General features: G+C 48.9%; 1 protein-coding gene across 5 annotated transcripts; it reads right to left on the bottom strand.

Moving 5' to 3' along the window:
- Window positions 1-6266: 6266 nt before the first annotated feature.
- CMKLR1 (chemerin chemokine-like receptor 1) lies at window positions 6267-46730 on the bottom strand. Of its 5 annotated transcripts, none has more exons than XM_039504445.1 (4): window positions 32661-32769; window positions 23076-23205; window positions 9629-9713; window positions 6267-8669 (listed from the first exon to the last, which is right to left on the bottom strand). In XM_039504445.1, exon 4 carries the CDS (start codon window positions 8664-8666, stop codon window positions 7605-7607), a length of 1062 nt encoding a protein of 353 aa, XP_039360379.1. In that variant the 5' UTR covers window positions 8667-8669; window positions 9629-9713; window positions 23076-23205; window positions 32661-32769; the 3' UTR covers window positions 6267-7604. The 5 variants fall into 5 exon arrangements, with proteins under 5 accessions (XP_039360379.1, XP_039360380.1, XP_039360382.1 ...); XM_039504446.1 differs by lacking the exon at window positions 23076-23205 and adding an exon at window positions 12247-12419; XM_039504448.1 differs by lacking the exons at window positions 23076-23205; window positions 32661-32769 and adding an exon at window positions 46447-46730.
- Window positions 46731-60948: the final 14218 nt, after the last annotated feature.

The following is a 60948-nucleotide window of genomic DNA, read 5'->3' as shown; positions in this document are numbered from 1 at the left end:
CATAGCTTTCCCTGTTTTACTGATCATTGTAGTAGCTGTGTCTGATACAAAGAAATCAACATATAAATAAGCATGTCACTAGCTTCCGCTCATTGCTAGCAGTCAAGAAGCCAAAGCATGAATTATCTCCCAAATTAACTGTGCATGAAATTGGCTAGCGCGTGTGGCTCAGCCCATCTTTTATCTAGAAGATTTATTAATGGGCTATGCAGGCTCCCTGAAAGGTAACACAGCTGGCAGGAAAGTTACTTGATGGGTGATAAGAAGGAGGGAAATCTTGAAGTGGGATTTATTATTTGAAAACTTTCTATGGGTGTTTTGTTTGCTTGATAAAGGATCCCTAGGTAGTTTTCCCTGATCTAACCATGTAAAAGGTAAATCACATGTTGGGACTAAACTAATCTCACCGTTGCCAGTTCTTGTGATTTGATTACCAGTCTTGTGAATTCTGGTGTTTTTCTTAAAGCCTCAACTTCTGGGGTATTTGAGTAAGTGAGAAGCTCAGCTTCCATTTGTTTAACAATAGTGGGTTTCTAGCCTTCATTTAAGCACAGAAAATGCAGGAACCCCAAGTGTGACTCGAAAGGCTCAGCAACCAGAATGCAAAGGAAAAGAAACCAAAAGTAATTAGTTTAAAAAAAAAATCTCGTGCTTTTTAAACCAGTCTTATGATTTTGGGTTCTGGCTCATCATTTTTTAATTTGGTATTCGGTTGCTGTCATAAACATACAGGTAAGGGTAGCATAAAATCCCTCCGTTACCTGTAAAGGGCTAAAAAGCTCAAATAACCTGGCTGGCACCTGACCAAAAGGACCAATGAGGGGAGAAGATACTTTCAAATCGGGGGGCGGGGAAGGTTTTTGTTTTGTCTCTCTTTGTATTGTTTTCTCCGGATCAGTGAGGAATCAGGACAGGGAAAATACATCTCCCAAAGCCAGACCTGAACTAAGCATCTAAGATTACAAAATGTAAGTAATAGGAAGGAAATGCGTTAGGTTATCTTTTGTTTTAGCTTGTGAATTGCCCCTATGCTAAGAGGGAAGTTTATTCCTGTTTTTTGTAACTTTAAAGTTTTGCCTAGAGGGGAATCCTCTGTGTTTTGAATCTTATTACCCTGTAAAATTACTTTCCATCCTGATTTTACAGAGGTGCTTCTTCTATTTTTTTCTTTTATAATAAAGTTTTGTTTTTTTTAAGAATCTGATTGGTTTTTAGTGTCTCTAAAACCCAAGGGTCTGGTCTGTGCTCACCTTGGTTACCTATTCGGTTGGTAGATTATTCTCAAGCCTCCCCAGGAAAGGGGGTGAATGGTCTTGGCAGGATATTTTGGGGAAACAGGAACTCCGAGTGGTCCTTTTCCTGAATCTTTGCCTAACTCACTTGGTGGTGGCAGCATACTGTCCAAAGGTAAGGAAGAATTTGTGCCTTGGGGAAGTTTTTAACCTAAGCTGGTGGAATATAAGCTTAGGGGTCTTTCATGTGGGTCTCCACATCTGTATCCCAGAGTTCAGAGCGGGGAAGGAACCCTGACAGTTGTTGTCTACAAGCTACATGCCCACAAATTGGTTATCACCTTCCTACTTGCAGCTGCGTGAGCTGTCAGAGCCGCCAGTGTTTCAAACGGTCTCTGGGGTAAGCTATGATCCCATCTCAAATGCAGCAGTTTTCTGCAGGCATGGATTGCCGGTGCCACTTCTTGGGAAGCCGCAGGCATTTAACGTCTCTTTGGCTGAGCCTGTGGAGAAGGGTTTGTTCTACTCTCCCAAGAGGAGCAGAAAAGATCTACAACCGGGATCATCAAAGGTCCGTTGAGGATCTGGGTCCATGCCCCTGACTCCCCTGGCTACGACTACCCCCGGGATACTGGGGTGGGGTGGAATTGGGAACCACCGAAATGACAATGTATCCCTCAGTTGCAGAGGTAACCAAAGAAGTGGGGAAACTACACTACCAAATGCCATATTCCCCAAAGGAGAAGTGTGCGAATTCCATTTACTCACGACTGCTTGGCCGTGTGGAATTCTTCCCCTCCTGAGAATCAATTCAGAAGCAGAAGCCAGGGGGCCAAGGTGGCTCATCTCCCTGAATGTGAATCCCAGGTTCACGGGGAGGCTGGAGCTGGGGTGAGCACAGCATACAGCCAGGAAGGAAGAAACCCTGGCATGGAGGTCAGGGTCAGTATTGAGCTATCTGGACGCAGGGAACACACAACCAGGATCAAAATCTCATCAGGGTTTGCTTGTCCCTACAACAAAGCACATGGTCCTCATTAATTGGGAAACCCCGTGGATCCAAGTAACCCAATTCTCCCTGGGTATTTTGGTGGCACCCAGCTGGTGGAATTTCTGTTCCATCTCTCGCTCCAGCTTAGCCAACTGCTGTGACTTCACTGGCGTACTCAAAGGCTCCATTCATACTGTGCCTGATGCCTTCTGAGTGTCTTGAGACGGGTAGGCATTCGTTCGGTGCTCCCAGAGGAGCAGAGGATCCATGGCCCAGATCCTCCAAAGAGACTGTGTTGCCATAATACCTGGAGATATGTCTTCATTCTGCTCTGTGCTATCGATCCTCCCGCCCCCAGGAAATACCATTGTGCATGGGAGGGATGGGGAGCATGTGTGGAATTAATCCCTGATAATGAAACCACAAGCAAAGACAACTTTTGAATATGAACTGTAAGTGCGTAGTTGTTAAGCGCCATGCACAATGTCATTTTAAGTCTCATTTCACGCGACAGGCTGCAGGGTATTTATCTCTGGTGGGATGTGCAATGGGGCCGAAGGGAGTTTGGTGCCCAGCGCCAATGGGATTTGGGCACCTATCTTCCTCAGCTGCCTGGCTGGTGTTGCTCAAATCGCGTCTTGACCACGGGGCTGCTGGAGGAGCACGTTGTGGCTGCAAGCCCCGGGGCGACCACACGCCACCAGGACGCCCAGCTGAGCTGCAGCGTGTCACTCAGAAGTAAGCAGCAGCGGTGGTGGCGCCTGTCTCTGCAGATTCCACGACGCAGACGCTGGCAGATATTCTGCTCACTTGCTAGCACTGCAGTGAATGGTCCCAGCAATATGCACCGGAGCCAGGGAACGTGGTTACAGGCCTGGGCCCTGGACTCCTCTGTGTGCTGACAAGGTGGCTGACTGCACTCCACAGTCCTAAAGGGGCGTGATCAGCGAGCTTGGGGCCCCGCCCAGTCCTCTGCCCGGCTGGGGGGCAGCACTAAGGAATGATGCAGAGTGCATTGATCCCCGCTCCCCCAGGCCATCTCACCGGGCATGGTCCAGGCCCCTCTGCTCTGCCCAAACACTCTGGGAGTGCAACGGGGCCAGCCCCATCTCTTTAGCCACATGCTGGGGCCGGTTCTCGCCCTGGTGCTGGGGGAGGGGGAGCTTGGCATGGGAGGGGCTCTAACCACGGGGCTGTCACTCAGAACCTGGCCGTGGAGTTTTTGGCCTGCAGACAGCACCTTGCGCTACTGGGAAGCTGTTTGCACCGCCATAGCTTTTAAACGGCAGTTGTTCCAGCTAATGTTATTTATGGATTAAAACTTCCCCGGAACACAGCTGCGAGGCGACTGGCTTGAGCCGAGCCTGATCGATACATTTCTCTTCTCTACGCGGCAGCCAGTGCCGATAAACCAGCCCGTCGATTTTCACGTGGCGTTTATGACTTCTGCAGTCATTGGTTGTATTATTATTTTTTCTTCCCCCTCCATTCGCCGATCCCCTGCTGTACTGCATTTAGGGCTAAACCCTTCCGAGCAGGGCTTGGGAACCGCCCCTTAGGAGATGCGATCTAATCGTAGGCCTCTGCGCATCAGCCGCCCGCTGCCGGGCTCCCGGGGGTCAATTTGTGTTGGTATCGCACAACTGAAAGGAAGCATTACGGAGTCTTTGTTTTGCCTTGCTCTGGATCAATAGGCATCGAGCTGGAATGGAGTTAACATACCGCACCGGAGAGACTGTTGCTACCACTCCTGATATGTGAGCTGCTCAGAAATGGGGTGCGGGGGCTGGGGAGGGACCTGGGAAGATAGTTCACTACTGGAGCCTGGAGAAAGCCACGTGGATGAGACTCTTGATTGTGTCTTTGAAGAGGTCCTGGGGCACTGTGCCTGGATGATGGCACTACCATGCCCTCATTCTGCCTCGTAAAGAACTTTCTCTCCTGAGAAGTCAGCGATAGGTGGGGGCAGGATAAAATGAACCCAGCCAGCAGTTTGACCGGCTTTCCTAAAAGAGCAAAAGTGAAGCAAAATGCTTTTTGAAATCTTGCATTTCTCCTAGCCTGGAACCTTTTGCATCCCTGGGAGAACTGTTCGGAGGGTTTCTTTGTTGCCATGCTCAGAACCCCGTATGAGACAAACGTAGGTGTAACTCTACCCAGCAAAACCACCTGTGCGGCAATGAGTCTCAGGGCACGGGTGAGCGGACTTGGGCTCACACCGCAGGACTAGAAAAGCAGGGGAGATGTTCCTGCTTGGGCTGGGGCCCAGGCTCCCAGACTCTCCCCCCTCGCTGGGTTTTAGCCCAAGCCCGACAGGCTACCCTGCTATTGTTAGCCCTTGCCAGCTCACGGCAGTTGACCCAGGCTCTGAGAGTAGCTGCTGCAGCCTGCGTAAACATAGGCTGCTCCAGGATTCAACTCCCCAGAGGCAAACCCCTTGAGGAGCGCCACTGATTTAACGTGGAGCCCCTTGCAGGGATTCAGAGTTATTCATCAGACCCAGCGGCCCTGGATGCTTCCACAATTTGGAGCCTCAGGCCTTGAAAAATGAAACCATCAGAATTTGCTCTGGTTGTGAAGCAAACTGATTTTTGCCCAAAAGAAATTGCAAAACGATTGTTCCCTGTATTTTGCTGAGGATTTTCCATTTCTGGGATGCTGTGTCTGAGCCCAATCATCCCCCCGCACACCCCGAAATGTTGATTGTCACAGTGCTGGATCACTTTCCTGATTCAGCAAAGCACTTAACTCTATGCACAGGTGTAAGCCCATTGACTGCAGTGGATTGACTCTCATATTTAAAGGTTGCTATGTGCTTCAAAGCTTTGCTGTACTGGGGCTGAAGCTACCATAGCGGTAGATGTCTTGCCAAACCCTAGATGGGTGGATGAAGAACCCAGTTATTCCCCCGAGCTGATTAGCGAGAGCATGGGAGCTGGAGCCAGTCCCGAAGACTCAGCAGGATCTGTTTAGAGGGGCTCATGGCAACCTTTTCTTCACTTGCAGATGAACTGGCCGTGTTTTGTCAGGAAACCCCCTGACTCAGGCATGCTAGAAACACTACCTAGGTTTTGCTGACAGCACAGACCACGGCTGGGGTCTGTTCTGAAGCAAAGACTAAGAGACTCTGCATCTTGTCTGTTCAGCTGACGCTAGGTAGCTATCTCCTGATCTACCCATTGTAGGGTATTTCCAAGGAACATGTCAGACCGTCTGGCTCGCAGCGCACTAGTGGCTATGCCATTCTGAGAGGCAATGCAGGCACCAGAGGGAAACATGCCCATTAAAACTAACATCCAGGAGAGCCGTAAGACTGAGGGGCCGTTAAAAAATCCCATGGCTCTTTTGGGAAGCCTCACCATGGCGCCCTGGCCGAATTCTCACTTTGGGAATTCCACCTCCCTCACGTTTCCTTATGGCAGAGTGCTGGAGAATGTCCTAACTCAGGAATGCCAAATCTGGCTCGATTCCGATGTGGTGAAAGCCCGAACTCACCAGTTGTGAGGCTGATTTCCCCTCTTCGCAGACGGAGAGGTTAAGGGCTGGCAAAGTGAGGGATGTAAGGGAAACTCAGTGCAGCCTCCTCTAGGTTCTGCTCCATAATTATATCTCCACTAGAAAATTCTAAAGGGTGGATCATAAAACCATGGAAAGGGGATTATTCTCTAGAGTAATTTCTATAAAACCCTTTCACATTTCTATAGTGCCCTGGTACTTTTACCCCTGTTAAATTCGATAGGACTTTTCCATCAGGGCTCCTGCTCAGTTTTAATCACACAAGTTATTCTTCACTTCTTGTCTGAAACGGTTGTGTAGTGTTTTTGCATGTGGTGCCACATTCAACCCCAGAGGTGGCTGCATTGTAGTGGTGGAAGAAGTTATCCCGGTACATAGTACGTATATCAGGAACGCTTTCTGATCCCTTTGCGGTACAGGTGTGATGTGAGTGTACGTTTTTATCAGTATTCTGTCTGATATTTATTTGTTCTTCTGTATCCCCTCTGACTTAAGGTGGACTTGATGAGAAAAGAATAGTCAGAACACAATTTTAAAAAAATGATTATATTAGTACCAATATATTCTGTGCCTTTAAGATGTTGGTTAAGTGGCTATACGCATACACGGTGCATAACACGTTCATAATCATTTTCTTATATACTAGGCAATGCATATCCCAGCTAGAGTAGCACCACATTTTGATCCCACTGTGTGATGGGCAAGGTGAAGATTCTGTCACGGTTATTTTTAGTAAAAGTCACGGACAGGTGCCCCTGCTGCCCACTGCCCTCTGGGTGCCCCTACCACCTGTGGGTGGCACGCCAGGCGCTCCCGGCACCCTCTGGGGCCTCCTGCCACCTGCAGTGGCTGAGAGTTCTGGGACCGTCACAGCCTGGCACAGCTCGGAGCTCCAGGTCCCCTGCTGACTGACAGCTGGGCCCCTGCTACCTTGGGGCTGAAGCGGAAAATGTCATGGAAGTCTGTGAAAGTGACAGAATCTTATCCTTAATGGTGGGCATTGGAAGGATGTCCTCAAAGCTAAGAGTTACAAGTCATGGCCTCCTCCACCTTCTCCCCAACTTCAGTGAGAAGCAATCTGATTTTCTCTTCTCTGCACTTTTCTCTCTCTTTGGCATAAGTCTCGTCAATTTCCTTCGTCTCTGGAAACGTCTACATTACCCAGTCTTCTAGTCATTTAAGGTCAAATTTTCTAAATTTGGGTGCTAATTTGCCCATAGACTAAGCAATTGTATGTGCAAATGAAGATTTGTACATGCAAATACCAGACTGCATGTGCAGTCACCACTAATGCAGGGTTTAAACACACAATGATTAGGTGCAAGCATGTATAATCTTTGAGGATCTGATTTGGGCAAAAGACTGAATGAATGAACTAGTCCAATAGCCAATAGCCAAAGATGGAAATGCATTTAAGCCACAGAGCGTTCCAAACCCTAGGCCATAATAATCCATATCTGCAGTTTTGATTCCAGGTGTTTTAAGGTGGTATTGTCCTTCTCTGGAGCAGTTCAGGAGGCATGAGGAGTGTAAAAGTGCAAGCAAAAGGTACATGAAGAGCTACCAGCGTTGGTATTGCGACTGCATATAAAATGTGCTATGGTTTGTCCCTTTAACAATCTGGGTCAGAGAATCTATAGTGAAGATTCATGGCACCCATCATGCGACATAACTAATGTGGGTAGATGCACAGATTTGATAGGGAAAACCCAGGCACTGCTTGGAACACTTGGAAAGTGTCCTTCAACTATAGTTTGAAAGCACTAGAGAACGTTCATAGATCTCAGTGCAATTATCTTTTGCTTCCAAATAAAAGCGGATGGGAGCTTATCCTGGGTGAGCCCCTGAGGTGCCAAAGGTAGAGCTCAGAGGAGGGTGGTATCCTTTTCAGTCATTGAAGACATCTTAGAGAAGCTCCTCTGAGTGAGAGTCGAGTGGGTGGCGTCTTCACTTAGTGCGTTCACTAGTCTGGAGAGGACGGTCACCTTAAACTTTTTAAAGTCCTGGCCCATGAAGACATACAGGATGGGATTCATGCAGCTGCTGGCCGCAGCCAGAGCCGTGGTGATGGGAATCCCAATTTTGAATACCCCATGGGAGACTTGCTCATGCTGCGTTTCCAGGAGGTTCAGGACATGGTAGGGGGTCCAGCACAGGAAGAAGGTCACAATAATGGTGACAATGATCTTGAAGGGCTTTTTGGATTTGGCAAGCCGGTTTCGTTTCAGCTTGACGACAATGATCATGTAACAGACTGTGATGACGGTGACGGGAATGACAAACCCTGTCAGAAACCTGACAAGGTTTACAATCTGGTGTCTCTTCACGCCCAGAGGATGGTCATACTTATTCCCGGACAAGGCGTAGTTACTAAAACATATCACATTGCCTTCGTGAGCTGCAGTGTCCCGGAAAACAAGAGACGGGGAACTCATTGCCAAACCAAGCACCCAGTCGACGACGCAAACCAAACATGCCAGCGTAGTGGTTCGATGGTTTTGGGCCCAGACTGGAAGGACCACGGACACACAACGGTCTAAGCTGATGGTCGTCAGCAGGAGCACACTGCTGTACAAGTTCAGGTTGAGGAGGAAAGAGTTTAACTTGCACATGGCCGCCCCAAAGACCCAATGGAAGTTCATGGCGGTGTACGCGATATTCAGGGGCAGGAAGACGTTGAAAAGAAAGTCGGCAACAGCCAGGTTGAGAAACCAAATGGCATTGATGGACTTCTTCATCTTGAAAGTGATGATCGTGATGACTAGGCCGTTCCCCAGAATTCCCAGGAGGCAGGTGAGGCTGTAGACTACAACAGAGAAGATTCTAGCAATGTCTCCTGCATCGTGCGATGGCTCTTGCTTAACACTAACCGTGGTGAAATTATCATAATCCCCAAAGTAGTCATCAGAGTAATTGTAGGTCACCATTATCTGTAAACAAATCACAACAATTTCACCAGGCGGTTCTTTTATAGACTATCCCTCTGCTTGTTTCTGTGTACAAGGCCAAATCAACAGGAGTGAAGAATTCAGGATTTGTCCCACAGACTTTAGTTTGTCGTGTAAAGGGATTGCTCCATGCTGCCTTAAATGCATGTGTCTACAGCTCTCCACAGGAGCTGCACACCTGCAGGTGAGGACAGAAGCTGGCAGTTCTGTGCATGTATCTAAGAGTAGAATGTTCACTATTATGTCACAAAGTGGGGTAAAATCATGCACGGGGCCAACGGGCTGCTATTGTATACACCTTTGACATGCGATTTCTATGGGAAAACCTGCCTTTGGCCGCCTGCAAGCCCCTCCAGGACTGGTTAGTCAAATATAGCAAATACTGGCTCACAGACATGAAGGAAAGGCTGCAGGTCATGGCATTTAAGAGCATCTGTATTGATCCAAACACTAGCTTCTCCCATGGACATAGCTCCTGCCTGTCAGGGAGATGGAATACCTGTGCAGATAGACGCTCTCCCGTCGGTAACGTCTTCACTAAGAGCTACAGCGGCTGCACTGCGGCAGCGCCGTAAGTGTGGACAAGCCCTTAATGTGGATTTACACTCGTAGGGCCGAGAGGAGGATTTTGCATTTGGTACCAAGGGGCATGATCTAAAACTGTTTGATTTCATCAAGGTTTGGAATCAGGCCCTTGCGTTGCAAAATAGGTCGATACAACCCACCCGCCACCCAAGGGAGCATCGGAGGCTTAATTAATTGGTGCTCTGTAAGTGCTCTGAGATCCTCCGATAAGTGCAAAATATCATTGTGCTTCTCTTTCTCCTCCTCAGCATTTGTTCAATTGCACATTTCGGGGCCAAATTTTTGCTCTCAGGCAAACATGCCTCTCAACTGACTTCTGTGGGATTGCACAAGTGTAACTAAGGCTAGAAACTCACCTGTTCACACCAGTATTTTCTTCAGCTCCACTCTCAATGTCCCTGTAGCAGGGGTCTCATCCACTCACCGAATAGCTGGAAACACCTGCAATACAGGAAAGAGACCCATTGGGTTTATTAGCCGACCAGCATGGACAGTTCTTTCCTTTGAAAGCATTCCCTGTTCAGAGGCATGTGTAGGTGCTTAGATATAATATTAAAACAGGGATCAAACTAGGGCCGTGCACCCGTCAGAAAGGTGAGTTGGAAGGCAGGAAATCCATGTTTGTCTTGGATTCAGACAAAAATCACAGGGATGATTCCTAGATGCCAAGGCCAGAAGGGCCTGTTGTGATCATCTCGTCTGACTCCCTGCCACACACAGGCCGGAGAACTTCCCCAAAATAATTGCTAATGCAGAGCTTTTAGACAAACAGCCACCCGTGATTTTAAAAGGGTTGTTTTGGGAAGTTAAACTCATCTGATCTTTGCATGTAGTAATTTCCTTTGGCAATTCTTGCTACAGGGGCTACAGCAGTGTTATTAATTAATTAATTAGTTTATCTGACCTAAAGTTCCATTTGCTACTATCCCCTCCAGCTCTTGTTGCTTCCAGCCTCTCTAGCAAGGATTTTCCAAACTTGATAAATCAGTGTAAGTTTAATCTTGTTTCTGAGCCCCTGGAACAGCCACTGCTACAATTTCCCCAACCATGCGGCCGGTAAAGCTGTGGACCTTTTTCTGCTGGCTGGATTCTTCGTTGTCACATGGACGCTGCTCACATCACAGTTGTCTTACTCAGAGAGAAACTTCCTACAGGCCATTACTGTAAATAGAAGACCTTACTCATCAGTCCTGTCTGCTGCTGCCTAACCACCAGCACCACGTGGCTTCTCTGCTGCATGCTGGCAAGGATCGAGGCAGTGACAGCATAATTACGGGGATGTGCACGCAGCCTATTGTATATTGTATCACTCACGCTGCAGTTTGGGAGGGTGAATTTTTCTGGTAATCCAAGATTTATTACAAAATAACATCAGTGGGCAGAGATATCCTCGGCCAACTCTTTTAGGATTATTGTGTGCAAGTTATCCAGGCCAGCTAACTTAAAAATATATATCTCTAGATGATATTGTTTAACATCCTCCTTAGTTACTAATGGACTGGAAAGTATGTTAGCCTCCTTGTGTGATAGGAGTTACGTTAGCCTCCTTGTGTGATAGGAGTACATCATCCATTTACTGAGTTACGTTAGCCTCCTTGTGGGATAGGAGTACTTCATCCAGTTACTGAGCTAAAAATTCCTATCGCCGTCACCAGAAGTTTACCTGTGTAAGGACTGAGTAATGAACCAAAGCACTGTGTCTAAAGACCTCTGAACTGTGCAAGTTTCCACATCCGAATCTACATTCAAATGCAAATTTTGAGGCTTGGACCCATCTCTCCAGCAATTAGTGAGAAGTCTGGAGGTTCAGATAAGTCTTTTTGTTCATCTAAACATCTCCCGGGCTGCCTACGTTTCTTGGGTCTGGCAAACTGAGCTAGATACCTCAGGATAATACTAGACAACTTTTCATTTACAGAATTCAATAAGAATTGTGCCTGTTTGAATCAATATTTGCCATTTGCCTCCGTTTTGTATTAACTGTAGATTTTTATCTTCTTTTCCTACATAAAGAGTAGCTGGCTTTGGATCCACACAGAACAAACAGTAATAAAAGCACAAAATACAGTGACGTATCATCTGTCCTTTTGTGCAAGAACTGAACCAGCCCTTCACCTCAAGCTTGAAATAAATGAGGACGTTCTCCAATGTTCTTGCTTAGGGTCATTACATGCTGCCCTTGGTTCTGTAGCCACTATCTCATGTGGAAGACGCATCTCGTGTGTATGCTGGTCGCAAAGGGCCGTAGGGGAAAGAAGCCTGGTTAGCTTTTGTTTTATTTTAATTATTTTTAATTGTCATTCAGCTCTGCATGCCCTGTGCCCTACAAGGACCCTGAGCTCCAAAACCCAACTGGAAAGGCTGCCCTGCTCTTATTCCAGCCCAGCTAGAAGCAGGAAGAAGCAGAAGAATGAGGCGAGAGAATGAGATTTTTAAGTCTCGCTTTGCAGATTCTCCAAGCTTGATTGCCCAGAAAACATCCCGGCAGTGCTGGGAGCTGAGCTCATGCTGTGCAATTCAGATCTGCTCAGGGCTAGATTCTGAGACACCCCAGCGCTCCCAGTAAAAGTCAAGGAGTGTTTAGGATCCAGGGTGACGAATTTGGCCCATCCCTGAGAATCTCAATTTATGGGAGATTTGCTGATGGAACCAAGGAACATTTGGCAAATTTGTCCATCAACTACTCATGGTCCCAGTTCAGGAAAGCCCTTGCTTAGGACTTATCTACAGGATGCGGTAATGCACCTTACGGGGGTGGGATTTGTAAGGCGCACTCAGGTGTTGCGCATTAATTGAGCCATGGACACCCTGCTGGTGCACACTAAAGGTTCTCTAGTGCGCTTTAAGGAAGTGTGCGTTGAGCCTTTAGTGCACACCAGCACATGGACCACATAACACGCAACACCTGAGTGCGCTTTGCAAATCCCACCCTGTAGGGTGCATTGCTGCACTGCGTAGACAAGCCCCTAAGTACCTGCTTAACTTTAAGCACGTGTTCAAGTCCCATTGACCTCAAGAGTTAGGCACATCTTCAAGTGCTTTCCTGAACTGGAGTCCAGGTGATGACACTGGATTGGGTCTCATGCTGCTGCAGGACACCTCAGCCGCTGCCTTGTAGTCAGTCTCACTCCAGGACAAAGTGACACTCTGCAGGGAGACAACCGAGTGACTGTAATAAATGAGATTTTAGGACACGGCTTGTATATTGGCCTGAATCGAAAGGAGGCCTTGCCCTGGTGAACCCTTCATTGTCGTGAGCAGGAATTAAAGTTGATGATCCAGCGGAAGTAACAATATCAGCAGAACTGGTTGTTATACAGCTGACTATTAATGTTCCTGTTTAATGAGCCGTTCTAACTGTTCCCTTTATAGACCAGTGATTTTCATATTGTTACCTTTCGAAAGGCAAAACCACAGATGGTCTCGATGGCAGGATCCGGCTTCATTTGCACTTTCATTTGCAGGGTTTTATGAGACAAGGCTTCAGCAAAAGAGCAGGGACCTGCCTTCTCTGGTTCATCCTTCCTCATACAAACATGCCCCCAAACGAGCCGATCACTAAGCGAAGCAGTAGCATCTCTGACTGTTACTGAACAGGTCTGGAGAACTTTTTTGTAGAAGAGCGTAGAAAACAAGATAAGGGTGGATGAACTGGCTACGTTCGAGGGAGCCTGAGTTTCGAATCTAGGTCTGCACCCAGACTGCAGCCTCCACCCAGCAGGGAGTGTGGGCTGATGGACCCTACCTCAACACAGGCACCACCCACGAAGCTCCTGATTGGAGGAGACCTCTGGCCTCTCTGATTGGCTCAGACTCCCTATTTAAGCCAGAAGAAGGCAGGGGAAGTTGTCTGGGCAATGAGGTGAATCCCAGACTGGCTGTTATATTAGACCCTGCCTTCCTGTCCTCTTCCTGGTTCCTGCCCTGTTCCAGATCCCTGCTTTTACACCCAACTCCTGGCTACTGACTCTGACCCTGGGCTTGACTCCTGATTCTGCCTCCGGCTCTGCGCTCCAGTTCCTGGTTCCCAGCTCCTGCTCTGACCACTAGGTCCAACTGCCTAAGTCCCAGACCACAACACTAGGGGAAAAGTTTGCTGCCTATGGACTCTGCTCTATTTTTATTGCTAACCCAAACCCAAATAGAAGGATGGTTCTGAAGTGGTCAGTTGAATTCTCCACACCAACTCCTCCGACCCGTCTCTCTCTCATACACATTTTTCATTTGTACTACTGTGATCCATCCAATCGCTTAAAAAATCACAGCTGCTCTTGATGTAACTCTGGCCTGATGACCAGTAGCAGAAAATCCCTGCTCATGTGAGATTTCCAGCCTAATTTCACAGGCCTCAGAAAGGTGGATGGTTCTGGTAAATATCAGCGCTTCTAGGGGCTTTTCTTTGTTGAATCTGAACCCTGAACCTTTCTGAGGTTGGCCCATCAGCTCAAACTCACCCAATGCCCTCTGTGATAATGGAGAATTCAGCTTGTGTGATACACACACCTGATGAACCGGAGGTTCCTACAATAGCTCCTTGACAGTTGCACATTGGTTGGAGAAATCTTTAAATATAAATGAGAGATTGCTGGAGCTTGGGGTGAGTTGAATTCTGATTAGTGCTCATACGCTGCATGGAATAGTGCGGTCTAAGACCCCAGCGAGGAGAATGCTTGTGAAGAGAAGTTTTCTGATGTTCCCATGGAGCTCACACGCATCTTATTTTATTTCAAAATTCGGTGTTTTATCGTTGCTCCAAACAACTAGTTCCCCCAGTGACATTTAGCTTGACATTTCAAAGCTATTTAGTTGGTTATTTATTGGGATTCTCTGTTTATTTGGTTCTTTTTTACTTTCTTTTTATCGGACTTTAACATTTGGACAATAAAAGGAGACTGTACAAAGCAAATGACTAAAAGCCCCCCAAACTCTCGCTGGATCAGACAATCAAAACCTCCCTGGGAATGGGAGAGATTCCATGTACTCCGAGTAACACTCAGTGAGCCAACACCAGGTACGTGGCACCTGAGCCATGCAAGGGGTGACTTTCACCTGGAGTGCATTGTACAACATACATCAAATGAGAGAAATGTTAGGCTCGAAAGGACCTGGAGAGGTCATCGAATCCAGCCCCCTGCACTGAGGAAAGACCAAGTAACCTGATGGGTGTCTGTCCACCCTGTTCTTAAGAGCCTCCAGTGACGGGGATCCACGACCTCCCTTGGAAGCTATTCCAGAGTTTAACTACCCTGACAGTTAGAAAGTTTTTCTTAACATCTAACCTAAATCTCCCTTGCTGCAGATTAAGCCCATCACTTCTTGTCCTACTTCCAGCAGAAGTGGAGAACAATTAATCCCCATCCCCTTATAACAGCCCTCAGCATATGTGATGACAGTTGTCATGAAGATAGCAATGGGGGATAATCCCTTCCATGCTACTGCAGGTGGAGGTGAGCGCCTGAGGTCCCTTCCAACCCCGATATTCTATTCTGTGAATATACCCCAGGAAAGGCATCTCACTGGCTTCTGAAAAACCTGTCAGATGAGCCCTATGGAATCAGTCCTTCAGCCCCAGGACCTGGCCTCATTGAAACTAACTGATACTCTCAGAGGAAGAGGAAACCTATATCCTCCTGGGAAGTTGTGCAATGTTTCATATGTGGAGAGAAAGATACTGTTACTCTGAAAGATGCTAATGGCTGCTACCAGCGGGTTCTTGGATTCAAAGGAAGTCACAGAACTCATTAAGGCCAATGAGCATCCAAGCATCCTCCTTCAGGCTCAATAGAAAGTGCAATCAAGCCCCATTATGTTGTAAAGCCAGCTGCAAACAATAGATGCTGCCACCCAAGGACTAAGCTGCCTGGCAGGTCGGAGCTAAGCCATGTGGACTGAAGGATTTCCCTGATGCAAACTCAGGGGATAGGATATTTGGTTGTTGCCTGTGGATGCTGGAGACAGAAGACCGAGTAGTGAGCAAGACCCAGAGAGGAAGCAAAGAGATAGAGCTTCTTGGGCACAGAGTTCACTGGAGTGTCAGAGTGGGAGATTTCTGAGCAAAGAAATTGCCTGCTGTTGTTTGTTTCTACTATGTTCAGAGAAATAGGACTTTGTGTGTGTTCTTTGAAAACAAACAATCTTACACAAAGAAAATACCTGCCTTGTATCACTGATTCCTCATCCAAATGGAAACAACCCTGCAAGGCCCCACATGTTGACTAACCACTCAGGCCAAAGAGGTAACCACTCCCTGATCCATGCGGCTACCAGCTGATGGCATAAAGCATGAGTGGATAGTGGTTACAGCTGGTCAGGAAACTGGAGTTTTTCCTTTGAAAAATTTCAAAGACTATAGAAATATTTTCATTTTTGTCAAAAATTTTCTGCAAAATGTTTCAGCACTTTGTTGTATAACTGCAAACTAAAAATGTTGGGTTTTTTGACAACTAAAAATTTGCAGTTGTCAAAAATGGACTTTTCCGAAAGAAAGGTGTATTTAGACCCAAAAATGTCATTTTCGATCAAAAAAATCATTGATGGACGATTGTCGACCATCTCTAGTAACTGTAATTCAAGCACTCTTGGAATAAGTGATTATCTATAGAGTGACAGCATGTGAGTATAACCTGCAGCCACCATTATCCAGCTCTTTGCTGTTCTGGTCTAAAGCAGAAGCTGTGTATGATCCAGAATCAGCCTGGGTCTGTCGGTGCATTCAGACTAGGGAGATCAGCCCACTCAGACTGGGACGGCTGGTGTGCTCATGCAGGGGTAACTGGGAACCCCAGGTCAGGATGTTCCCACAATGCTCAGCCCAGGACACTGGTTGACACCATCTGGGATGGGCAGTGCCTTGGATTGGGGTTGCTGGCACAATCGGGTGGGAATGACTGACATAGTCAGACCTATTCGGCGGGGGCACCCCATCAGGCCCAGCTGGTGCACTGGCTTAAACATGGCTGGCATGCACATGTGACATGTCTGGCACACTCAGATGGAGATAAATGAAGGCTTTGTACTGGGACCGTTGTGCTGATTGGTAATTTGCTTGCCACAAGGAGTGTGGCATTCTAAATTAATCTTACATGGTGAAATTCACCCCTTGGGTCTGTGCACACTGTATTTTCCAACCGTAAATGTTATTGCAGTAAATAGCCACATAGCTCATCTGTATCCTCCATTTTAAACCATATGCCCAGTGACAAATCCTTCGATAGCTCATCCCCAGAAAGGGGTAGATATAAACTGGTGCAGATTGTAGAAACTTGAGCCGAGCAGAGGCAGAATCCAAGAAATTAGCTGGAAAATATTTGTTTCTTATTATCTAAAGAGCTGTGTTTACAGTGGCGATCACTGTAGCATTCTCTGTCATTTGGCACTGCACAGTATGTCTCTGTCCTCGGCGTCAGAGGATGATAGCTTGGAGCAGGGAGCGGTTCAAAGCCATTTAATAATGACAATAGGCTGGAGAACAGTGAGCAGTGAGCCTTCGACAGCTGAAAAGCCACTTCACTCTCAGATAGCCCGAGAGAGACACATACACACAAAGAAGCGAACAAGTTTAGGCCGATGCATTCAATGAGCTTCTGCTAAAGTAACAGGTGATTCTAAAAATTCTAAGTGAAGTTTGGAATATATAAGTAGATGTTTTCAAATGGCTTAGCTGGCTGTCTGCACAGAGATCTAACTTGTGTCTGTCTGTCTGTCTATACACACACAGAGGCAGAAACTCTGTGTATAGCTTCATTCATTTGTTTCACTGTGTTTGTGTGTCCATCTATCTGTCTAAATCAGACCACAGATTTGTCCATTGTGTTCCCAAGGATTACCAGTGCAGTCAGACCATCGCCAGACACTGTTCAAGCCAGCCAGGCACCCACCTAGTGAGCCACGACAAGCCATTCCAGGCTACAGAACGGCAGGGTGCAGACACCTGGTGTACAAGTGACAAATAAAATGCACACACGTGCATGGGACTGTGTCAGCTCCTCACAAACCTTCATGCACCGGGGCTGGTCGCTGTAGGTTTGTGCTGACTTGGGATGGACTCCTGGTTCAAGCCAGACCCTTTGCCCAGCCCTGTCCATGAGACACCACCACTAAGAGGTCACAGACAAGCTGATGGGATCTCCATGCACATTGGATTGTGTGGGGGTATTTTTTTTAAATCAGCCTTTTGTTTTGGGTGTTGCTGTGGCCCCCAGCCCTTGCAGGCGCGGTGCTGGGAGGAGATAGGTGGCCCAAGTGGGTGTGCTGCACCAGGAAGTGGGGGTCATTACATTTAATTTCAGGATCCCACCTTTAAATTACTGTGCAAGGTATTCCCTGGTACACCCACTCTGCTAGTCACATTGGTCTTGGGGGGGTGTTTTTTTGTTTGTGCATGTGCTGAAGGACTCACACGCAGGTGTGGAAAGGCCAATCCTGGGAGCCAGTGGGATTTGAGGGTACGATGGTGCATTACAAATGACTCTGGTATGTGGAGGTGGCAGAGAGCTCGCCAGGGAGACTGCTACCGCAGCACCGCTGGTCTGATCCTTGGGTGAACAGGAACAAGTGAAGAGAGAGAGTGAGAGAGAGAGAGGGGAGGAGAGGAGGAGAGGGCAGTTACATAGCTGCTGCAACTCCCACTCAGTCAATGGAGCATCTCCATATTTACACACAGCAGCAGAATCAGGGCAGAATCTGACCTGACCATGGGGAGAAGAGCACACTGCCCCTCAGCACTCGCCTCTTCAGCGCGCCAGCTAGAGAAAGCCATGACAAGAAAGCATGAAAGCATGCAGAAGCAGCCAAGCATGTGGCAGCAGAGCTGTGTGGCTGATGAGCAAATGCTGCAAATGGGCGCCGCCAGGCTTTGCACAGAGCCTGGGGCGCCATGCCAGCCAGCAAAGCGACGCTGTCTCCATAGTAAAAGCTGCCTTTTTCCCACCCAAATTTGCCATTTTTGCCAGCCCCCTAGCCAATTTCACCAGCCAGCCCAGATGAGAGAAACTTGTGTGGCCAGTGCCTGTGGCTGTGGCTGTGAGGAGAGGGCAGAGAGAGGCAGAGGTGCAGCAGGAGTGCAGGTCCAGCATGCAATCTGGGTGCTTACTGAATGATGGATATGGAGCAAGGCTGATGGCTATTAGGATGGCATATCCACAGGTGCGCTGGTCCCTAACCCCAGGCTAAATCCTGATGTCTGTACCAAGACTGACTCCTTACCTAGACAAACTCCTGTGGATTTCAGCAGGAGCCTGTGACTGAATACTGGGGAAACACCGAGCCAGGCACTCTGGGCTCAGCCCCGCTGTATTTTGCGACCCGAGTTTCACTCGTGGGCCTGTTAGACATTTCTTCTACTTCCATTTTTTTTCCTTTTCTCATAACTAGCATTGTCCCAGCGCTAATCTCACGGCTCCTCTCCGTAATCCTCTCCATCCGACATCTGCAACCACAGACCCAGCCTTCCTCCCGCAGACCGGAAAATCTGCCCACAGAGTGCTGACGTTGGAGCCAGATTTTGCATGTTCACAAGTTTTGCTGGCAGACCTGAAATTGGCTGAGGGACCAGTCCAGTTCTGTGAGTAACGGAAATCGCAGACAGATGTTTGGGGAACATTTGGTTAGCGGAGTCCTGCCAACCTCCTGTGCTTCTGCCTGCATTAATAAAAGACAGCGGAGACATGGCAGGAGCAGACATGGGCCTGAAAATAGTTTTGTTGTCAGCCTTGGGCCTGGAAGTTGCTCCTTCTCTCACACCCACTGGCTCAGACTTTTCTACAATTATCTCATTTATACGTTAAAATAACAGACCCGGAGTTTCCAGCAGTAATCTCATCCTCTGTAATGATTCCTTTTATTCGTATCCCTGGCAATGCAGTTGATTAACAACAGGAGTTATGTTTATATTAGCAACATGCAAACCTCTGACAGGGATAATTGTTCAGGGTTATAGAAGCACCGAAAGATCAGATGCTCCCTTATTAAGGGAAATACTGCAGTATTCTATCTACTGTAACAGAACAACACATTGCACTGACACTATTGTGTTAAGGACCTTTGCTGCAGAATATTGGGATGGATGTTCACAAGAGTTAAATGACCATCAGCCAAATGACTCAAACTTCTTGAGTCTGTAGACTCGATGGCCTTGATTTGGGAAAATATTTCTATTCAGGAAAGCACTCAAGTACCTGCGTAATTTCAATGGGATGCAAACACATGCTCAAAGTTAAGCCTAAGGGTAATGGGAGGGGCTTACCCAGGAGCGCCCCCTTAAACCAGGACTCGGCATTGCAGACGTTCTTCTACTCTAGCACCCCCTATTGTCTGCCAGTCTGGTTCTGCATCACTCTGCAGCTCCTGGGGCCTAGTCTTAGCCTGCCGGGATAACACAAGTCTAACTAAAAGGCCAAACAAACAAATGATTCTTCTGCCCCCCCCCCTTGGGCTTCTCCTCAGCCCATCTCCTGGGCTCAGCTCCCTGCCCCTTATGGGCTACCATGTACTGAAGTTCCCCGCTCTTCACCCACACGCACAGGCCCTGCGACGTTCTCCCTTGTGCCTTTAGCTGAGCACTGCTTCCCAGGCCTTGCTACCTAGTAGGCTTCCATGCCACCCTCCTACAAGACCTGCCCTCCCCTGCCCCCGAAGGCTAGACCTGCTGCCGGGAGTTCCTCTCCTCCCTGCCTTCTCTCAGCCCTTTTCCTGAGACCCAGCTGTTCATCAGGCCAACCCCTGACCCTGTTAGTTCCACTCCCCCAAACCAGGAGGCAGCTCGTTATGGCACAGGTGGGACTAATTGAACAGGACGGACTGGTCCAAGGTCTCCTGGCCCTTAAAGGGGCGGGCCCACCCTGTTACAATGGACTTAAGTGCTTCCCTGAATCAAGCTCTGAGTAGGCAGCTCTCCAGGCCAGGCCTTGTGAGGTCTCTAATATTTCCCACGTCCAGAAAATTCCTCCCGAAGAGGCAGCCTTTCCTGAGTTATCTCAGCACTTCTGCTTCCCATTCGGGCTAAAACCTGGACACGCACAGACATGTGTGGGTGAGGGTGGGGAGGTTAAATGAAAGTTTTGGGGGGGAGGGAATGTTCTTATTTTATAGTTTATAACCTTACCAGTAAATCGATAAGGCCGTATTGTTCTGGGGTCCAATCCTGAGTGTGTCGCTCAGTTTGCACTCTTCTCAGAGCCAGGCCTGAAAATAGCTGAGCTCCCACCTGACTGACACCAGTGAGAACTTGCCTGAGTCCAGACTGCGTAAAATTCACCCGCCTGTGCAGGGATCGGCTCAAGGCTCACGCACCACGTAAGTCCCATTAAATTCTCTGGCCTTTGATCTGGTGATTTTCTGGCACACGGTGGGGAGGGTTATCTGTTGTTATTATGGGATGTCTGCTTCCTCATGCCATGGCACTGTGCCACAGGTGGCTACCGCTGGCATGGCCATGGAACGAGGTGGCCGCCGGGGGGCCTGGAACGCAGATGGGTAGAGCAGCTCCACTCCTGGGCACAGCTGTTGGAGGAATTTCCACAGCCAAGTTTTAATTCTGAAAGAAAAAGCTCTTCACCGCCCCCGCCCCAGCCTCAGTGCGAGACATTGGAAATCCCTTAACCCCCGTTTCCTCAGTTGTGAAACTGAGTTAATAACGCTGAGTTGCTTCCCAGAAGAGCAGAAACTGGGAGGATTCACTGGCAAAGTACCCAGAGAGCTTCCGTGGGGAGGAGCGACGTGAATGCAAAGTATTGTTATTATCAGGTCATATTGTGCTATTGGTTTTCAAGGATCTCAATGGCCCAGTGTATTAGTACGGCATGACTGACATCTCCATAGACATCCCTCAGCTCCTCCAGGTTCAGCTGAATGTGAAGGCAGGGCTTCCCCAGAGAGACTAGAGAGACTTCTGCAGAAACAGGAGGACAAGCCACTAAAATCAAGCTGCAGTGGGGAGATCAGAGGTGCTAAGAATGAAGGCGGGGCTGCTATGAGTCACAGTAACCGCTGCCCCAATAGACAGCCTGGAGGGACATTCCCATTCGTTTCCTCGCGCTGCCTCTTCCATCTTGCAGTGAATTGCAGCCTCGTATATTGCATTTGTCTGTGTCCTCTCAGGCCTTCCTGCTGAGAGCTCACTCTGAGATATATATACAAAAATAGGAGCACTCACATTCCCTCAGCTCTTAAGGTACTAAGTCCCAGCAGAGAAGATGGCAGCCAGACAGGTTGGTCTCTTCTGGGATTCCCCCACCCCCATAGGCAGCTTCCTCGTCAGCGACAGCAGCTCTGGGATGGCCAACGGGGCCAGGATTGCACATGTCACTGCTCTAGCTGGAAGAAGCCACGAGAGCTGAGCCTTGCATCTTGCAAAGTCAGGGTCCTTTTATGCTGAACTCCCATGAGGGAAGAAGCCATGAATCAAAGCCTGATCACTCGGGTAAGCTAACCTAACCTCAGCCCATGCAGTTGGCAGATCTCCTGCATCCTTCCGGCCAATGCCTTCTCGCTATCCTTTGCAGGGAGAGGGTCACCTCCACCACTTCCCTGGGGACTCTGCAACTGCCTTTCCTTCCAATTGCCCTCTCTCCTAATAGCCAAGCCTGGAAAGGGGAAGTGAGCAGAGCCTGCCTGCAAACAGGAAGCTGCACGGAGAGTTAAGATGCGGGGGGAGTATATTAAATAGAGAGCCCACAAGTGCAGGGGAAGATGTGAAATAAGAGGGGAAAACTTGAAAGTTAGTGGGTGCTGGGTTCTGCAGTTTGGCCCATGACAGAGGGAAAGGCTCAGCCTCAGTGCAGACCCAGGTAGGTATTTAATTTCCCCCAAAGCTTTGGGTTGTTTAGACCTGGGGTGGGAGTGTTATTTTGGGACCATCTCCGAGGACAAATAACCTGGGCTAAGGGTATCCTGATTTGTTACAACCTTCAGAAAGGTTTGTCCTGGGGGCAGGTTCCGTTCTCCAGGAGCTGGTGCTTCCACCCCCTGCCCCCAGCTCCATGATGGAACCCACATGCAGGTCTAGGAAACATGGCCTTAGAGCAGTGGGTCACATTATATTCTGTGACATCTTCGCCCACCGCCCGTTCGCTCCGCCAGGACCCAGCCACCCGGCAGCTCGCAGAGAAAGCCTGGTTATCTTCCCCGGTACACTCTGCAAGCCACTCGGTTTGGTTTCTAAAAGCGTTCCTTTCCAGAGCAGCGTCTGCATGTGGCTGATTTATGTACTCAGCATCGCGGCTGTATGGAAGGAATGTCTGTAACCCTAGCAGCAGAGCAAGGATATAAAACTCCGCTCTCAAAGCAGAATCTGTGTGGCCTGGGTAGAGGCACCTCTGTTATTGTAGGGCCAGAACTCCACACACATTTTGTGTCCTAAAATTACTGCCACCCTGTGACCGGGGTCCTAATGGGGGGCCAGCTGTGGTCACTCAGGGTGAACTGCAAAGAATGGGGTCCAAAGCTCACAGTGTTTGGTCCCTGGTGTTCAAGCAGCTTGAGTTACAACATTCCTATGGAGTTCCAGGTCCAAAGTTTGGGGTGGGGGGCTGAGACTGACCCGTAAATAGGAGCAGCGAGCGAGGAAAATAAGGCTGTTCCCTTGAAATCTGCCCATTGCGGTAGAGGAGCTCAGGGGGACCAAGTAGGAAAATAGCCAACGTTTCCCTAACAGAGTCCACCACCAGTCCTTCCTAAACAAGGGCAGCTGGGCTGTCACATGGGCCCTGCCTGCACTTGTCCCCTGCCTTCCAAACTGCTCAGTCCTGATGCTCCAGCATCAGCGACCAGCAGGCAGGCAGCGGCTATTTCCCATCCAAGAAGTACCTGAACCAGTCGTTAATTAAACCCTGCAACTCCTGATTTCCTCTGTCAGGCTCAGTGCTCCACTCTGGTTGGTGAGCATTCCACTGCGGCGCCCCGTGCAATGCCATGGTTCTCCGAGGCCGCTGTGCAGCTAGGGGATTAAAAGCAAAGGCATGAGAACTGGGGAGCGTTTCCTACCTGCTTCGGTCACGTTTGCTGGTCTGGGGGATGCACAGAATTTAGGGAAGGCCACTGCTGTATTGGGGGCACTCAGACCCATTGCCACCAGCGATGTAGGTTTCAGTCTCTTGTCCAGTTGCCTATTGCAGTAATTACCAATACTGAGTATGAAAACGAGACCCGAGCCACCTTACAGAGGCAACTCGTACCCCGCACAAGGATTATGAGACCCAACCCTCTGGTGAATGATTTAAAGCATGAAATAGAAATTCTCCCATTGAAGAAACTGACTTTGATCTTTAGGATCATTAGAGAAGCTCAGAAGCAGCTTCCGAAGATCTGTAAAGTCAGGGAATAAAAGAGTAAGGAGGGAAGGGCTGTGACTGAAAATTCCTCCAGGATCACACCTTTCGCAGGAGCAGGCAGCTCTTTACAACGTCCTTCATTCAGCCCAGGAAATCCAGAGTGGCGAGAGGAGAGGCAAATGCAATCAGACCGTCTGGATCACACAGTTCACAAGAGCAGACCCCCCTCTCCATAATTCCCTGAATTACTCAGGAGCGTTTGTGCTGCAGAGTCTGGCTTGGATACGGAGGCTGCGATTGCTTTATGGACAACTTTGGATGTATTTCAAAGGCTGTTGGTTTGCTGTGTTTTGATGGGCCATCACTCTGTGAGGATCGCATGTTATTTAAACTCTGGTCCTTCAAGGCTGGCTGAGCCAGTGGAGTTTGAATGCCTGCCCAATCCTACTTCATTTCACCACCTCGTCATCAGCAAATCAAAGGCTCCAATCCTCCTATTGGATCCACAAGGGACCACTCCCACAGACCCGATTGCTGGACTAGGGGCTAATCATATTAGTTAGGCCATGAGCTCTCAGTCGGGGGGTTGTGACCCAGGAGGGGTTGCAAACGGGTGTCAGGGGACACAAGCACCTCTGAGAGGTAAGAGGTAAGTGGCAGGAAATCACATGGCCAAGGAGTAGAGCGCATGGTGCTATGGAAGGGAGGGCAGGGGAGAAGGGGGAGCTGGCTGATGAGATTGCAGAGAGAGATGGGAGGGAATCAGGCTCGAATGCACTGCGGGTAGTGGGGACTTTACGGCCCCCTGAGTCTCTTAGTTTCACACAGTTGAAATTGTGGCTGCTTGTCTCTGCCCCCATCACAAATGATCTAGGAGCCGGAGAAATGCAGAGGGAAAGACTGAAGATAATGGAGCGCTTTGGGCCAGCCAAATAAATAACAACTGCGCTTTGCACCAAGCCCTTTTGGCCTGAGTTTCACCATCCCCTTCTACAGACGGGGAAACTGAGGTGCCAAGATCGGCCCAAACTCACACAGCAAGTCAGTGTCAGGCTCCAGGAGAGAGCCCTGGGCTCCCCCCAGCGCCTTCCCCAGAACGGGCCCACTCCTCTGACGAGCACCAAGGAACTTCACCCCACTCAAAGGCGCGTGCTGGTTAGGTGTGCTGAAGCTGTACCTGCTCGCTGGCTGGCCAGGCGCTCCCCTGCCTCCGTGCTGCGGCCGCTGTGGGAGGAGAAGGACACCCCCTGCATTTTCACTCTCGTTCGCATTCCAGCTGCAGGAGCTCAGAGCTGTGGGTCTCTTCCCAAGGTTTCTTCACAGCCCCCCCAGCACTCGGTCTCCTTCCCTGCACCTCTGTCAGAGAGCTGCTCCCCCTCAACTCCTGGGCCCCAGGGACCCAGAGTGGACACCAACTAATGCAGCTTCGGTTCTTCTCACCCAGCCTGGCTGCTCGGCCGGCCCACACAACAGCTGGAGACCCACCCTTTCTTGGCCCCCTCGCAGGCTGACTCCAACCCGTAATTAGATGGCAACACACTCATTCCTGAACTAGCAACCAGGCCTGCGCGAACATCAACAATAAACGAACAAGCCCACCTCGCCCACGGAGCACCTGATTTACGAGGGAGGCACAAGAGCAGGACTCGCTCGATTTATCTAGGCAGAGCAGGTCCTGACGCTGTGCCCGGCTCGGATTTGGGAGGCTTTAAATCTCCATATGCTCCCTGCCTGGGAACACTTGCTAGCGAAGGGAGAACCAGACAGCCCCACCCATCTCCAAGTGCAGCCACAGCCAGCAGCCGCTGAGCACTTCTCGATCCTACCAACGAGCCCCTCTGCCAGCTGGAAAGACGCTGGGGTTGGTGGTTGTTTTTAACGTCACTGCCAAGCTCACAGATGGAGAGAGTATTCCTCTCTCGGAGGAGCTTGCAAGCTATGAGGAAATAGCCCTGTTGTTTAACCTCAAATACGGGTCAGATCGCAAGCGTGATAAACTCTGCCCTGCGTTGATACCATGGGGTTTGCCGCAGCTGCTACATGTAACTCTCCCTCCCTGGAGACAGACTCCAGCGCTCAATGAGAGAAACGTGTTTAAACTCCCAGGAGACTTAGGCAAGTCAGGGAGGTGAATAATAGTGCAGACACCACTGTGAGCTCTGGCAGCTCACCCACGCAGGTGCCCGTAACACACACACAACACGGATGGGAGATTTGGCTGCTGGTGCCAAATCTCACTGATGGCAGCGATGGCTTGTCCATCCCCACGCTGCATCAGTCATTGCCAAAGGGGTTGACTCGGAAGGGGCAGTCCCAGCCCCTGGGATCTGCATTCTGGAACTGATTCAGCCTGGAATATCCCAGTGTCCCTTGCATGTGTCGTCGCTGTGCGTTGTAACCATTCAGGCCCCTACCGCTAGAAGCCTATGGACTCATTCTGCGGAAGGAGTAGGCCAATACGTGAGAGCCTCTCCCAGCCCTTCCTGCATTGCAAATCTTTGTCCAGATAGCAGGTCGGGGGTCTCCTCTCAGTGCCGTACAGGCAGTACTGATGAAGATGCACCTAGACGGACCGGTAGATTCTGGGAACAGCGTATATTGAAACGATTGCCCTGGGCTGAACCAGCAGGTGAGAGCAGGACACAAGGCAGGCAAAAGAAATATGCCCCCAAAGGGGTTTTAGAGAAAGTGCTATTGATGCAGAGCATTGGGAAATGGTGGCTAGCAATCAAACCAACAGACAACACTCTGCAGACAATGGAGAGCCAGTGTTCGGGAATAACCTTTGGTGTGACCGCGTAACAAAGCCAGTACATGCATCTATGAGACTGCGATGCTTTCCATGCATTGCGCCTTCTCCGTTTCTAAAAATGGGATGGCCATTTTGCTCTCAGAGAGGTTGCCTGCTACAGAGCTGACTCTTACACGCCGTGCTCTCTCTTGGAGTGAGGAGTGCTGCAGGGAGGGGCCCATTTAGGCTGAAAATAGCATGTTCATGGTTACTGTGGTTACATGAACTTCTCGTTTCAGACAGAGCCCAGCATGGCACAGACAGAGAAATGAAAAAAAAAATACTAGGCAGAGCTGGGCCAGAACCAAATCTTTGGGTCTGAGCATCCCTTGGCCTTTGGAGGGGCCCAGTCTGGATCCCAACTTTCCAGCCCAGGATCCTCTTGAAGTGGGCTGAAGCGTTCCAGGCCTTTAAAAAGTAATGAGTCCAGTTCAGTCCCAGAAATGGATAAAATGTGCCGAGCTGGTTCCTATGCCTGGTGGAACTGGGCCCCCACAGTGAGAGCGGTACCACATTTCACACCCATATCAGTCTCCAAAGGTGAAGTAAGAATGTCTGCCCAGTGCGTTCCCTCCATGAATCTCCAGGGGCTTTCCAACGCTTGGGAAGTATCATTGTCTCTGTGACATCACACCCCATATTCTTTATGGAAATATGGTTATAACATGAATATGGTATAACTAAGATATACTTTATGCAAGATGGGTCTTGTAAGATATCATTGGGGGGCAGAGAGATAAAAGAGGGACAATGACAACAGGAGGGGACCTCACTCTCCCTACAACACACCTGAAATCACCTGAGGAACACAGGCTGAACTCTGGGAAGTGATGGTCCCAGGCTAAGATCTTTAGCTTGTGTAAGAAAACCTGGGAAAGCCCAGGCAACTTGTGCCTTAAGAATCTGCCAGCCTGTTTGTCACTCAGGGTGAGAATTCGTTAATTTGTATCCTGCCTCTCTAGCGTGTTAAGCTCAGTCTGTGGCTTTTGTTTAGGTAATCTGCTTTGTCTGTTTGCTGTCCCTTGAGCCACTGAAAATTCACCTTTTGTAGTTAATAAACTTATTTTTTGTTTATAATAAAACCCAGTTTATGTAATTTCTAACTGTGTGGGGAGGAGAAGTCGTGCACATCTCTCTTCACATTGAGAAAGAGGGTGGATTTTTATGAGCTTGCGCTGTGCAGATTTTTCTATACAGTGCAAGACAGTATCAGTCTGGGTTTATCTCCCGAAAGGAGGGGTGTGCACGTGAGTCTGGGGGAGCCCTCTCACACAGAGCTGACTTCAGTCTGTGTCTGCGGCTGGGTGTGGCCCTACCTGTGTATGTGCTGCAAGAGGCCAGAGAGCCTAATTCAGCAAAGCAGGGAGAGGGAACCTTGGCTGGTGAAATCCCAGTACACCAGGCGGCACCCCAGAAGCAGGGTCCAACCCGTCACAGTCTCCATCTCACAGAGAGAGAACCAGAAGCCCAGTGTCTAAGTGATTTGCCTAACACCACACAGTGAAATAGCCCAGCACCCTAACCTCTGACCCACGCTGCCTTTAGTTCTATAGTGTCTCTCATCCTGATGTGCACAGGCAGCCGTTCTCTGGGTGTTCCCTTAGTCACGCCATATTTTACAACTCTTGCCAAGCCTTGGGGCCTAGGATTCCCACTTGCCTTAGGAAAGACAGTCCTTTCCAATGCCCGCTATCATCTCCCTAGTGTAGCCTCACTGACATGAATGGCAGATGTCTCTATAGCTCACACTGCATGTTCAAAGGGGATGTTTCTGGTGCTCTTTATTCAGCTTGGACTAAGTCTTTCACTCTGGCAAACTGAGCAAAGAACCTTGGATTTGGTCAATTGACTTCAGTGCAAATTAAGGTGCTCGGCATTTGGCTCATTAAAAATAACCATTTAATGGAGGCATAATTCTGTTTTCTTGCTTCCATTTCCCTCATATTCATTTGACAGATTTAATTTTAAAAGAAGGGGAAATTCTTGGGCGTCTGAGGGAAAAAAGAAGCAATTTATGCTTATGCTTCTGTCTGCCCTGTGCTGAAAGGCCAAGAGTCTAGGGCTGTTTCTGAAATAATAAAAGTTCTTTTTTTATCATTTTTCTTATTTTTTATACTGGTTGGTATTAATTTTAGGCTCTCCTGGTATTCTGCAGCCAATAAAAAGGCCAATAAAATGCTCTTTTTTCTCCTCCAAATTGTGCACTTCCAAGACGCTGCTTTTCATAGAAGAATCATAGATTAGGGTTGGAAGAGACCTCAGGAGGTATCTAGTCCAACCCCCTGCTCAAAGCAGGACCAAACCCAACTAAATCATCCCAGCCAGGGCTTTGTCAAGCTGGCCTTAAAAACCTCTAAGGATGGAGATTCCACCACCTCCCTAGAGGTTGTGAAAGGGGAATTTGGGCCTGGGAGACTAAATAACCAGACAGGGGGGAAGCTGGAGAGTGGACCAGGATGAATTAAAAATAAAGCCCAGCTGAGGGAGAGCAGGGCCTGTCTCCAGCAAGAGCTGGGTGAGCTCAGTTGGGGAGAGGAGACCAGGTGGGAAGTGCCTTGTCTCTAGGAACCTGAACCAGCTGGAGCCTGCTGGAAACCGTGAGGAAAGGGAGGAGTGTGCCAGCCCCTGGAGCAGGGACTGATTGGACCAGGGAGCAGCAATAGGAACAGACTGACGCCCATGCAGAGGCGGCAGCCTGCTGAGCCCAGCAGGGCGGAAGGGTTGGATACATTTGTGCTGGACTTGGCTAAATGGCTCTGTGACCCTGGAAGGGGCAGGACGCTGTAAGGAGGGACAGGGCACTGCTACATCTGGAATAGGGGGAAACTGAGGCAAAAGGCGCTGCAATGCTACAGCCAGTCAGGAGGGGGCAGGTTAGGGTGGCTACTTTGCCACAGGCCCAGATTCCGCAAGGTACTTCAGCACGTGCCTAACGTTAAGTTGCACCACCTACGTCAATAAGATGAGGCAACTGATGCATTTAGAGAGCTCGGTCCTGCTCCTATTAAAGCCAATGACAAAACTCCCCTTGACTGCTAGGGTGCAGGATCAGGGCCAAAATCAGGGACATGCTTAAGGGCCTTGTGAACCTGGGTCTTCCTGCTGCTGTTGGTTCTGCAGCACCTCTGGCTTCCTTAGAAACCAGCAGAAACAAACTACTGCCAGGGCCATTAGGCCATGCTGAGCAGGCCAAGTGAGGAGGCATTGGAGAGCTTGCAGAAAAACAACAATCCCCCTTGATCCTGATCTGAAAACCCTAAACCAAAAAGGTCTGGGTAAGCCAGCCAGTTTTTAAGAGCTTATCCAAACCAAACCTCTTAAGTTTCAACCATCACTTGTTCATTTCCCATTTCAAAACCCTTTGAGCCCTACCAGGCTCGCTGGGTCTCACTGGTTTCTCACGCTGCACCACCCACAGACAGCCCTCTGGATCAGGAGCTCATCGTGTAAATGCTCATAGAGCCTGGGTCACCGTCGTGGTTCTGTAACGTCTGGAATCGCGGCTCACCGAGCCTCCTGCCCAGCTGTTGTGCCATTCCACCACACTGACACGCTCCGAGCGCACTGAAGAGATTCTTTGGTGGCACTGCGCTGGAGCGCCGGGGGTGCTCGTTTGCTTCCCCGAGAACTCTAGCGAACCGGCTCATTGGCCCAAGCACTGACGGAACCCAGGACGTTTACAGGAACATTTGGAGAAAGTGAAGTCAGGATCTGGGGTCAGGAAATGCACCCCCGATGGTTCATGATGATTCTCCGCCACCCTGTCCCGGGCATCATCACTGACCCAGCGCAACGAGAGTATATAATGCTGAGCGATCAGGAGGCAACACTGCAAATCTGGATGTGCTAGCACAGACCCTGTATGCCCCCTGGAAGCAGTAACAAGCCAGAGCTGGCCGGGGAGATGGGCTAATTCAGTGTAGACGCCAAAGGGAGTCACCCTCCCCTTAGACTGCTGCGTGCAAGGGTGGGCACAACCCCCTTTTCACGGCCCACTTACCCCTTTCTTTCCCTGTCTACCTGCATGCCCCACCCCCATGCCTCAGCCACTGTGCAGCCCTCCTCGCTCTTCCAGCGAGGCGAGCAAGGAACGGCACCAGCACGCAGGCTGCTGCCATTTTCATAACCACATCTGCATCATTACTCAGGTGATGAACTGACTCCATTCTGCTGCTTGAAGAATTTACGCACAGTCTTTCAGCCTTGCAGGAGGTTTGTAAGGGGTGGCCGGAGGGAATTCAGCGCTGCCCTGGGACTGACCCAGGGACAAGTCAGTATGATCACTGCACCCTGGCTACTGAGACTAGCAGAGCCTTGGAAGCAGGGTCTGTTGCAAACCGTGCAGGATGTCCGAGACAGAGGAGAAAGAAATGAAAAAAGAAAATGGCCTTTTTATCCTCTGTGGTATTTTGGGGGCTGATTCCTGTGGGGGCTGTCACTGTTTGCTGCGGGGAGGGAGATGTCTCCCTTTATATCAGGCACCCAGTATAGCTCCCCGGGACTCATTCGTCAAGGTGAAAAATTCCCGTGAGAGCTGGACCCTCCAGGAACAATCAAGTCACGAGAAATTCTGTTGAGCTGGGAGCAGCTCCCAGCTGCATGCAGCCTCCTCAGCTGCTCTGGGTGGATTCCTGCTGCCAAATCACTGCAAAGAAAAGCTCTGCTGTTCTCTCGCTAATTCCCACCCTCCTACAGCTGGTAAAACAACAGCTCCCTCTCGACTCCTTGTGCTAGGTGGGCCCACAACTCGCTCGCGGTGCCTAGAACTCAGGGGCTTCTGCTGCAGGGCCAGCCCTGGTCTCTGAGCTGCAGCGTTCTCCCCCCACTACAATTCACTCTGAAAGGATCCTCAAGGTTTGGGGGCCAGATCCTGAGGTCCTGCTTTGGTTTACGACTCAGCAAACTGAGTCACCCAAAGTCACCCCAAGTCTGTACAGAGTGCTTTGGAAAGGCAAAGAGCTAAGGGCTGTCACCGAGGGCCTGCCTGTCTCTGGCTCTAGGGCACATGAGGCAGGAAGGCATAAGAAGTCTCTCCACTCATCCAACACAAGGACAGGGGATAGTTGCCTCCCAGCTGTCAAGGCACTGCAGAGGCTGCTCCTTCCATGCCCACTAAAATGCAATTCCCCCCACCGGAGTTGGGAGAGGAGAGAGGGACATATCCCCACCTCCAGACTCGCCTGCAGAGCTGGCCACAGAGGGGTGGAGCAATCTCAGCAAGCCTAGGAACTATGGGAGAAATTTGGCTTCCTGGGTCCAGACAGCTGCAGGCTGCCCCCTCGCCAGGGCTTTGGCAAAGTGCCATGATCCAGATCCAACCCAGTGCAAAGAACGGCGAGTGTTTACTAGCCTCAGTCTGGGATCATCCCACCCCTCTTCTCCATCAGTGTTAATTACTGAGCAGATCACCGCTCTCAATGGAAAGCAAAAGCAGCCGAAGAAGAACTGTGATTATAAAAGACAAGGGTCCAGTGCAGTGGTGGGTGAATCTCCCCAGCTGTAGAGATTTAGCTCAGCTGAGCATCCAGCAGCTGAAACGAAGCACGTCTGAGCTACTTTGGCCCTGAACTTGGGCTGAAGAGCTCATGAGCTTAGGCTTTCACTCAAGAGTCCCACAACTTCCAAAAGAACTCACAGGACCACTTGCGAAAATGAAAATAAATATTGTGGGACGTTTTCAAGGCTCTGGAGACTTTCGAGGACGGGCTTTTGATCCAAGGCATGCGCCTGTCTGGTTTTGCTTTAACCAGTGCTGCCAAGCCACCCCCGATGAAGATGTGGCAGTGCTATCAAAAAGAATAACTATTCCAATCTAGCTTCTCTGGCGAGGGTTCTCCACCTTCTTCATTCTAAAGAATGACTCTTCTATGCCCTACTTTAGAAAGTCTGTAAGAAACTTCAGGGTGAGCAAACTAGATCTGCACAAGCAGAAAGACACATGCAAGGAGATGACTGTACAAAGCACAGTGCTCTAGCTCCAGGCACAGAGCCTTCTGCTGCAGAACTACATGACTCTCTGAAGAATCTGAGTTGGGGAAACTTGACTAACCAGCAAAATCATTCTCACAACCACCATGGGAAGAACACCCCTCAATCATTCCAGAACAACCACCGCAGTATCAGCTCCTGCCAATGCTGCCATCCCTTTGTAACAGCAAATGCCATAAAACTTTTCCTAGACAGTCTCTGCAAAGAAAGCATTTCCCCAGGATTTGACTGTTGCACTTTGTACCCTCTTAGATCCCACTCACTATCCAAGCAAGCCAATGACAGAAGCAATCCTATAAATAATCAGAAAGGAATCTAGATTATAAATGGGGATACATTTACCTGGTCTGAGCGTGATCAGTTGGGTAATCTCAGAGTTCTAAAGCCACATACAAATTGAGTCAGGATTACATCTGTCCGGCACTTCTGAACAATTAGGGTCACATATGAAACTGACTCATGGTTCTGTAATTTCTGCACATGCAGCTGATAGATTTTTAGCTAAGTCAAGACTTCTCCTTTCTAAAATAAAAAAAACACAAGGAGGAAGTGCTATTTAGCAATAGGATGTGGTGACTCTATGTCTGTTTTAAAAAACTGACACCCAAGAGTGAAAATACATGCCATGTCGTGAAACTGTGACATCTCTGAACATGGCTGGGTGGGAACATCCCACCACACTTGCCATACTGAGTCAGACGATGGTCCATCTTGTCCAGAATCTGGATTCTGACAGTGGCCGGTTCCGGAGTTGGGAGCGGAGTGTATTGGATATGGCAATTATGGAATGATCCACCCATCTGCCATTCCCGGCTCCTGTTAACCAGAGATTTAGGGTTGCCCTTAGTGTGGGGTTGCGAACCTGGCCATCTTGACTAATAGCCATTGATGGACCTATCCATGAATTATCTCATTCTTTTCTGAACCCAGTTATACTTTTGGCCATCACAATGTCCCATGGCAAGGAGTTCCACAGGTTAGTTATATGTTCTGTAAAAAGTACTTCCTCTTGTTCGTGGTAAGCCTGCTGCCCATTAATTTCATCAGGTTATGCCTGGGTTTTGTTTTGTGGGAAAGGGTAAATAACACTTTGCTAATCACTTTCCCCCCCACCCTTCATCATTTTATAGAACTTGAGCATAGCTTCCCTTAGTCAAGCTTTTCTAAGCCGAACAGCCCTAATGCTTTTAATCTCTCCTCATATGGAAGCCGCTCCATATTCTTGATCATTTTTGTTGCCTTTCTCTGAACCTTTTCCAGTTCCACTATGATCTTTTTGAGATGGGGCAACCAGAACCGGGCACAGTACTCAAGGTATGAGTGCACCATGGATTTATATACAGGTCTGTCGTATCTTACGCTGGGGTTACGTTCCGCAGTCAGCGCGTAAAGTGACAATCGCGTAGAGTCAAAATTACATTGAGTGGAATGGCGGGCGGAATCGCCCGCACTACAGAAACAGTATTGAAATTGTTATTTTTCTCTTTTTTTTTCTTCTTGTTTTTGCCAACTGCGTAAAGCTGAAATCGCGCATGTTAAATGCGCCTAAGATGCGACTGACCTGTAGTGGCAATATGATATTTTCAGTCTCTTTCCCAATAGTTCCTAACCTTCCGTTAGCCTTGTTGACTGCTGCTGAATAGTGATCAGATGTTTTCAGAGAACAATCGACAATGACTCCACAATCGCTTTCTTGGGTGGTAACAGCTACCTCAGACCTCCTCCCTGTGCTGCTTATCTTACCAAATGGAACAACTCCTGTGATACACAGTCCTACCACATGCTTTTCTGAAGGCCGTCACTGCATCTCAGTGGTCGCTGGGCAAAGAAAGCAGGTGTTTTTCAGGAGCTGAACTGGTGAGAACCCAGATGGAGCCCACCTCTGTCAAAGCCGGACATGCAGCACCATCCACCCATGAAAAGATCATGAAGAGCACGATCCCTATTCACAAGAGAGCTGACATTGCCCCCACAAAATCTCAGGCAGGAGGAAGCTTGACCCATTCCTTCCAGGCTACTCAAGAAACTTCTTAGTTGGTATTTTCTGAGAGACCCTTGGACGTAGGAGACTGTGATGTTGGGCAAGTCATATGTTCTCTGCCTCAGTTTCCCCATCTGTACAATGGGGATGATAGCACTGCCCTGCCGCACGGGGGTATGGTGGGGATATATAAATAACCTAGACTGATAACTCCACTAACTGGAACTTCCAAAGGAATCCATACCATTGACCCTGTCCTTTCCCTCTCAGCCACCCCATCTCCTCAGCAGGTACCTCCTCTCCTCATCTCCACAGTCCTGGAGCTTTTGGGAGGGCACTAAGGGAGGGACCCTGGAAAGGAGGTGGCGTCCCAGCGGTGCACACAATCCCAGACCAACTTAGCGAGGAGGGGATGAGATTTGTGAATGCCGGTGAAGCTCGGGCTAAGGACTTTTGCTGTTCCAGGCCAAGGCTGTGCAGATCTCTGCTCCCCACATCCCCTGCGGGGTCCTATCCCTGACACACCAACAAGGGAACAAAGAAAACCCACCCTTCTCGCCCACCCCTCCCAATACACGCAGACCCCAAACGCAAGGTTTAACATGCTGCTGGGATTCCCAGAGCTGTGACCCATCGTGTTTGGTAACAAAAGAGCATGCTTTAAGTGATACCAAAGTGTTTCACTTTTCCTGCAAGCCAGTTCAGTGCTGTGCTTGACAGGAAGGGTGTATTTACCCCAGTTGAATGAATACATTGCAATGTACTGACTCAGCAGAGCAGCAGACAATGTCTGCTGGGAATGCACAGGGGTAGAGGCTTTGCATTGCAGAGCTTTGAGGAGCTCGGGAGCTGGAGGTCACTAATTGTAACCTGCTAGGTGAGGTTTTGCCCGGGGAAGACTCGAGGGGACGACAGTCGGGTGCGGCAGGAAGCTGACACACAGTCTAAGCACCAGCAAAGCTCGCTCTTGCTGAGGTAGATGTTTGGCCGGGTGACTCACAGCTCTGTGTCTCTCCGGCAGCCTGGTGCACAAGTGTGGAAAGTCCCCCCTTCCTTCCCGTCACACTCACAGAGCGACAGGAGAGCGCTCTGTCCCCCACTCCCAACCACAGCAGAGAGACACACAGGTTACTTCCTTCTTCAAAGAAGAAAACTGCATCCTCCACACAACTGCAGAGGCTGGGCACGAGCCTTCTCAGTGCTTGGAGCAGCTGGCATTCCTCAGGGCACAACCAGGGCGTCACCGTGGGCGTGGGACGCAGACAGCAGCAGGCCTCAGTGTGAAAAGCATGGGGAGGTTAATCCCCCCAGGACAGCTTGGCCTGGCTGTGAAGGTAAAGAATCCCTTTGACAGCAAGGTCTACATTTTCTGAACGAGGCTTCCATTTGGCAAGCCGAGGTGCCCCTGAAAAATGCGTGCGTGCGTTTCTGCATCAGCCCCCCTACTCTGGTTGTTTTCAGTGGAGCTACACCTCCGGACCAGAGCAGAAGGTTCAGGCGATGAATGCAGAGGGCATTGCTAGCCGGGGCGGGACGACTCCATCTTCCGTCTGTCTGCGTTTGGTGACTTTATCACCCCAATCATCTGGCCTTCTCTGTCCAGCTGGTTTTTATTTCACTGCTTTTTGTGGTGGGGGGGAGGAGGAGGATTATTGGAAGGGGGAATAATCTCCCCTTCCGATGTTACCCACAAAATGTATTTTAGGGCCATAAAAGAGAAGCGGGATTGAGCTCTGCCCAGCTGCATCCGCTCATTGGCAGGTCTGAAGTAATGCACGGAATAAAAAGACCTCCCACCAAGGCATAGGAAGCAGCTGTTCTCCACCCCCTGTAATGACGCCCCTGGCTGAGTCACCTCTGGGACTGCTGCTGCGATCTCCAGGAGTAAAAGACTCCCTAGGGACTAGACCCCTGGACTTGGACTCAGGAAACCTGGTTTCTATTCCTGGCTTGGCCATTGGCCTTCTGGGCAAGAGTGGGCAAGTCACATCACTGCTCTGTGCCTCAGTTTCCCCATCTGTAAAATGGGGATACTGATGCTGACCTCGTTTGTAAAGCGCTTTGCAAGCTACAGGTGAAAAGCGCTAGATAAGAGCTAGGGATTGTTATTAAAGTGGCTGAGTTTAAGGACCAGGTTCATTAGCTGAGAGGCAGCAGCAGACTCAGAAACCTCGTTAATTAGTCAAGCCACTAGTGTGTGAGCAAGCATTAGACATGGCCAATTCAATGTGTTTTTGTTCAGTGGGCTCGTTTGCATCTGTTTACCCACAATGCTCTTGCACTCCATGGCTACAGTGAAGTTACTGTAGGCATGGTTCAGTTACGGTGGGGCTGAGCCAAAGAGGAAGTGGGGCTCAGAGCTACATAGGGCTGAGCTTGGGGTTCAGAGTTTGGGTCTTCAAACCAAGCCAAGCCAAGGGTAGGTCCCGGGTTTGAGTCAGAGGGCACCAAACTTTGACAAACTGCTCTTTGCGATCTTGGCCCAGTGGTGGGCACTACAAGGAGTGCATGCAACTGGGCCGAGCTTAATCCGAGTCCTTTTATGTCCTTAAGGTGCATTTTGTGGGTAACATCAGAAAGGGAGGTGACGTCCCCACCCATATAGTGCCATCTGATCAGGATTCGCAGGAGCTTTTCACAATCTTGCCTGTTCTCGTTGGAGTTCTCTAGTGATTGTTCCAAGCTGGAACCAAAACCACCAAGGTGGGTTCGGCTCCAGGAACTCAGACCCAAACTCGGGAACTCCAAACGTTGAGGGGATCTGGTGGGTTGCTCCATTGTTTGCCCATCTCTAACCCAAAGCGGAACAAAGACCCCAAGTTACACCAACAAGTCACCAGTAGCATTTCCCCTGTACCATTAACCAGTGTGTAACCATTCGCGAACACATTGCTCACACACGCAGGATACTGCCTCCGGCAGCCCTCTGCGTCTGTGCAACCTGGCAAATACATTTGTGGTCTTAGTCACTAACAAGCACAAACTCAGTGTGCTGATCTGCTGGAGATAAACAGCTGTACACATAAACTACTCTGAGCTAGTCCATTTATGGGAAGGCAGCACTCCATCCACAACCAAGGGGCATTTGTTAAAAACAGGAAGAGGAAGTGGGTAGGAGACAAAACTTTGTTTAAATCCGGCTGCAGACCCGGTCCAAGTGCATAGGGCTTAATAGTGTAGAACAGTCTGAATTTCTAGAGGGCCTTTCTTACCCAGCCACATCAGTCCCTGCTTGTATGCCTCAGAATTAGAAAAATAAAGTTCAATGGAGATGTACAAACAATCCCATATCTGTAACTCCTGGGTAGCAAATGTTCTGGAGCGAAGACTGTCCCACTAGCAGGGAGGTAGGCAAATCCCCGAAACAGTTGTCATTAGTTCTGTGAATCTGTGATTCTTCAACAACAACATACAAAGCATTTCATGTAAAGCCACGGGGTGACAGGCTGGCCCCATTGAAGTCAGTGGTAAAACTTCCATTGTCTTCAGTGGGGCCAGGATTTCCCCCTTGCGGGAGAATGCTGTGCTGCTGAAGTCCAGAAGAGGGAGGCTATTGGCTTCAGGGAAGGTGAGTTCAGGTGCACAGACAAAGATAAGGATCATCTTGAACGTGGTAAGACCATGCAGAAAAGTGTTAGCGGGGGTTCACTGTATTAAGAAACTACCCAACTGCTGTCTGGACATTTTAAAAAAGACAAAGATAGAAAGAAACAAAGGCAAATGGAGGGGGAGAGAAAAAGTGGAAAAGAGAAGAGAGATGAAGAGGAACTTGCAATACTGTCCAAACATTTAGCCTCACAGTGCCCCTGGGATGGCCAGTCAATGCTGTTATAACTCTTTTAAAGATGGTAAACTGAGGCACCGGGCAGTTAAGTGACTTGTGCAAGGCCGCACAATTTGTCAGTGGTGACCTTGTGAAAGGAACCCAGGAGTGCTGGTTCCCAGTCCTCTGCTCTGACACTCCATAACTGGGGAGGAAAAAGCATCTCGTCATTCTAAATAGTCATAAATGGATTGGGTTTGTTAATCTGACTCCCTGGTTTTTTTAAAAAGTGCCGTTTTCTACTGACTGTAGTGTATGCAGAAAATATCACAGGAGCCCTTCGCTCATGTCTCAGTCCTTCCTCCTTCACGGGCAAGTCAAGGAGAACACAGCTGACCCTATTCAAGCAATTGTAACCTTCCTCGAGCAATGCAGTGAGTAGAGTTTGTCCTAAACCCCTCCATTGAAATTAGCATTCAGCGCACAGCTCTTCCTCCCAGACGTTCTGCTGTGGGCTATGCACTGGAACATCCTCAAAGCCCATTAGGTTTCCCCTTAAATCATCCAGCCCTATTTCCATCACAGGGATGGGCTGGACTGTTCCAGCAGATCCACGGGGAAGATCTTAAAGTGTGATTAAAACAACCAGAGGAATAATGCTGCCTTGGCACAATTTACAGGTGAGGGCTACAAATGCAAACCAAAGCAGTGCTGAAAATGGGAAAGATAATTACTTTCCTGGCAGCTCTCAAGACTTGCACCTCATCTAAACGAGGTTGATAAAAACATCCCCGGCTCAGGTCGTTCGAGCCAGTTTTTCCTAGTCCTCAACTTCACCTCCTTGGCTGATTCTGAACTATTATCCCCTGATGCATGATTCACTTCCTGACCCAGGGGTTGAATAGCCTTTGCCCTGAAGTCTGAGGGTTAATAGCTCTTGTATTCGTTACCTGATATAACTACACCAGCCAACTACATTTTTATGCTGCGTTCATCCCCATAGTATCTGAGCACCTAACTGCAGGGGCTATTCTTATTCCAAAAAGCCTAATTCTTTGCTTTATTTTTCACCAAGACGTTTGTCAGAGTCCTATCAGGAGGGAGGTAGTTCTCCAGGTTAATCAGACGTCATATTGAGCTTTTATCCCTTCTAATTTTATTTTCCATTTCAAATAAAAGTAGGGTGACCAGATGTCCTGATAAAATCAGGACTGTCCTGATATTTAACCCTTTGTCTCATGTCCCGATCAATGGACGATTGGGACGCCATTTGTCCCGATATTCTGGTAAGGAGGCGAGTGGGAGGGAGGCGCTGACTCTGTGGGTGCTCCAGGGTTAGAGCACCCTTGGGGAAAAATTGCAGCCAAGCTCCCCCCTCCTCGCTTCCTTCTCCCCCCTCCCCCAGCACACCGCGTCCCCGCTCCTCCCCACCTCCCAGCGCTTCCTGCTACCTAACAGCTGTTTGGCGGTGCTTAGCGCTTTCCAGGAGGGAGCGGGGAGGAGCGGGGACGTGGCACACTCAGGGGAGGAGGTGGAAAGAGGCAGGGCAGGGGTGGGGACTTGGGGGAAGAGGGTGGAATGGGGGCGGAGCGAGGGCGGATGCTTGGGCGAGAAGAGGTGGGGGGTGGGCGAGCACCCACCCAGCAGAGGGGAAGTTGGCGCCGTAGGGATGAGTGGCAGGCGGGGGGGTGAAGAGGCGAGTGGCGGGCTGGGAGGGTGAAGAGGCGAGCGAGCGTCCGGTGGGCAGGTGGGGGGGGGTGAGGAGCTGAGCGGTGGGTGGGGGACTGAGGAGGGACGCAGTAAGCCAGCAGGGGGACAAGGGATGAGGAAGGGCAGGAGGGGCGAGCAGGGAGGGGGCGGGACCTGGGGGCAGAGCCTAGGAGGAGTGAGGGTGGACTGTGGGCGGGGCTGACGGCACCCCAATGTGTCCTGATATTTTAGTGTTGTGCTCTGGTCACCCTAAATAAAAGCAGCAGTACTAAGTATTGCACCCTGTCAGGCGACCCTTAAGGCATTGAGGTGGGTTGGTAGTCAGCTATAGACAGGGTCGCCCTGGGGGGGGCAAGTGGTGCAATTTGCCCCAGGCCCTGGGCCCCTCAGGGGCCCCCAAGAGAATGTTCCGGCCCCGCCTTCGCCTTCCCCCATCCCCCGGTGCCCAGGAGCGGCCCTGGACAAAGCTAAAGCGACGTGGCTCTAGCGGGGCCTGAGCTCCGCCCCACTCGGAGCCGCATGGTAAGGGGGCAGGGCTGCGAGATTCGGGGCCCCGCTGGAGTCACACTGCTGCAGCACAGTCCAGGGCCGCTCCACGCTGAGGATCCAGGAGAGGGGGGAGGTGGGGGTAAGCAGCATGGCAGGGGGGCGGGGCTGGGGGGGTTAGATAAGGGGCAGGGAGTCCCGGGGACAGTCAGGGCACAGGGAGGGGTCAGAGGTTCTGGGGGGGGCGGTCAGGGGACGGGGACCTGGGATTGGATCGTGGGCATTCTGGGGGGTCTGTCAGGACTTAGCAGGGGGTCGGGGCAGTCAGGGAATGGGAGGGTTGGTGAGGGGTGGGGTCCCAGGGTGGTGGTTGGGGAGGGGGTCTTGGGGGGACGGTGAGGGGACAAGGAGCAGGACGGGTCGGGGATTCTGAGGGGGGCAGTTGGTGGGCAGGAAGTGGGTGGGGGTCGGATAGGGGGCAGGGCCAGGCTGTTTGGGAGGCACAGCTTTCCCTACCCTGAAGCTCATTCAGCAGTTTGAGGCTTGCAGACAGCTATTATCTTTTCCATGGGGGAGGGATCACATGAGAAGAACAATATCCTACACCACCTACCTCCTTCCCAACCCTACCAAGGGAGACCCCCACTCCCCTGCATTCCCTGAGGCTCCAGAGGGGTTAATTCAGTGGTTCTCAAACTTTTGTATTGGTGACCCTTTCACACAGCAAACCTCTGAGTGTGACCCCCCCCTTATAAATTAAAGACACTTTTTTATATATTTAACACTATTATAAATGCTGGAGGCAAAGCAGGGTTTGAGGTGGAGGCTGACAGCTCGCGACCCCAGTAATAACCTCGTGACTCCCTGAGGGGTCCCAACCCACAGTTTGAGACCCCCTGGGTTAATTTAATTTTAGCACCCGGTGTCCATTCACATGCATGTGCTATTTTGAGCATTTCAGTTTTCACAACATAGGCTCACCCCAGATTCTAGAACAAGCTCAAATGCTCAGTTTGTGGAGTATGTCCATAAGCTATACTAAAGACAAACTCACAGGAACCGTCTCCAGTTTGGGAGGGACCCCGTGGAGCCAGTCTCTAGGAAACAGATACATTCATGGAGGTTAAGTCCATTAATGGCTATTAGTTTTCTCAAAACTGGGTTTGTGCCGAGATGAGGAAGATTTTAAAATGTTTATTTTTCCCAGGACTTCCCCGGGGGGGCGGGGGAGTGAGGCAATTTGCCCTGGGCCCCACAGGGGCCCCCACCAGAATACAGTATTCTATAGTATTGCAACTTTTTTTTATGGAAGGGGCCCCTGAAATTGCTTTGCCCCAGGCCCCCTGAATCCTCTGGGTGGCCCTGGCTACAGAAACCACAAATTGTATCAGTCATGTCTGCACTGGATGGGTAATCTCCCAAACAGCCAATGCTCTGTGCCTGCCCCATAGGGCTCCGGGAAAACCTGGAGAGGATTCTCTGGGTGGGGCAGTTCTCTCTAGTTATTCCAAAGGTCTGATCGGGATGGCTCCCAGACGTTGCACTAGCTTTGCACAGAGCAGCTCCTTGAAGTGCCCTTCCTGGGGAAAGCATTCCAAGCTGGCAGATTGACTGAGAGGTGCTAACAGCTGCTCAGAAAGCTGCTGGCTGACAAAATCACTTTCTTCCCTTGGGCTTTTTGGAACCGGGAGTCTGTCCGGGCAAATCTGCCAGGACCCATCTCCGATTCTGAGAAACGCAGAGCAAAATACGGCAGTGGAAGGGAATAGCATGAGTGGAGCATTTTCTGACTGCAGCCAGTGCCTAGATCTCCATTAGTGACAGAAGTCTTGCCAGCAATTTCGGGACATTTGAGATTTCCTAGCAGTGAAGAGAGAGAAACTCCCTAGCCAGCCTTGGCTTCCTCCTGGACGTAAATCAGGGTGTCAGCTGTCTCCAAAGCTCAGTGTGCACAGTGCTAAGGAATCAGGAGGGCCACTGGTCATGTTCCTGATCAAAGCCTGGAGAACGGTCCCCCCACTAGCCTGGCAGTGTAATACAAACACAGGACCACGGTGAGGTAACGTAGAGAGTAAGGAGCAAGTAGCCAAAGCAAGAGAGACTGTACATGAACATGTGCAACCCCAGCACAGCTCCAGGAGGCAATAGAAACACACCTCAACGCTCACGCATCAGGACCTGGATACCTCTCTCCTGTTCGATAGTACAATTTGGGCTCCAAAGACTTCTGCCTATGGACTTAGCACCTAGCAGTGGAAGGGAGAGTTCCCCTCGGGGGATGGAAGATTTCCCACTGAGCAGTGGTCTGATGTCATTCCTCTGTTCAGCAGGTTTAAAACAAACAAAAGGAAGTATTTCTTCACACAAAGCACAGTCAACCTGTGGAACTCCTTGCCAGGGGATGTTGTGAAGGCCAAGACTATAACAGGGTTCAAAAAAGAATTCATGGAGGATAGGTCCATCAATGGCTATTAGCCGGGATGGGCAGGGATGATGTTCCTAGCCTCTGTTTGCCAGCAGCTGGGAATGAGCGACCAGGATGGATCACTTGATGGTTACGTGTTCTGTTCATTCCCTCCGGGGCACCTGGCATTGGCTACTGTCAGAGGACAGGATACAGAGCTAGATGGAGCTTTGGTCGGACCCAGTCTGGCCGTTCTTATGTTCAGTGGCTCATGGGGCGGGGCGGGGGCGGGAGAATGTAGTAGAGCTGAGTTACAAGTACACCATTCAAGGACATTATTTTAATTCCTAGAGCTACAGCACCGACGGCGTCGGCACATTCCAGGCCGCAGAGTTGGAGGCAGTGCGGTGAGCAGTGGGAGTGGGTCTGTATGTTGTAGGCAGTGTGATGGCCACACGTCCCTGGGTTCACAGTGTTTATGTGCAGTCCGTTTACTCTGAAGGTTCGTGGCTGTGACATCAGCTTGTGAGCACCTTGGGCCTCATCAGCTCCCCATGGCAAAGTCCGGGAGGCCTCTGAGGAACCCCAGGCTGCTGCCAGAAGTGCAGAGGGGGAATAGACCCCACCCAGTTTTGTTTCGTGTAACACCTTGTAAATGGAATTGCCTTGTGATCAGTGAGAGGAGCCTGGCTTGAAGGAGCGACTAATTCTGAAAACAAATGAAGAGAGAAAACCAGACACCAATACTCCTGCCAATCAAAACAACCACTGCCACCAACTGATGAGACTCAAAGAAACACTGGGGAAAGCCCAGAGAGAATCAGCAGCATCACGCTGCGCAATTCATGCCCACCACTATTTATTTAAGGACTATGCATGAAATTCACTCCTGTTCAGAGGGCCTGCACTATGTCTTTGCCTCAGCTAAGTCCCACCTGAATAGTGCGCACAGCCTTTTGTTCCCCTTTGCAGAGGGTGAATTTCACCCTCCATGAGACACTGTTATAGTCGTCAAGCAGCAATTAGCAAGGGCTGGGCTGATTCCTGCTGATACAGGACCTGCACTTGCTGAACACAGCGAGATTTGACTTCTTATGCCAGCGCTGTATCCTTGATAACCAAAGAGCCAATGCTTGAAAAGAGGAATCCGATACACTAGCGTCAGTCCTGTTTATTCTTTCACAATTGCCTCTTACAAAACCACCCCAAGTTAAATCATGAGGAAAGTTGCTAACGTGGCTGGTAATTTTGGAGTTTCTTCTGGAGAAAGGAGAACAGAATTTTGGCAAGAGTGCACTAGAAGGTTACAGAAATGCCAAAGTGGGTGCATAGCAAACTCCTTTACCCACACAGTTGTCTTGTGACATTTAAATTGACAAGAGAATAGCTTAGGCGTGAGATCCAGTCAGCTCAACCCTTGGGGGCGTTTCAAACTAGATGGGACAGAACACTGGAGAATAGGGAAATGAGTCCTGAACATGCCCTGGGCAGACAGTGGATCTCAGTGAACTTTTCCATCTCTAGGTTCAGTTGCCAGGCACACAAGAACTCAGCAGAGAGACTTCCCTGCCTCAATCAGTGAGCACCAGCAGGTGTGGAATGACCTTCACCTGCTGTGGCAAGTTAGGAACATGCACTGACTTCCTGTAGGATGATGTCAACATTTTCTTGTTGCCTCCAGCTACCATTTTGCTCAAGACTTTTGCAGCGATTTAAATGACTGGCCTTCACTTGCAACCACCTGGCCATTGAAAGGTGACCTGCTTCTTGGGTAGCGGGCTGAATACTTTCTTCACCCAGCCAATCTCATCCCCCCCTTTTCTAATGTTCTAGCGCCCCTACCCCATGACACTGCCTTCCTCTTAGACATCAGGCAGGTAGATGCAAGTACATGGAGACGGGTTCGTTAGGGTCCAGCTCTGAGCTCAGCAGCAGTAAGTTAGAGACAGAAAAGTAGATGTCAATACAGCCCAGCGCTGCTGGCTGGATCTCGGCTGGCTCATCGATAAGGGATGCAAGAGCATGAAGAAGACAAGAGTCCATCCTCTTGGTGGAAATGTGTGTCTAGGAGAAGAGGGCCTTAGGCTGGGAGGGAGTGTCTGTCTGTGGAGTCCCTCAAATTAGCTGGTGGAGCAAATGATCTGCTTCATTAGCAATTCTGGGTGTTTCTCTGCTAATTCCTGGGGGTAATTCAGGCTAGTGAGGAAGCTGAATTCAGTGCTGAATAATCAGAAGATGAAGGAGTGGTCCTCTCAAGACAGACAGGAGTGTGAGGAGTTCACAAGAGGTGGATTTGTGGAACCGCTCACTCTGCTGCTTTGATGAATCTCTGATTGCTAGGGATCGACTTTAATCCATTTGTGAAAAGGCTCTAAATAAATCTGTCAGAATCATCGCTGTGCGCAGCATTGCTGTAGCTGTGTTAGGCTCCCAGACCAGAAGAAGAGCTCTGGGGAAGCTCGAAAGCTTGTTTCTCTCACAGACAGAAGTTGGCCCAGTAAAAGGTACAACCTCACTCACCTTGTCTCTAGAATATCACTGCCAGTTTCACTGAACAGAGGAATGACATCAGACCAGACCAATGCTCTGCTCTCATATCTATTTTATACAGGTTCTGATTCTGCAGCCAGCCCCGTGGGATCTGAGTGCAGGCCCCACCACCAGCAGAGCTTTATGCTGGATGAACACAGCACGGCCAAACAACTGCAGAGGACGCCTGCTCCTCGGTGCGATACTATGGCCTGGGGGACTGCGTTTATGGCATGGCGATCTATTGAATAACTTCAAAGGTGCTCAGCATCTAGATGCCCAGTTTCATTAGTCACAACTGAATTTCCACCATAGGTCAAACTCAGGTAGCAGCAAATACTATTAACAACCACAAACATAATCAGTCCTTTAAAAAAATGTTCTGACGCCATTAGTCTCCATGGCCCGCTGTCGCGGTGAGTCCCAGGTCGGCCGTACAAGAAGTAGTGCGCGAACCGTAAATGTACTACCTTTCCGTTTCACTGCGCGGTTCCTTGCTCACACGTTACAGGGGAGATTAGACCGAATCACACAACTGGGGTTTATTATTGTGAACGCCTTAGTCAAGCCACCTCTTACTCGCCTCTTTAGGGTAAAACAACAAAATCAAGATCACAATGTGTCTTTCACAAGACCCTGTGCTAAGCATCTCTGAACTGTTTCTTAGCATCTCCTTTATCACTCTTGAGTGTGAACCCAGCACTCCCCCATCATGTTATAAATGCCTTGATAGTATCCTCCGTCCCACCGGTAACACGTCCGAGCAGCCTATTTTCTATTCTGGCCAGGCCACTGCATCAACCTCTCAAAAGATGGCTCTTAGCTCCTTTCCCCTTCATGGCACCTGCTCATTCAGACCCTTTCTGCACAGGGGACGAGTTTAGATCATTCCTCCTCATCGTGCAGCTCTCCAAATCAAATTGCAGCTGCCCAATCATTCCCCCCGCTGCCCCAATTTGATTAGGTCCCTGTGGAGCTTCCAACCTAAATAGCTGTGTCCCTGTCAGCAAGTTTCAGTGCTGATTGCGGGGTTAGGCATCATGAGCCCTGGGCTGCCAGCACCAATTTATTGTGAAATTGTTTAAGGGCATAAAAGAGCTCTTTAAGGATTTGTTGCATAAAATACCCTGGCACATCTAATGGAGGACATGGAGTTTGCAGAGAAATTCAGAGGTGGGAGGAGGGTGGGAAGGGCAGCTCAGCTTAGTCCACCCCATCCTTGTCCCTTTGGTCCAACTTCAAAATCTTTCAGTACCTTCTGCTTGGCGCTGTCCTCCTTGGTCCTGCTTCTCTCTCCTTGGACTGCCCGGGCTGGGTATTAAAGACAGGATGAAACTACACGGAGTTCACCGACTGCATCAATGAGTTGCCACCTGGAACCAGCTCTCCCCTTAGGCTGCAGCAAAGCTCTGGGTAGGTTCAGCCCTTCGAAGGAGAGAAGCCACTCAGCACCGTGCAAAGAGCTGGTTAAGGGTTATCTTGCACCTTCTGATGCTGCACCTTCTCCAGGGGAAAAATCATTCTATGGCCCTTCAACAAAGAGACATACACATACATGGATACACACACACACACATAAGTGCACACAGTGCCTTTCCGAGCTGATCTTAAGGCAAGAGAAAAAAAGCCACACCAAAATCTTAGGATGGGGTTTTTGGCCGGGTTTCCTCTTAAAGCAACATCTGGAAGTAACACAGTGATCTAGCAAAATTGGCAGGAGTCCTGCTGGTGACCCAGCCCTAGACAGAAATCAGCTGGGCCTCATGTATTCTTGCCAAAAATGTGACATACTCCGACTTCTGTTTGATGGTGGCTTATAGGGTCCAAAGCCTCCGAAGCGGAGCCCCTCCCTCCCCTGATGTGGTTAGCGCGAGGCTCGAGAGGAATGTGTACAGCTTCTCTAATCTGGCTAGAATTAAGCCATTAAGCTCTGATCCCAGTGTGTGAGGCTGCCACCGCTCTGTGGTAGTCTCCCAACCATCCCATCTCTTTCCAAGGCACTGAGTCACTTCCCCTCTTGAAATCTGACTTCAAAAAGTTTCCTCCGCTACCCCTGCTTCAGATTGACTTTCTCAGATGGCTTTTCTGGTTGTCATTACTTAGCATTTGTATTGTGGTAGTGCCCCCAGGGCCCAGTGGGCATGTCTGCATGGCAGCTGGGAGGAAGTCGCACGGCAGCTGGGAGGAAGTCTCCCAGCTCATGGCCACAGACTTGTGTGAGTGGGGCTTGCAATAGCACGATAAATATAGCTGTGCAGATGTTGCTTCAAGGTTGCGACTCGGGCTGGCACTTGGGCTCTCAAGCTATCCCCTTCTCCTTCCCAGGGTTGAGTGGCCGAGCTCCAGCTCAAGACAAAACATTTGCACATCTGCCTCCTCCCAGATGCAGTGTAGACATACCCTGTAAGACTCCATTCTGCAAGGCATTGCACAAACACAGAGCACTTGCAATTGTAACCCAGTGGGCTATCTTGCCTTTATTATATTAACTGTTTTGCATTATTGTGACCGGGGTGCCAGTGGTGAGTCAGCCGAGGTCATTCAATTAGGGTGAACTGTAAAGAATGGGCCAGACAAACCCCAAAGCTGATGGATAATTCAATACTTAAATGTACCACGCCAGCATAAAACAGCTTCTCTACTACTGCACTGGTTATTCAGAAGTCCAAAACAAAACAGTTCCCTTAAAGTGACCCCACCTCAGGCCTCCATCCAGGTACCCAAGTCAAATATGATGACCATTTCTGAAAATCTTATTTCATCGTATAAAAGAAAAGGTTCTACCAGTCCCAAAGGATCAGACACATTACCTCCAAGGTTATTGAATATTCCAGCTCTTACCCAAATACACGCTACAGCCAATTCTTATCAACTAAACTAAAATTTATTAAAAAACAAAAGAGACAGAGTATGGTTAAAAGACCAATATACATACAGACATGAATTCAGATCTTGAGATTCAGAGTTAAAGCAGAGATGGTGAGCTTTGTAGTTGCAAAGAGTTCTTTCAGAAATAGTTCATAGGTTATAGTCCAATGTCCAATATCATATTCAAGGTGTACCAGCATAACTGGGATCTCATCTTGTGACTCAAACTTCCCCTGATGAAGCTTAAGCAGATCTGAGATTAAAAGGGATCAGGACCCAAATATCTTTTTTACAATTTCATGTCCTCTTTGACAAGTTGGAGTTCCTCGGGGAACAAAAGGTAATTAGGATGACTTTGAAGGAGCTCCATCACCGGTACTTAGCTATATGAATTAACATAAGGCAATTGGCTTGTTCCTCCACCAGATGATTTGCTATACATTTCAAAGAGAGATGAATACAGAGATAGCCTGTGTTTATATTTCATTTAAATGCTAGGATTTTTTTATATCTCTGAATTATCAGAATACAGCACAGATGGGGACTGTTGATTACCTTCTTGACCATTACCCATAAACATGTAAATACACAAAAACCACAAACATTATCTCCCCACATGACTTTAAGGATTGAGTTTGAGTGATTCTTCCTGCAGGATGTTTAAAGCTTTTTGGCCATGTGTCACAATTATATTCTGCTCTTATTATATTCAGCAGTAACGCAAAGAACCTACAGGCCTGTATCCTGTAAGACATTGCCTTCAGCAGTTAGCGTAATGCTTGAGACCTACGAACTTCGAAGAGATAAACTTTACACAGATAAACAGCCCAATGGAAACCCCAAGTTTTGAAGAGCTGAAAAGAGTGTTTAAGGGAAATTTCTGACCACAGGAGCATGCTTCAACCCCAAGAGTGTCATGGTAACAAGTTGACATATATAACAAGTACATGTGCCACATCCTCAGACACCTAACCACGGGAGGGCCATGGTAATGAATTGACTTATGTGATAATAAGTTGAGCTCATTAATATACTAATCTATAGAAGAAACACACTCCAATCTTAGTACAGTGAGGAAATACAAATGAGGAAAAGGGGGAAATCCCCTACTGAATATGCATCAAACATAGCGGCATCAGCATAACATCTTATAAGAGCTGCATCCCAGCCTAGGGGCAGTAGGAAAAGGAGATGCAGTCTTTGGGCGGTGCCAAAATGATGCCACTGGTGATGAGGGAGAAGGTGAAGGTGATGAGGAAGATGATGGCTCACATTCACATTGTTCTGCAAGGGATGATGTGAGTATATGGGTCCATTCTGTAGTATCTCGATCTACCTTCCTGAGTTGGGGTGGCTGTGTCTGTGCTAAACTATATGTAAATATAGAGGAGCTCCTATAGTGTGAGTGTTGCAACTGTGCACATCGGGGTTCCCAGCTATATAATCATTTAAATATACTGGGCCTGATCTTGGTACAAGAACCTGTTACCCTCAAAGTGATAATTGGGGATTCAAAATAATTAACACATCATTTATAGCTCAGGCTACACAATCTAAATAGAGAAGAAGGGAGCAATTCACTGGTGGAGGGGTTGTGGGAGGAAGGGCACTGGGAGTAGTGGTAGGAGGGCTAACTCAATGATTTGCACATGGCAGCCATGTGATAAGTTGCATTAGTCATGCACCTGCATCCTGCCCCGAGGGGCTGGATTGCCGCAGCCCTCACTCAGCTGTGCGAGGCAGTAGATTCGTAGATTCCAAGGCCAGAAGGGGCTATTGTGATTGTCTAGCCCAGTGGTCTCCACCCACGGCCCAATTAGCACACAGCTGCGGCCCAGCTCAGCTGTGTGCTGAAGTCCGGCCTGCGTGCTGGGGTCCACCAGGTTCCTGGCTGTCTGGCGTGGAGGGGTCCTAGCATGGCAGGGTCAGGTCGGGCCTGCCAGCCTGCCCTGCATGGCGGGAGTCCAGAGTCCAGGGCTCCCAGCCAGCCTCGCGAGCTCCAGGTCCAGGGCAGCCACCTGGCCCCATGAGCTCTGGGGTCCAGGTTCAGGGTCCAAGGCTGCTGGCTGGCCCGAAGGGGTCCAGGGCAGCCACCCAGCCCCACGAGGTCTGGGGCAGCTGCACGGTGGGGGTCCAGAGCAGGCAGGCAGGCAGCCGGCCCATGCGACAGGGGCCCAGGGTCGGGCTACCTCTGCCCTGCCCAGGTAACACATGGTCTAGCCTGACTTCCCAGATAATGCAGGCCAAAGAGTTTCCCCAAAAATTTCCTAGAGCAAATGTTTTTGGAAAAATGTTCCACCATGACTTAACAATTGCAAATGATGGAGAATCCACCACAACTCTTGGCAAACTGTTCCAATGGCTAATCGCCCTCACTGGTGCAAATATATGCCTTGTTTCCAGTCTGAATTGTCCAGCTGCCCCTTCCAGCTCTTGGGTTGGAATAAGTTTCTCTCTGCTAGACTGAAGAGCCCATTACCAGATATCTGTTCTCCACGTAGGTACTTACAGACTGTGATCAAGTCACTCCTGAGCCATCTCTTTGTTAAGCTAAATAGATTGAGCGCCTTGATTCTATCACTATGAGGCAGATTTTCTAACCCTTTAATCATTCTCGTGGCTCTTCTTTGAACCCTCTCCAATTTACCAACATCCTTCTTGAATTCTGAGCACGTTATTCCATCAGCAGTCGCACCAGTGCCAAACACAGAGGTCAAATAATCTCTCTGTTCCTACTCGAGATTCCCCTGTTTATGCATCCCAGGATCACATTAGCTCTTTTAGCCACAACGTAGCACTGGGAGCTCATGTTCAGCTGATTATCACCAGGAACCCAAATCTTGTTTCAGAATCACTGCTTCCTAGGATAGAGTCCCCCATCCTGTAAGTATGGCCTGTATTCTTTGTTCCCAGATGTTATATTTACATTTAGCTGTATTAAAACACATTTGCTTTTGCCCAGATTACCAAGCAATTCAGATCGCTCTGTATCAATGACCCATCCTCTTCATTATTTACAACTTCCTCAAATTTTGTGTCACCTGCAAACTTTATCTGTGGTGATTTTATGTTCTTTTCCAGGTCATGGATAAAAATGTTAAATAGCCTGGGGCCAAAACCGATCCCTGTGGGACCCCTGTAGAAACAGACCTACTCGAGAATGATTCTCCATCTACAGTTACATTCTGAGACCTATCAGTTAGCCAGTTTTTAATCCATTTAAAGTGTGCCATGGTAATTTTCATCATTTTAGTTTTTTTCATCAGAATGTCATGCAGTACCAAGTCATACACCTTACAGAAGCCCAAGGATATTACATCAATGCTATTGCCTTTATCAGCCAAACTTGTAAGAGAGTGTAAGACCCAGTCCCACCCTGTGCTGCTCAGCCCTGCAGTGAAGAGAGCAGGGGCTACTCACCAGAGTAGCACAGGAAATAGGAGGAGAGTTTTCTGGAAAAAAAAATATTCAGAACACAAAATTGGAAAGAGAGAGGGGCTCAACAAGAAAATTAAAAAGTTTCAATGAGGGGAACACTTCCACATTTTTCGTTTTCCCCCTGCATAGGGGGAAGGGCGATAGGAAAGTGACTTCCCTTTCTCACACTATGTAACTTTCTTCCCTTTTCTAGTGGCGGAGGAGGAAGGGAGAGAAGGAGGTTGATTTTTTTCATTTCATTTGTTTCATGACTCTTATGCTTGTATTTAAGCTGTAGTGCACAGTGTAAGGTGCAGGGCTTTCTTTGTCTGGCACATGTAGCTTACACGAGGCTCTCTAAAATGCTACACATCACTTAAAGCATGACTGACAGGCGTTCAGATACTCCGGTGATGACCATGATAGAATCTGAATAGAACAGAAAGCGTGTCAAAGGTTGTAGCACAGACTGTATGATTTCTGTGGTATTAAATAAGAAATAATGTGTGATCGTATAATTAAAGACTGTGGGTCAGATTCACATTTACAAGAAGGCCCCTTTTACACCACTCTGGCAGTGCTAAAGGGCCTTAAAGACATAATAAGGCCCAGTGGCGGCTCCAGGCACCAGCGCACCAAGCACATGCCTGGGGCAGCAAGCCATGGGGGGCACCTTGTCGGTCCCTGTGAGGGCAGCAGTCAGGCAGCCTTCGGGGGCTTGCCTGTGGGAGGTCCGCTGGTCCCGCAGATTTGGTGGCAATTCGGCGGCAGGTATGCTGAAGCCATGGGACTGGCAGACCTCCTGCAGGCAAGCCACCAAATCCACGGGACTGGGGACTTCCCGCTGGCAAGCCGCCGAAGCCATGGGACTGGGGACCTCCCGCAGGTGTGCCGCAGAAGGCAGCCTGCCTGCCATGCTTGGGGTGGCAAAAAAGCTAGAGCCGCCCCGGTAAAGCCCCCTTTTCCTGCTAGTGTGATACTCCGGTGTACAAAAGAATCTGGCCTTCTGTCACAGTAATACATGTGCACGAGGGGGCAGAGTTAAGGTTACTGGTGCAAACTTGACTTTGCCATTTTCTGACTGCTGAGTGCTAGTGGGGCAGCCTGAGCAGTATCTGAACAGAGGTTTTATGTTAGAATATATATTCTTGTTGCTGGAAATAAACCAACTTGAAGATCCAAAGAGAAACTCTTCTTTTCTTTTCCCAAAGCAGTTGCCCAAACCTTGCTGAGTTTTAACCATGACGTATTTCTGGCCATACATCCTCAGCAAGACCTTCTTGGGGTTAGAGCATGATTATAGAACCGGGGTTCAAGCATCAAAGGTGAATTTACAGTACTGCAATCCTGGCGGCAGGGCGCTATGTGGGGGTGGCAGGAGTGGCAGAGACCAGTGCTAAGGAGCCATGGAAAGAGACGGCTGTTGGTGAAGCAGAACAACAAGAAACAGAAGGAGGTTGAGAAAAGAGCATCTAAAGTATCTGTCTCTGGCACAGCATTCTGCCTACCCCTCCCACTGTCTAGGATCCCATGCAGACCTGGAGGGGACAGTCAGATTAAGAAGCATCCTAAACATGAAAGAAAAGCAGCATCCCTCGATCGCAAACCTCAGTGAACAAACATGAAACAAACCAGCCCAGAAGTAACAGACATGCTCTGGAATCAGAAAATGCACTGAGCTAAGAGTAACAGGAGGAAATCCAGGCTGGATGTAAGGGGGAAAAAAAATCTCCTAATAGTGAGGCCTGCCAGACTGTGAGACACTCCCCCTCCACTTACTTGGGTCATTTGAAAGCCCCATCATCTGGGTCATTTTGAAGAAGAGTGGATGAAGCCCAGGACCATCTAATGAAGGTGTCGAAGAAAAACTCTGTTCTCACTTTTTGTTTGGATGCAGCAAAATCAAATACTTTATTATTTCTCCAGTAATTACCATGGAGGGAGAGAGTGCCATAGGACACAGGGTCCTGGACAGGTCTCTCAACTGGTAAACAATCACAGCAAGCCTTTATACCTTTTACAGACAATTTCTAACAATAATACAGACAGTAAAAAGCAACAACTACATTTTGTTTATACACAGCAAAAAGGCTTATCTTATTTGTCTCAATCCTAAGAAAAGCAAGCCTGCATTTTGGTTAGTGATTGCAAGGTCATAATAACTTTGTACACAGTTCCTGTCCTGTCGCCTCGCACTATCTTTGCTCCTACAAGTCTTACGTCATTAAGGTTACAGTATGGCCTGACTCTTGCTAACTAACATTCATTAAGATCTCTTCAAATCCTTGTTAATTATTTACTGGCTTTCACAAAGGGAATGGTTCCTTCCCAGACCAGGGAGGGGCAAACAACTAACAGACGAAAGAGGAGTTTTCTATCTCTGGTTTAAACAGACCAAAAGCCTGAGGTCCTAACTTAGTGTCTGCTCAGTGGGAGTTCACTGGAGTAAGGGTGGAATAAAAAGTGAGTATCTAGAGACCTGGCTCTCTGACTCCCTGACCTGGTTGCATTGTCAGGTACTGGGACAGAGGAAACTTAATTAAGAGTCACATTCTTGAGGTTTAATAAACAAAGCTCACTCTCAGTCAGAGCATGAAAAAAATCAAATATTTGCATCACTGATTTCCCAGCTCCTTTCAAAGCTACAGGCCTCCAGCTTTACAATCCAACACACCCACCCCTGGTGAAATACTTAGCTCTCTACATTTGTAGTTATATTGTCACAAGTTTGGGGACTGAATTTTAAGGGAGAAACTTCTGATAAAACTTCTCCCAGTATAGGGATTAAATCTTCTGGACCCTGCAAATTTATATGGAAGAGCAGAGGTAGTAGGAATTGCCACTTTATAACAGATCAACATTCCCATCTCATGCAATATCCTATCTCAAAGGTGCCAGTGTCAGAAATGTCCATGGAAAGTACAGTCCACAAAATGTGCAATGCGCTTCATGACGCAGTATAATGCCAGGCAAACAAAGTTCTTCCTGATCCCATCTGACAACCAATTTATGCCTGAAGTAGCAATGCAGATGGTCTTTGTATTTTGACTACTTCCAAGATGCAGTCACCTCCATTTGGCCAAGGTTGGCAGAACTCAGTGCCCCGGCCAATGGAAAGTTCATAAATGAAACTGCTCCTCAGCAAAAGCTGATTGTTCTCAGCTTTAAAGGTGATTCCAAGTTCAAGTAGCAAGAACCAAAATAGAAAACTGCCATTAGGTCATCTATTTATCAGCCCCCCCACCCCCATCATAGCCTCAGTCAAAGCACTGGCAAGAATCCATTCTTCTCAAAAGATGTGAAGTTATTCCTCAGCTACACACAATACCCACTGGAAGTTTGTTTCTGGAAGTAAGAAGTGAGTGAGTAGACATTCACCTAGCTCATTGTGGAAGGTGGCCAAGGCATATCTCAGGGGGAACTGACTTGCATCTCAAACTTTCTAAGAAGATGAAATAGACTCAAGGAATTGGGGAAGTAGAACACAAAATGGGAAATGACTGCCTAGGAAGGAGTTGACTGCTGAAAGGGAACTGGGGCTCATAGTGGACCACAAGCTAAATATGAGTCAACGGTGTGACACTGTTACAAAAAAAGCAAACATCATTCTGGGATGTATTAGCCAGAAGTGTTGTAAGCAAGATACGAGAAGTAATTCTTCCTCTCTACTCATGCCTCAGCTGGAGTATTGTGTCCAGTTCTGGGCACCACATTTCAGAAAGGATGTTGACAAATTGGAGAAAGTCCAGAGAAGAGCAACAAAAATGATGAAAGGTCTAGAAAACATGACCTACGAGGGAAGATTGAAAAAATTGGGTTTGTTTAGTCTGGAGCAGACTGAGGGAGGACATGAGAACAGTTTTCAAGCACATAAAAGGTTGTTTCAAGGAGTGGGGAGAGAAATTGTTCTTCTTAACCTCTGAGGAGAGGACAATAAACAAGGGGCTTAAATTGTAGCAAGGGAGGTTTAGATTGGACATTAGGAAAAACTTCCTAACTGTCCAGGTGGTTAAGCACTGGAATAAATTGCCTAGGGAGGTTGTGGAATCTCCATCATTGGAGATTTTTAAGAGCAGGTTAGACAAATACCTTCCAGGAATGGTCTAGACAATACTTAGTCCTGCTGTCAGTGCAGGGGACTGGACTAGATGACCTCTCAAGGTCCCTTCCAGTGCTATGATTCTATAATTGAAAAGAAGTGAACTAGAGTGTAAAAAAATGCAAACTAATTTCATGTCCTTCATAAGAACGGCCATATTGGGACAGACCAAAGGTCCATCTTGCCCAGTATCCTGTCTTCTGACAGTGGCCAATGCCAGGTGCCCCAGAGGGAATGAACAGAACAGGGAATCATCAAGTGATCCATTCTCTGTCGCTCATTCCCAGCTTCTGGCAAACAGAGGCTAGGGACACCATCCCTGCCTATCCTAGCTAATAGCCATTGATGGACCTATCCTCCATGAACTTATCTAGTTCTTTTTTGAACCCTGTTATAGTCTTGGCCTTCACAACATCCTCTGGCAAGGAGTTCCACAGGTTGACGGAGCGTTGTGTGAAGAAATACTTCCTTTTGTTTGTTTCAAACCTGCTACCTATTAATTTCATTTACTGACCCCTAATTCTTGTGTTAGGAGAAGGAGTAAATAACACTTCCTTATTTACTTTCTCCACCCCAGTCATGATTTTATAGACCTCTATCATATCCCCCCTTAGTCAGGAGTGCTGGAACAATTTGTATAGTGGGGGTGCTGTGAGCCATTGAACCAAACCATAAACCCTGTTTATAATAAAATCCACTTCAAGCCTTGGGGTGCTCCAGCACCCCAAGCGCCCACAGTTCCAGCACCTATACCCTTAGTCGTCTCTTTTCCAAGCTGAAAAGTCCCAGATTTATTAGTCTCTCCTCATATGGAAGCTGTTCCATACCCCTAAAAAATTTTGTTGCCCTTTTGTGTACCTTTTCCAATTCCAATATCTTTTTTGAGATGGGGTCACCACAGCTGCACACAGTACTCAAGACGTGAGTGTACCACAGATTTATATAGAAGCAATATGATATTTTCTCTTATTATCCATCCCTTTCCTAATGATTCCCAACATTCTGTTAGTTTTTTTGACTGCAGCTGCACATTGAGTGGCTGTTTCCAGAGAACTGTCCACAATGACTCCAAGGTCTCTTTCTTGAGTGGTAACAGCTAATTTAGACCCCATCATTTTATATGTCTAGTTGGGATTATGTTGTCCAACGCACATTACTTTGCCTTTATCAGCGTTGAATTTCATCTGCCATTTTGTTGCCCAGTCACCCAGTTTTGTGAGATCTTCTTTTACCTCGTCGCAGTCTTCAATGTGCTTCAAGTCATAAGCAGCTATTGTGAACTCTCTTGGATCAGACATTGACTCTTGGTGCCAAATGAACGGAATTTTAAAGTTCTGTTCCGATCAGCAAGGAAAGACACCCGGCAGCTGCTAGCAAAACTGGAGGGGAGCCAGAAAGATGCAACGTAAAGGGCAGAAGGCAAGCAGGTTGTTCAGGCTAATAAAACCTTTTCTGCATTTTGCGAGAGAGGATAAAAATGTTTCAGCCCTGGAAACGGGCTGGCTCCAGGCACCAGCTGACCAAGCACGTGCTTGGGGCGGCACCTTGGGGCAGGGCGGCGCTCGGGTTTTTTGGGTTTTTTTGTTTTTGGTTCGGCTGGGCGCCGCTGGAGAGGTTTTTTTGTATGTTTGTTTTTGCTCGCTGCGCGGCTCTTGGGGCGGGGCTTGGACGGCGCTCGGGGCGGGGCTTGGGCGGCGTGGCGCATGGAGGGGCAGGGTCTTGGGCGGCGCTTGGGGGTTCAGAGGCACAGTGCTCGTGGGGTTTGGTGGCGCGGCACTTGGGGCTTGGGCAGCGTGGCGCTCGGGGCAGGGGCTTGGGCGGCGTGGGGCTTGGAGGGGTGGGGTCTGGGGTGGCGCAGCGCTTGTGGGGAGTGGGGGCTTGGGCAGTGCGGCTCTCAGGAGGAGGGGGGCTTGGGCAGCGTGGTGCTCGGGGGGAGTGGGGGCTTGGGCAGTGTGGCTCTCAGGAGGAGGGGGCTTGGGCAGCGTGGTGCTCGGGGGGAGTGGGGGCTTGGGCAGTGTGGCTCTCAGGAGGAGGGGGCTTGGGCAGCGTGGTGCTCGGGGGGAGTGGGGGCTTGGGCGGTGCGGCTCTTGGGGGGGGTCAGGGGCGCGGCGCTCGGTGGGCTTGGGCAGCGCTTGGGGGGGTGAGGGGCTTGGGCGGCGCAGTGCTCGCAGGGGGGTTCGGCGGCGCGGCACTCACGGGGGGGGTGTTATGGTGGGGCAGCGCTTTTTTTTTGCTTGGGGTGGCAAAAAAGTTAAAGCCAGCCCTGCCTGGAAAGACCTGAACAATCCTGAGCTATGGAAGTTCCATTCACTTTCAGAACAGTAAATGCCAGAAGGAATCCAAGATCTAAAAATGGCAATATTTCTGCACATGACAAGGCTACTTTTAGATGCTGTTTTTTTAATACTCCAGCCACTGATAAAACTCTGAAATTTGGGAGAAGTGGGAGGAAATATAAACCAGTCTAATTCCTTACTCAGAGAAACCAAAAAACCACATTCAGCCAAGTCCGATGTAACTTTAAAAGTCTGACTGTGGTCTTGGTTAACAAAGGCTGACTGAGATTGTTGTCTCCAATGGCATCTTTGCAGAGATCAATCAGCTGGTGTTCCAGGTTTCTGCGCTCCTCTGTACACCAACGGGTGTGTTTTAAGGCCTGAGCCAGTGGCCACAGGAGACAATAAGAGCCTTTCCGTTGACTTCAACAAGCACAGGATCAGGGCCTAGGCATGAAAAACGGATACAGTCGTATCATGGAAAGCCAAACAGCACTTGCGGATAGTCCTGCCCCAGAGCATGAGATCTGCAAGAAGAGTTAGAGCCCTTTGCAGAGCTCAGTAACTCTTATGTTTAGCAACAGAGTGAAGACTAAAGGATATTGACATGAGAGAAAATTCTGACATGGAGACAGGGGGACACTTTTCTTTTTTATTGTAAAGAATAATTTCCACAGAAATAACTATCACCAAGTTGACTCGGTCTGTGATCTGCAGAGGGTCAGGCCTAGCCATGTATAAAAGACCTCCCCAAAATACCCAGGGTGTTACAGGCAATGGTGCCAGTGAGGTTCTGTAGGCTGAGTCAATATTGGTCAATGCCGCAGCTTTTTATGAAGGGATGCTATGATGACGGTACTTGGTAACAGGGTAGGCCGCTCCATAGTTGGTAGTGCTAGAAGCTCAGTAGATGGGGCTCTTCTTTCAGGGTCACTAATGAGCTTAACGCTCCAGCCCACCCTGAGTCTGGATGAACAGACCCACTGGATGCCACTGGGTGAAGCCATGAAATCTCTAAATTCAGTTCATCCAAATGTTCCCAAGATTCTATTGTCTAATTAACCAAATTATTTTGCTTATTAGCTGCCAGCATGACTGGAGTGCAAGACTTCTCACGGAGGAACAACTTAGTCGACCAGTTTAGCCACTTTTCCTCCTAGTGGCAAGCTGAGACTTTTACAGAGATATTCATTGCTAATAATTATCAAAACTTTTTATGCAAATGAGATTCTGTAAATTGTAAGATCTTTGGGGGAGGGGTCAGCTTTGCCTTATATGTTTGTACAACCCCTAGCCCAGTACAGCCCGAGTTCCTGAAGGGACCCTCTGGGTGCTACTACAATATGAATACATGTTAATGTTTCAGCTTATGGATTTCTTGCATTCACAAGGACTAATGCACCGAATGTTTGCTAGTGATGCTGTGTGACTGGCCACCTAAACCTAAGGTTTCTTCTCCTCAGCTGGTTTTGCTTCCCGAACTCACTGTGTGCACACTTTGGAGTGAATACTCGTGTGTATACCTTACTCACAACACCTAGTTGGACAAGCATCCGTGACACTTGCTCTTTCCATGAACATTTTGGTGGCCAAAAGAGCCCTCCTAGAAACGTGCCCAGAAGGAGCCCAAAAGGGGTGGCGAGCACTGTCCGAGCGAGTTCTTGGCTTTCATTCAGATGAGGTTGGCTAATGATACTTTGTGCACAGCTCTGCTGGTGCCTCAACAGGCACATGGCAGCGCAGAGCTCAGAGCCAGCTTACAGTAGCGCGGCAAAGGTGAGACTTTAGCTGGTGCAAAGCAGAGCAGCAAACCCCATCCTACTTCTCCTGAGAAACCGCCCCGATGATTGTTCTTTAAAACGGCCTCCCAATCTGCTTCACCATTCTGGGTTGCTTATTCCACATCCCGTCACTGGGAACCTTTTGAATTTCTTTATCACTGGGCTTTATTTTCATTTACACTAAGGCCCCTTTACACCACTCGAGTGTGTAATGGGGCCTTAAAGTGGATGTAAAAGCCATTTATACCCATTCAAAAGCCCCTTTACCCTGCAAGAACCCTGCAAAAGGGCCACAGCATAAATGAGAACCAGGCCCCCCAGCTCGGCACTTTGCAGCTGAACAAAGCAAAGGGCCCACCTGGAAGTCTGTAGCTGTGACGGCTGCCGCCAGAAGGGAGAATGTGTCAGCAAGGGGCTGGGGCACTTTCTATCGGTCCCCAGTCAACTCAACGTTACTTTTGAACAGCCTCTGGTCAGAACACAGCCTGAGCTATTCAGCTCACGTGTGGCCTATAATAAATAGCCCAAAGGCCCATGCTTTGAGCTGCCTGCATTTTTGCTAACTCAATCTGACCCTCATCCAATTGCCAGCCATGGACGCTCTTGCCGTCCTGCAGCTTAAAAGTGGTCAGCCTTATGATACACCCCAACCCTGGCTGACTCAGCCCCTGGCCTAATGTGCGCCTGGTTTTGATCCTCTCCGATGCTTTCTGTTTCCAAACACTGGCAGTGGTTTTTTCCAGAGCTGAAGCAATTGCTCCATTGCCATATTCATGCTCAGGATTGAGGGGCTTTCACATATCAAAGGATTGAGATGAATGGCCCACAACTTTACATTTGTCTTCATTGTTTCCTGTCCTGGCTGCTACCGCCGTGTCTGAGCAGTACTAACAGCTGATAGGCTTTTCATTCGAACAAGATGTTCAAACATCACTGAGATTAAAAATGGTTATAAAATAGAGAGAGAGAGAGACAGGAAAAAACCAATCAAAACCGCTTCTCTATTTCCAGGATGTGACTTAACGTGAAAGCCACCTTTTAATACAAGGCAGCTTTATTCTGTGGTGCATCTCTCATAAACAATGTAACCCAAAGTGCTTTCTAGGGAATTGAATAACACAGCAGTTCAGAAGACCAAAGCATGTGAGCTACAGAAAGATGTATTCACTGCACAGCACAGGTGGAAGGTAATTGTCCTTGATGTACACATCTACCCTACATGTTTCCTCAGCCAAACAGGTATGTGCTCAGTTAGACAAGCTTCGGTTGTTGTGTGCGTTGTACTATCACCAAGCAAACATGTAGTAAGATGTTAA

The sequence above is a fragment of the Mauremys reevesii genome, linkage group 18 (genome assembly GCF_016161935.1).
Source record: "Mauremys reevesii isolate NIE-2019 linkage group 18, ASM1616193v1, whole genome shotgun sequence".
Lineage (NCBI taxonomy): Eukaryota > Metazoa > Chordata > Testudines > Geoemydidae > Mauremys > Mauremys reevesii.
The sequence above is the reverse complement of the archived record's forward strand: the minus strand, read 5'-3'. Positions and strand labels throughout refer to the sequence as shown.

Bases quoted from the DNA above. Each gene is read 5' to 3' on its own strand.
- CMKLR1 (XM_039504448.1), bottom strand. From the start codon at position 8,666: ATGGTGACCTACAATTACTCTGATGACTACTTTGGGGATTATGATAAT.